This window comes from Pipistrellus hanaki, assembly GCF_964339955.1.
Source record: "Pipistrellus hanaki genome assembly, chromosome: 14".
In the NCBI taxonomy this organism is placed as follows: Eukaryota; Metazoa; Chordata; class Mammalia; order Chiroptera; family Vespertilionidae; genus Pipistrellus; species Pipistrellus hanaki.
Window position 1 is genome coordinate 31,401,281 of NC_140516.1, and position 55,894 is coordinate 31,457,174.

General features: G+C 42.8%; 1 protein-coding gene across 2 annotated transcripts; it reads right to left on the bottom strand.

The window, feature by feature from the left end:
- Positions 1-1,444: 1,444 nt before the first annotated feature.
- Positions 1,445-51,809, bottom strand: PANK1 (pantothenate kinase 1). 2 transcript variants are annotated; one of them, XM_084904328.1, is made up of 7 exons: positions 50,793-51,809; positions 23,022-23,374; positions 16,428-16,681; positions 11,021-11,197; positions 10,391-10,514; positions 4,724-4,849; positions 1,445-2,965 (listed from the first exon to the last, which is right to left on the bottom strand). In XM_084904328.1, exons 1-7 carry the CDS (start codon positions 51,532-51,534, stop codon positions 2,906-2,908), a joined length of 1,836 nt encoding a protein of 611 aa, XP_084760454.1. In that variant the 5' UTR covers positions 51,535-51,809; the 3' UTR covers positions 1,445-2,905. The 2 variants fall into 2 exon arrangements, with proteins under 2 accessions (XP_084760454.1, XP_084760455.1); XM_084904329.1 differs by lacking the exon at positions 50,793-51,809 and adding an exon at positions 49,832-50,084.
- Positions 51,810-55,894: the final 4,085 nt, after the last annotated feature.

The following is a 55,894-nucleotide window of genomic DNA, read 5'->3' on the forward strand; positions in this document are numbered from 1 at the left end:
ATTTCCTTCCTGGCACAAATGAACTTCTTAGTATCCCTTGTGACTGACTGGATGGTGTCCAAGTATAAATTACCTGTAACCACAGTCCCCAACAAAGGGACTCAGCATACTACATAAGCTGAAGTATACAGCTATATTTCCACAATATTTTTATATCAAAATATTGGGACCAGATGTGGCCCAAAACCCAGGATTGTTCACTACTTAATACCCCTAATAATGTCTGGGGCAGAACCATGTAGTCAAATACATTAATAGCTTTGCAACAAGACATGTGAAGAGTCCTATAAAGTGTGATTAAATAATGCTCAAGTAACTTTATCTCTCAAATGAGAGATAAATTTGAAGAGCTTGGGTTTTGGAATTGTGAATGAGGTCCATAGACTAGCACTAGCATAGGGAGAACTATGCTGTACCTCTGATAAAATGGGCTCCCCACATTCCAGAAGGCTAAAAGATCCCTGATTTAATGCATTAGTTTAAAACATCTATTTTCTTTTCAGTATAGCTAAAAGTAAGCTTTTAGTGTGTGTCAGCCCTTGTGCTAATCTCTTTAAACATGGAGATGAGGTTAAAACTACTATTTGCCCCCATTTTATGAGGGAGGAAACGAGGGTTTAGCGAGAGGCTTAGTGACTTGCCTGTAGAGCTAGTTAATGGCTGAGCTGAGCCAAAACAGAAGCTGTCTCACAATCAAAAGCCATGCTCTGGACCCCCGGATCATATAGCTCAAGCTAAAAATTCTTCATTCTTCCTGGTGTCGAGCCAAAGGAAAGTTTCTGTAATTCAAGTAAGGGTAACAATCCCCAGGCTCCAAGTCTCTCATTGTATGCAAGAAGCTGGCTATATGGAGCCAACATTGAACTGATATTTGCAGAACAGAATGAACTTATTTCCTCAGCTAACCCAATGTTTTAAACATTTGTAAAAACAGATCCAGTGACTCAAAGTAATTTTTTTTAGTCACACCAACTTGTCCCAATTTCTTTTGCAGAACCATGATCCAAGGTGTGCTATTCCCTGACAGATGAGAGTAGGAATGGTAGAAAAGAGTTTTTTAAAAAGGCACTATCGTAGGTGATATGTAGTTTTCTTACACGTGTCTTTTAGCTGTTTATTTTTTTTAAAGCCAGGTGGGAGTTAATAAGATGTATTTATGACTAAATCCTGAAACTCTTTTGGAATTACCAAAATTTAGTAGTGATATTTTGGGGATAAGGAGTTAATTATACAGAATAAGAAAACTTTTTAAAAAATACAATTCCTGCATAGATCTACAGCTTCAATTGAAGACACAGTGTTTTGGACTTTCACTACACTCGTGTGACAGCTTCAAATTATGACATGCAGAGTAGCAAAAACACAACACGTTCATTTTTATGGTACAGAAGCAGATAACATGAACATGAAGATCAGGAAATGAAAATAACAGATACACTAAAAATAAAAACATCACAACAAAAACGGGCTTTATTTCAACCAGACAGGTGAGTATTTCAATTAACATCAACTTCAAGAATTGACTATATGGAAATTAAAGGCGCTGCTCAGAATGCAGAAGGAAAGATTCGTCATGGAACAATGTCCAGCCCTTACCAAATCCCTTTTTTTTTTTTTTTTAAATGTTCAATTCCAAAAATGAATTCGTTCTAACTCATTAGATCTCATGGATTTCAATGTCTGCCTAAGATTCAGATTTGAAAGTCATCCATCAGTACCAATGTTTTTAAGAAGAAAAACTATACATAGAGATCAGTATCATAATTTTTTTTTAATTTTAGAAACTGAGATTAAAGTAGTTTTTAGCTGAAAATGCTCCACATGGAAAACTTTCTTATTATTGAAGATGACTTGTTACAAAGTTCCTAGGTATATACATGTACAAAACAAAAGATATTCCTACCTGACACCTCAAATGCGACTTTCTTCCAACCCTCCCAATGTGAACAGTTAATCTGCCAGGAGACATTGTCCTATACATGTTAATGTCCTGCACAAGGACTTGCTGCCATTTGTACTGTGTGCATGGTTGAGGACATTTTGTCATAGAATATCTCCATTTAATATAACCGAACATAAAATAAATCCAACAAAACACTGTATGTGACAAAATTGCATAATTTTTTAACTTTTGCCAGACTCCTGGAATTCATGAACACTTTCAGGGTATCTCCTTCGAGGGCACTTTTGAGAGAGCTTTTAGGTCTCGTGTTTAACATTGTATTGAGTAGGACAGCACCTTGATTAATATGAACAAATACAGCACAGGAAGGTCTGGTGGGGAGGGGGGAGTCGTCTGAGGATAGAAACGGGGGCAGAGACTCTTTTCCCATAAGACATTCAAACAGAGGACACAAGACAATAAAAGGTAAACAGACAGACAAAATAGTGTTCACAGTAAAACATGCCAGATTGGTAGTTTCATTTGAAACCAAACAGCAAATCATGAAACGTCATGAAAAATATAAGTAAAGGTAAAATCTCCTAGAGTAATTACTAAACGAATTTAAAAATTACCACACTGATCAGTAAACCCCAGAAGAAGTATAAACAACACTTACATTTCAGGTCCTTCTTAAACATAATACAACTTTACAAAGTTAATGCATAAAATTGGTAGGTTTGGCCACACTGCACAAAATGGTGTGTGTGTGTTTTTTTTTTCTTCTTCTTCTTAAAAATACAGTATACAGAAAAAACTCTTGTATTTCCCATTTTGAATCATAAACTCAAAACCCAAGAGTAAAAGATCAGCTAGAAGGATTTTTAAATTATTTACAAATCCAGCAGGTGTGTCTGCCATGAGTGGGTTGGCTTTTGTCTCACGGCGGCTTTCACCTTCTCCAGCGGCGGTTCCCTGGTCTCTGTTCTCACGGAAGGCTGTCCTACCATCTAGGGCTCATCTCTACTGGTCATCAGTCACTTTGAACAGTTCCAACAGGGCCCCAACAGCTCCAAAGTAACCCTACAGAAACAATGGCAACGCAGTATGATTACCTCTGAACTGAGCCAGATGCCTATTGTTTTTCTTTCTTTCTTTCTTTCTTTCTTTCTTTCTTTCTTTCTTTCTTTTTAATTTAAATTATTTATCATTTAAAATATTATACATGTCTCCTTTTTTCCTCATTGGCCTCTCGCCAGCCACTCCTCTGGCCCCCCCAAACCCTCAGCATATGCCCTCATTCCCCATGTTCAATGCTTCTGTTTCTCTGGATCTATTTTTAGAATACTGTTTTTCCATCAAACTATCCCTAGTTTAAAAGCCTCCTTATTGCCCTAGCTGGTTTGGCTCAATGGATAGAACGTCGGGCCTGTGGACCAAAGGGTCCTGGGTTCGATTCTAGTCAAGGGCAAGTACCTTGATGCAGGCTCCTCCCCAGCCCGGGCTGTGATCAGGTCCATGCAGGAGGCAACCAATTGATGTATTTCTCTCACATCAATGTTTTTCTCTGTCTTTTCCTCTCTCTTCCACTCTCCTTAAACAAATACCTATTGTTTTTAATAATCTTAGGAAAGCTGCCCCCTAATGTTGTGAGGGAAATTTAAAACCTTAACTCTGCTATGAAACATGGTGAAGTAAATAATAATAATTAATAGTAATAATAAAATATGTTGGATAATGGCCCATTAAACATATTCAATAAGTTGATTCTTGTAAAATGTTTAGAAAAATGGCAACAGGGTGTGCCACAGAAGGGCTGTGTACTATTTGTATCTCATTTTAATTCTTACCATGGCAAAATGTATATGATTACCCCCATTTCACAGATGAGAAATGGAAGGCAATAAAGTAAATTACCCTTGCAAGATCACATGACATGTGCCTGGGCTCAACCTCAAATTTATGTGACTTCAAAGCTGTAATAACCTACAGCTTCCCTCAGTAGATCTTGGAAAGGCAGCTAAATCAGCCGTTTCACTTTGTTCAACTGTAAAAAAAAAAAAAAAAAGAGCCCGTGTTTCTGTGAAAATTACAGAAACTGATTTCCAAAAGAAAGGAGACTCCCACTCCTTTGGTGTATGCCTGACTCAACAGTTACTGCAGCAGCAGGGGCCAAAATGCTAGATCGCTACATGCATGGCAGGATCTTTGCCTCTATTGCCAGTCACCAGCTAACACTTAGTGGGGGCTCATTCATTGTCTAAGCACTTTACATGGTCTTAGTCATTTAATCTGCACAGTAACTTTAAGAGACGTACTATGACACCTCGTCTCACAAGTGCGAACACAGAGATGGAGAGGCAGTCAACTGGCTGAGGCCACCCTGTCACTAAGAGGCTGTGGTCTTAACCGCTCTGCTAGATTACTTTGTCTTAGGAGATGTTCACTGATATACACTGAGAGACAGTGAGTGACGCCGCTTAAGGTAGAGCAGGAAAGCCCCATACCAGTCAGTGCTCCCCCAAAAGTTCTCTCTCCATAGTAAGGCCTGCCTAAGCAGGAGTGAACTTAAGAATGTAGAGAATTCTCTGGTACCTACACAGGGTTATAAAATCATTCGTTTCGTTGGCTATAGAGGCTTGAGTTATGTGTGATGCACAGTAACAAACCAACACTCAGCTGCCAACACTCCTATATAGTCCAGAGGCCTAGGGTTGTACAAAGGGGCATGCATTTTTACCCCGACAAGTGGATTCCCTCAAAATGTTGGCGACTCACTCATGGTAGATAAACCAGAAAATGTTCACATCGAACAATGATGTCCATGCAAGCTCAACCTACCTCATGTTCCAAAAACAGAGCTTTTAGCTGTCCTTTGGACCAAAAATCCATGGCATATGCTAGCAGCTTCATGGAAACCATATTGATTCTGAGAAAATTCCCAACAAACACAACTCTGTCGATATTCTGAGGGGGAAAACAGAAATAAAAACACAACTGAACGATGACATACATAAATAGCATTTCGCAAAGACCTAATGTTCCATACATCACTGTGCTCCCAGAACCTCACAGAATACATTTTTATTAAAAATGGAATTATTTCAGCATTTCCGAGATGAATTTGAGCAGACCTCAAAGGGCAAACCAATACGGTGAGATTTTGCTTGGACTGGGCAGAGACTGGCACTGGGCTGATCTGCAGTCATTATGTTAGGTTGCCTTAAGTCCGATATGGAATTCAGCTGCCAACACTCATATATAAAATTGTAACCGGTGATCAATGTCAGCTAAATTTGCTGTTGCATTCCTTCAATCCTCCAAACCTCTGACCATAAAATATTATTATAAGCAACTCATACACAAAATGGCCATGGCATGGGTTATTCATCTCACGTTATTTGCTCAGTTTGCTCTGTGCCTGACACAGGGAATACAAAAAGAAACACTACTTACTACTTTTAGAATATCCTGTTTGGTCACGGGGTGTGTGTGTGTGTGTGTGTGTGTGGGGGGGGGGGGGGTGGTGAAAATATGGTAACAAAAAATACATTTATATTTTTTTGTTGTCATGGATACAGATTTGCATTCTGAACAACACACAACACTGAGCTACGCCTGTCTACCAAGCAGAGGCTGCTCACCACTCACTCACTCACAGAGCCAGTTGCTATGGTCACCCATATCAAAGGGAAGAGAGCTTGGAAGCTGGCATTATTTTCTGTTCAGTCTATGAAGAGTCACAGGGTCTGGGAACATCACCTTTTAACAGTCTCAAGTTTTAACCATGCATGTTCTTTAACCCATTAACCACTGTGAAAAGTTTCCATGAGGGGAGGGGTGGGAGGTGGTATTAATACATTTCCATAAATAAGAACTGTAGCCACAAACCACCCAGACTGAGAGGTGGCAAGGAACACTCAAAATAAGAAACTCAGATTAAAATGGAATTTAATTACATTTAGGAGTTTCACCTTTTCCCCCCAAACGAGGGAGTCAGTCGCTTTAAAACCCCAGTCCTGCTTTATTTACTCAGGGAGGAAACAGAAGGAATAGAAGCAGCATTAGAAGCAGATGGACATTCCCTGTTTCAAACAAATGTCAGGTGGGTGAGTGATATAAATGTTAACTTTTAAAAAAGAGAAAGAAGTCCTAGCTGGTTTGGCTCAGTGGATAGAGCATTGGCCTGTGGACTAGAGGGTCCTGGGCTTCGATTCTGGTCAGGAACACATGCCTGCGTTGCAGGCCCAGTCCCCAGTAGGGGTCATGCAGGAGGTAGCTAATCAATGATTCTCTCTCATCACTGATGTTTCTATCTCTCTCCCCCTCTCCCTTTGTCTCTGAAACCAATCAATCAATATATATATAAATAATGTTGAAGTAGAAAAGGTGTAATACCCATAATCCATGAAAAAGACACATTTACTTAAAAAATCAAATATTTATTCTGGAGAAAAATATCACCATTAACTAATTCAAATGGAAAACAATAATCAGAAAATATTTTCAGTACATATAACATAAAATGTATTATTTACCTTCAGATTGGTAAGAAAAGAAGACCAACCATCCAACAGAAAAATGTGTGAATAGTACTGTGTTCATATACACAAAAGGAGATAACTTCATGGCTATTAAAAATATTTTTAAAATGCTCAGCCTGCCAAAACCGGTTTGGCTCAGTGGATAGAGCGTCGGCCTGCGGACTGAAAGATCCCGGTTTCGATTCCGGTCAAGGGCATGTACCTTGGTTGCAGGCACATCCCCAGTAGGGGGCGTGCAAGAGGCAGCTGATCGATGACTCTCATCGATGTTTTTCTTTTTCTTTTTTTTTTTTTTTTTTATATATTTTATTGATTTTGTACAGAGAAGAAGGGAGAGAGATAGTTAGAAACATCTATGAGAGAGAATAATCGATCAGCTGCCTCTTGCACACCCCCTACTGGGGATATGCCCGCAACCAAGGTACATGCCCTTGACTGGAATCGAACCAGGGACCCTTCAGTCCCCAAGCCGACGCTCTATCCATTGAGCCAAACCAGTCTTGGCTCATTGATGTTTCTAACTCTCTACTCTGTATCTCTCTCCCTTCCTCTCTGTAAAAAAATCAATAAAATATATATTTTTTTAAAAAATGCTCAGCCTCACAATTTTGAAACCAAAATAAGATCGCATTTCTTTTCTTACCTATTACATTGGAAAAAAATAAGAAGATTTAATGACCCTCTGTGAAGAAACAAACTCTGCTGATGGGAAATTAATTAGAACCAACTCTATCTGTCAAAATTATAGTCAATAAACTCATCCTTGACTCGGCAATTTCCCTTCTAGGAATTTATCCTATAGGTATAATTCCATGCAAAATGGTGTGTAAGTGTATATGTAATTTTTTAAATAGTGGCAAGATCTAGAAAACCCTAAAATTCATTATATCATTAGGAAAATGACCAAATCTAGAATAACATATCTACATGTTATGATGCTATATGGCCATTAATAAAATGAAGCAGCCCTAGTAGCTTTAGCTCAGAGGATTGAGCATCGGCCCGTGGACTGAATGGTCCCTGGTTCGATTCCAGAAAAGGGCATGTACCTCAGTTGCAGGCTTGATCCCTGTGCAGGAGGCACCCAATCGATATGTCTCTCACATCTATGATTCTCTCTCTGTGTCTCTCCCCCTACACTCTCTCTAAAAATTAATGGAAAAATATCATCCAGTGAGGATTAAAAAAGACAAAACAAAACACGAAGCAATTATAAATATATGAACAATCTCAAGATGTGTTATCATGTAAAAAAGCAAAAAGCAACATTTCCTAAAGTGTATATTGAAGTATGCAGGGTAGACTGACAATGTCTGGGGTTTGCTTTCTAATATTTTATCAAAAAAGAGAGGAGGAGGAGAAAAAGCGATAGGTGAAACATGTATGATAAAGTCTTAACAACTGTTGGGACTGAGTTGATGGTTACATGGAGGTTCTTTATATTCCTCTCTCCTTTCTTTATCTTCAACAATTTTAGACTAAAAGGTGGATAAACGACCGAATAAGGATGTAGAACAGTATGTAGAAAGTGAATGGCATGGGCATAGCATGTGATTCTATCTCAATAAAACTGTTGCTAAAAAAAAAGAATGTTATATTTCAAAAGATATGTTTGTTCTATGTTACATACAATAGAGAGTAAAAAAAAAAAAAAAAACCACAAACAAACAAACAAAAAACTAAACCTTCCTCGAATACCCACCTGGTGTCTCAGAATTCTGTATTATGTATTTGCATTATTCTCTCTTCAATAAAATGACTGAACATATCCTAAGTGGATGGAGCATTTCATAGCTTTCCAATAACCACAGCAAAAGTATTTTAGATTGAGTGCATGTGGTTGAAATCAAATATCCTCCCACCAGTGACTCTGGGGAGCAAAACCATAACAGAAGAGCTTGCATTACTGCTCCCGTGGGGCATGTGGTGTGTCCGCAGGGAGCCTGCCCTGGCGGGACACCAGCTAACAGAACCCTTGCCTGAGGCTGTCGGCAATTCCTCTCATTCATTCAACTCCACAGAAACGTCTAAAACAGTTTCTCAGACGAGTGTGTGACACTTTCAAACAGGCTCTGCTGCTAAGGTTTTAAACTGAAAGTGAAATCAGGAGTTGAAAATAAAATGAGCTGTCCTCCCTTCTGAAGCGATTACCATACCTGCGACAAAACCTGCTGGCTCACTGGAGCTCTGAGGAAAGCAGGGGAAAGGGCACCCATTGCGCCTTCCCATCGAAGTGACCTTTGAGAGCCTGTGAGTGCAGCCAACTCCACACAAGATTAGTCTTAGGGCTTGTTTGGCTCCTTTGGAAAAACTCTCTTTAAAGGTTAGTATATAAAAAAACAAATTCTCTGTTCCAGTGAATCCCATGACCAAAGTGGACTTTGAAAAGGCATGACCCCAGAAAACATTCTGTCATCGGAATATCAGCTTTGCATTGAATATCCATCTTAAATGGACTCAGTTAAAAACATGAACCTGACCCACTGGCCAAGGCATATTCTAATCACTACGGTGAAAGGAGGATGTCACTCTTGTACCCCAGAGGTCAAAGGCAGGGCTGGCCCCTAACTAGCATAAAGGCAACCTCACACCCTAGTTAACACTCCACTGTTCAATGGGGAGGAGAGCGTGTTTCTACAATAGTTCTGTAATGTTCTGTTTTTTAATCTGAGTGGTGGCTGTGAGTGTGTGATGATTCATAAGGCTATACACTTATGATGTGAACCTGCTTCTGCATGTATGTCATTTTTATTAAAAATCATATTTTAGACCTAGCCAATTTGGCTCAGTGGGTAGAGCGTTGACCTGCAAACCAAAGGGTCCCGAATTTGATACTAATCAAGGGCATGTGCCTTGGTTTCAGGCTCCTCCCTGGCCTGGGCCCTGGTCAGGGCTCATGCAGGAGGCAACTAATCGATGTGTTTCTCTCACACCAGTATTTGTCTCTGTCTTTCCCTCTCTCTTCCACTCTCTCTAAAAAAAAAAATCAATCGAAAAATATCCTCGGGTGAGGATTAAAAAAATTATACTTTAAGAAACTCTATTACTGCCGAAACTGGTTTGGCTCAGTAGATAGAGTGTCAGCCTGCAGACTGTGGGGTCCCGGGTTCTATTCCGGACAGGGGCGTGTGCATTCGTTGCGGGCACATCCCCAGTGGGGGGGGGTGCAGGAGGCAGCCGATAGATGATTCTCTCTCATTGATGTTTCTAGCTCTCTGTCCCTCTTTCTTCCTCTCTGTGAAAAATCAATAAAATATATATATAAAAAAGAAAAGAAAAGAAACTCTATTACTGATGCTACTATGATTGGGTAATACTTTTCCTATTACCCGTTCCATGCCCAACCCCCCTTTCTTGTCTTCCTAACACTGCTCAGTAAGAGCCAGTCCACTTTATATATCTTATATTCCAAAAAAAGGTTCCCTTCCCCCGCCCCCCCAAAGGAAATTTACAATATTTTGAACAGTTTGTCTGTGACCAGCTCTACCTCTTCCTGTGTCTGGGGCTCTGGCTGGCCTCAGCTGTAGCAAGCTCTCTGTGCTTTGATAGCCCTGTACAATGCTGCTTGAACTCCATGCCACAAGGCAACACTGTAAAGAAGCTGAAAGCAGAGAGAATATCAAATATTCTTTACCCGTGAATATTTGCAAGGGTGCACAGAGCTTTACCTCACACTTCAGTGGGTACATGGTACTCCTGATGGGTAGAGAGGCGAAGGCATGGCTTGCGATTTTACCTTGTTTCTCCCATGGATGGTTTTGTTCTCATCCAATGCCTACTAAACACATATTCTTTTGCCTCCCCAGCCCCTACTCCGAACATCTACCCTTCTAGTTCTATAAGGTGTGACTATAAGACAAAAGACAGGTTTCTCAAAGACTGTAGTTTGTAAGGGTCAATGGTCATTGCATTGCCAAAGGTGATGTATATGAAGGACACGGCTTTCCCTAGGTTAAGGCCTTACCTCATTCAGTGCACACATCCGAGCAATGGAACCGATGTTGTTGGTGATGGTGACCAGCGTGGCTCGGGCGAGGTCTTCCTTGCTGATGGACTCTCGCTTTTCTTTACTCATCATGTTGCCAAAGCTACGTTGGAAATATTAGCGAGAGTGTTCAAAATCATCCTCGGGCAAACCCCATGCTTCCACCAAAGTACTGTGGCGAGCTGTATGAATAACTCTGCTCAAACTCAAATGACCTGATTTCTCTGCCATGGTTTACAAGCAGACAAGATTACAATATGAATGGTTGGCTGCCCTTTTCTTAATAGGAACAAAATAGCATGGCTATTAATGGGGGAGAGTTTTGTTTTTTTGTTTTTTTAATGCCTCTAGATATCTGGACAAGCATGAAACAGGAAACTGTTGCCGTTTTCCAGAACCTTCTTTCAAAGCTGCCCTATGGTAAGCACACGCATCAAGAGCTAAACATCTTGGTGCTTCATAACGGGCAGGAGTTTCAAGTCTGAACTCCAATCCCATAGATAGTTGCACCGGATGGGTTAAAATATTTAAAGTAAACTACATGAATAGCCAGGGTGGAGAGGTTGCCTTGTGTTTCATCATGACTGTGCCTAGCCCCTGCGTCTCTACCTGGATGCTACAGCAGATCCTTGAAGGCCAAATCGTTCATAGTCTCCTCCGTAAATGTCCTTCACCAGCTTATCAACATTGGTGCTGTCGCCTTTAGCTGCCATTTCCATAGCTTCTTCAAAGGTCTCACAACCCGTCAGCAAGCAACACAGACCTAGGAATGTTCCACCTCCAAGACTGAAGGAACAACAATGTTTATTTTTAAGTTTTACTTGAAGATATGCCCATCCAACTCCCCAATGACATCAAGCCCGCTAGTATAGGTTAATAAAAAGAGAAGAAAAACAAAGAGGCACTTGCATGAAAGTGCTAGGGTACAAAAGAGCTTTAGGGCTCTAGCTGGTTTGGCTCAGTGGATAGAGCGTCGGCCTGTGGACTGAAGGATCCTAGGTTTGATTCCAGTCAAGGGCATGTACCTTGGTTGTGGACACATCCCCTGTAGAGGGTGTGCAGGAGGCAGCTGATGGATGTTTCTCTCTCGTTGATGTTTCTAATTTTCTATCCCTCTCTCTTCCTGACTGTAAAAATCAATAAAATATGTTTAAAAGAGAGAGAGAGAGAGAGAGAGAGAGAGAGAGAGAGAGAGAGAGAGAGAGAGAGAGAGAGAGAGAGAGAGCTTTAGGGTGGACTGAATAAAAAAATTAAAAAAAGGGCAAAGACAGAAAAGAAACATCCAGGGAAACTTGCCCCTGGATTCAAGAACCAAACTAGAGGGGTTCTCACTGATATCTGTTGTGAGACCTTGACCTTAGCCACTCATGTCTCAGTCTCCCCACCTATAAAATGAAGGCAAATCGATTGTTCTTCATTCGGCTGGTCTGAAAGTAGTAGATAACTAGCAGAGAAACGATGGAGCCAAACTCGGAAGACAAATATGACCGGGTACTCAGGCAAGAACAGCCAGCCGCAAAGCTGTACCTTTCACCTGACCTCGCTTGACTCTAGCTGAGATCTCATGTAACCTCCTTGGAAATTTCTGAAAGGAAGCCACTGGTTGATCTCAGATTGTATTTGTTTCTAGGAGACTCTGGAAAACGTTGTTAATATTTTACTTACCACCAAGAGTCAAAGCTAGTCAAGAAAAGAAGTCAAAAATGGTTCCAAAGCTCAAACTATGCGTTAAAATAGTGTGTTACTATCAAAAGTTTCCTGAGGGGAAGAATAGCAGATTCAAGGTAGAGCTGTCACTAGTGAAGTCCAGGTAGGACAAGGAGCACTGGCATGACCATGAGTATCTTTCCCTCTTCGCCTCACAGAATGGGAAAGGTGAAGAGTAAATTGCTCACATCAGTTTGCTCTGAAGCTCCAAGAGCTGTTAGCCCTGGAAACCCCGTATGTGTTTGGATACTAGCTTCTAAAAGAAAATATTCAGGTTGAGATTAATGTTATTTCTAACTTAAATTTGAAGAAAACTTAGGGTAATGTATATTTACTGTCCATAACCACTCACCAGGAGGTACCAGATTGTAGACAGGCACTTTAAATCTCATCTAAAGCAAACTGTACATAATATTTTATAACTACTGATTCTTAGAAAAATACATACGTGATGAAAATTAAGGGTCCTTGTGGAAAACTTGCAGCTAGGCACCACTAGTGGCAGCTAGCCAACTGTAGGTGCAGTGCCATCAGGATACAAAGAGCTCCATGGACACTGTTGCCTTGACAACCCAGTCACAGTAGAAATTTTGGATTTCCTCTGAGAAAGTGTACCTTCATTTACATTTAACATGGCGGGTTATGTTCTGGTGTCAGTTTCAGTCTACCCTGCAAAGCTACTGTGTTTTAATGGGAACTCTGTTTTGTTTTTGTGTGTGCTGGATTTGTCTTGTTTTCTCACTGTATCTATTAAGTGTTTGCTCCTATTTCTTTTTAGCTTTATTTTTCATTGATACAACCTTTCTTTGAACATCAGAGCCTGGTATTAATCAAGGCATTTAACAACCTACTCCAAACATAGGCAACTGAAGTTACTGGCTGACTTAGAAAGAAGGCAACTCATCGACTGATGTGCTGGTATGAGTGAAAGAACAAGTGCTTCGTATGACGGGGAAATGACAGGTGACTCCAGACAAAGACTCGGAGCTGAATGGGGAAGCGAGCATGCATTTGCACAGTTGGCACACTGCAGTTAGCGGGGAAGAATGCACAGTCGCAGAATAGCACTTTATTAATATCCCCAGCCTGCTAAATGTTATTAATCAAGTGATCCTCTTGTTCATAATAACACATCTGTTGTGTTTCGGCAGGCACACAATAAGACTCTCAGCAAGTGATAGACAAAAACATATCACTAGAAACAGCTGTTGAATATCATTGTTGTTGTGGTAGTTTTTTGTTGATTTGTTTGTTTGTTTGTTTGTTTGTTTGTTTGTTTTTAAAAAGCAACCTTGAAAGTGAGAGATTTTAGGGAGAAGTAGAAGAAACCTTCAGTTAGAGTGCTTGTGCTCTTAAAATAGATTCCAGAATAATGAGATAAGCTGCACTACAACTCTCACTGAAGTTTCAAAATTCTTTACATTCCTCTTTTAATAGGCCAAACATTCTAACAATGTCAATTGTAAAGTCCTGTGGCTTTTTTCATTGACTACATCAGTAAAATTGAAATGTGTCAATAGAAAAAAACACATTGGCTACCTAATCTAGGATGCATTAGACTGCACATAGCACTGAAGCAAACTATTAGAAAGCATATTTAAAAGAAAACTGAGCTGAAACCGGTTTGGCTCAGTGGATGGAGCGTCAGCTTGGGGATTGAAAGGTCCCGGGTTCGATTCCGGTCAAGGACATATACATTAGTTGTGGGCACATCCCCAGTAGGGGGTGTGCAAGAAGCAGCTGATCGATGATTCTCTCTCATCGATGTTTCTAACTCTCTATCCTACTCTCTCTTCCTCTCTGTGAAAAATCAATAAAATATATTCAAAAGAAAACTGATATCCTGTGATGATGTGACTTCCTAAAAATAAAAATGCTTAATGAGGTAATAGGATATTAAAACAACCTGGAATCACAGCTATCCGTTCACAACATTTGCTTAGGAATGCTGATGTTGAGAAACCCCGTGACTGCCAAAATCTGTTCCATGCACTGATGGTCACTGCTGACCACCATTGTGTGTATCCGGGGCTTCCTAGCTTGGATCAAAAGTTAGGAAGCCCCTGGTATAACAGCTCTGGTTGGACAAGAAGGACCTTGGGCCCAGCACTGGTGTCTCATTCGCCTGCCCTCCCTGTGGTAGCCCCTGGAAGGGCTGTTTATTAGCATTTACTCTCCTGTAGCAATTCCCCAAACTACTAGTTAGAGAGAGCATGTAGCTAAGGTTGGACATCCAGGTGGGATTTGCTGATGATTGATTGCAAAGCACTGGTCATTAATGGAGCATTTACCAGGAACTGAAATGTATAGGCATTATTACACTTGGAAGGCAGGCACCACCATTAGCTCATTAGTAGCTGTTCAAGAAGATGACCCAAGTCCCTGGAAGTTCCAAATTTGAGAAAGTTTACCTGTAATTCATGCAGTTAAATGTTACTCAACAATATTTTATAAATATCTCTAGTTGTGGGAAATGTTTAGCTTGTTGTCACCTTAGGAGTCAACAACTCCTTCTGGGAGGAAGTCTGTAGTTTAAGAATTGTGCCTTTATCAGAAGATCACTGAGGTAAAACTAGTTCAGTTGAAATATTCGTTTGCCTCTAATGGGCCTGACAGTCCTACTGAGGCCTGGGGGTCAGTGTGATGATTATGGGGGCAGGTGGGCTTAGTTCTGTATTCTCAGCTAGAAAATGTATGCCTAGAATTCAGTCAGAGTGTGTGTGTGTGTGTGTGTGTGTGTGTGTGTGTGTGTGAGTAAGCCAGGATTTCTCAACACCAGCATTATTGATTTTAGGGCTTAGTACTTTTTTCTTTTTTTGTTGTAGGGGGTCCCCTAGCCCCTAGCCACTATATGCTAGAAGCATCCCACCTCCATTTGGGAAAACTAAAAAAAAATAAGTATCTAGAAATTGGGGGCATAAATCTTCCTTGGCCCAGTGAGAACCACTGGTTTTTATAGATCCATCACAAGTCATGGAAATAGTGTAGAAAGCAGTGCTCTCGTCCTCATTGGCAAATAACACTGCAGAATTCCAGTACTGGAAAAGCCTGTATAAAATATCTAAGAAACAACCCCTGGATGGCACAAATGAGCATAACTGAGGCCCAGAGAAGTTACATGATATCTTCATCCATCAAAAACAATGGTTTCAATATCATGTCCCTAACCATATTTCGCATGGCACTAGCTCCTAAGTTGTTCCTCCAAAAATGAGTTCTGTGGTCCAATAAGTTGGAGCAACATTCATACCAAATTCTTCTCTTAGAAGAAAAACCTAATTTAATTTTGTTTCTGCCAGGATCTCAGGTTTCTGACCCCAGATCCTTTTCCCATTAAGAAGAAGCTGAGTCCTAGCCGGGTTGGCTCAGTGGATAGAGGATTGGCCTGAGGACTGAAGGTTCCTGTGTTTGATTCCAGTCAAGGGCACATGCCCAGGATGCAGGCTCGATCCCCGTAGGGGGCATAAAAGAGGAAGCCAATCAATGATTCTCTCTCATCATTGATGCTTCTACCTCTCCTCCCTTCCTCTCTGAAATCAATAACATATATATAAAAAAGGAGGCTGAGCCCATCTGCCCTTTGGTGTGTACGCTGTATGCATTAAAAAACAGGGAAATCACCAAAACCGGTTTGACTCAGTGGTAGAGCGTTGGTTGGTCTGCGGACTGAAAGGTCCCGGGTTCGATTCCAGTCAAGGGTATGTACCTTGGTTGCAGGCACATCCCCAGTAGGGGGTGTGCAAGAGGCAGCTGGTCGATGTTTCTCTCTCATCGACATTTCTAGCTCTCTATCTCTCTCCCTTCCTCTCTGTAAAAAATCAATAAAATATATTTAAAAAACAAAAAAACAAACAAACAAAAAAAAAAAAAACAAGGCACTCGACCCAACTGTGGTGACACGGCTGCTTTCTTGTCCATTACATTCCAAAATTCCCTGTGAGGTATGCCGACTGGAGCATGTATTTGAGGGTAACAGACATTCCTTATAAACCCAGTTTGGCTTACTGGTTGCAGTGACCTATTATTTCAAGCAATTCATCCCAAGCTAGGCACCAAGGTGGTTCCAAAAGACCATGTATGACCCTTCTTCCCTCAACCTGATCAGTTTCCAACAGGACAAGGAATGGGTTCTATTTCCTTTATGGAAATCACCCTCATAATATACCCAGTAAACCCTTTTTGACTGACAGAGGGTAATAACTTTCTTTTGAAAATGTATTCACTGTAAATTACATTTTTTATAAACTAGTCTTCAAGGAAGAGACCTGGGTTTAAGTATAAAAAGGTTTCCCAGTGAAACCACGTTTACCTGGTCCCTGTAACTCTTTTATAGTTGTCCTTGGAGTACACCGCTAGGATGCTGACCCCCGAGCCCATGTTCACCAGCAGCATAGGGTACGGGTTATCAAGGCAGTACGGCTTTTTTTGACACAATTCGGGATTGGTGGGATTTTCAAAATAGTAACATTCTGGCTTGCCATTGAAGCCCACGGAGTCTACGTAGAGCAGGCCCTGGATCAGACAATCCAGTTCGTCCAGCTTATGGAGCTGCAGGTCAGCGATCTAAAAGAAAACAAAACCTTGTGATAAAGGCTGCCATGGCCTGAGGGGAGGCACCAGAGACATTTAGTGGGGCTTAACATGTGCCACTGAAACACCAAGTTGTAAATCTTGACAATCCGTAGCCTTGGCCAGACTTCAGACTTCCTCTCTGCCCACAATGTGAGCTGAGGGAAGATAGCTAGAAAAGCATCTTGCTGCTGTGTAGTGTAGGATGAAGGGTGGCCTCGAAAGATAATGTCCGCGTCCTAACTCTCAGAACCTGTGAATGTTCCCTGGTATGGAAAAGGGGCCTTTTTGCAGATGTTATTAAGTCAAGCATGTTGCCTCCTGGATTATCTACTGGGACACTCAGGAAAGAGACACGTTTCCTGAGACCCTTGGGAAAGATCTGATAGACACTGAGAAGGCCTTGCCAAGATGAAGGCAGAGATTGGAGAGCCGCACCACAAGCCACGGAAGGCCAGTAACCAGGAGCTGAAAGAGGCAAGGAAGGGCATCTGTCCAAGAGCCTCTGCAGGAACTGTGGTCCTGTCAATCAACCCCTTGATTCATTCTAGCCACCAGAACTACAACTGAATTGATTCCTGTTGTCTGAAGACATTAAGTTGGTGGTGACTTGTTACCGCAGCCATAGGAAACAAATAGAGCATACCCCTGAGATAGGGGCTTTCCCACAAGGTGAAGAGGGTGAGAATGTTCCGAAAGCAGCAAGAATCCTACACTTCGCTGGAAGGACTTGAGGTCCCGAGGGTAGCACGCTGAGCCTGGAAGTGGGGGGCAATCTCCTGAGCCCACAAAGTCCAATTCCCATCTTCCCAGGCCTGGCTTTGCAGTTAGGCAGACCTGGCTTTGAATTCTGTCTCTAATACTTAACTTCTGAAGCCACATTTTCTCATCTGTAAAATGAGGATAGTAACACCCAATGCACAAGAGTTGTTGTGAAGATTATATGATAATAATATATGAAAAATGCTTGCACAGGGCTTGGCATGTACAAGGGACTCAACAAATGTTGGCTCTTGTAATAATAGTTGGTGCAGCCTCAGTGTCCTTTCATGCTCCTATGGGATAAACACTCCTATTCTCCTAGGAACAGAGGGAAAAGGTAGAGGGGAATGAGTTGGCCAGGAGCAAGTGGCCACTTGCTTTCTCAAAAGTTTAACTCATGATCTTTGAGAATGGTATTATTACTGGTCCTGAGGTCTGTGTTGATAATTTTCCATTACCAAAAAGAAAAGAAAAAAAAATCTAGCAATCACCAACCTGAAACTGAACCAATTAATAAAGATAATTTATACAGTCTTATCTTAAATGTTTTAAAAATATATTTATGAAAATAATAACTGGTATTTATTATTTACTACATGCCAAGCACCTGTACTAGATCAATTAATTCTCACAAAACCCTATTACTAGATACTATTATCCTTATTCTATGGTTAAGGCTCATAGAGCTTAATAACTTGCCCTACGTGATACAAGTTGCAAATATCTCCCACAGATTTGCAGTATTCTCTCATCATCATTCCTAATGGTACTGCTTCTGGGTTCTAGAAACAATCTATAAAAGTACTAAAACTATTTTGCCAAAAAGGGGATCATCTTCATTACAAAAGTTAACAACTAGAAGAAAACATTTGACTTTGTGTCACTCATCTGAACTTCCCAATCAACAAAATCCACTAAAGCTATCACTGCAGAACAGAATTAGAACAGGTTACTGACAAGATGATCCACCCAAACAATTATCCTAAGTGATATCCGGCAGTAAATTAAATCTATCCATAAATGGTTCCAAACATTTTGTTTTTTCCCAAGTGAAACTTTTGGGTGAGATGTACATAATTATATACATTTTAAGGGAGTAATGCTCGAAGTATAAACCCATCTGGAGCCCTAGCTGGTTTGGCTCAGTGGATACAGCACTGGACTGCAGACTGGAAGGTTCTGTGTTTGATTCTGGTCAAGGGCACATGCCCAGGTTGTGGACTCGGTCACCAGTAAGGGGCATGCAAGAGGCAGCTGATCAGTGATTCTCTCTCATCGTTGATGTTTCTCTCTCTCCCTCTCCCTTCATCTCTGAAATCAAAATATATATATATATATTCTTAAATCCATCTGGAGACCTAAGACTACAGTGAGACATAGCAGTGCAAATGCTACTCTCTCAGTCCTGGATTCCTCAGCCTCCTCATCATGCTCAGAGCATCAGTCACATGCTGGTTTGTTTTCTGGTTCAGTGGATGCCCCTGAGCACCATGATCAAAGGCCTGTCCATAATGAACACTCAGTAAACATTTGTTAAATTGAAAAAGGAAAGTTATCACTTCCTGGATCACCCAAATGGAAAAGTAGAAATTACATCGGGATCATAGGTTAAGATGCTTAAAAATTAATCAGAGCTCTGTCAACAATATTGATAGCAATGTCCAGAGACAACATCACAAACATGGACCGAGACACAGTCTGTCCAGCTGGACATCCTGAAACTATGCCAGGGAAAAAGAAAAACCTGTGAGGGAGACAACCAAGATGGCAGAATGGGTAAACATCCGTACTTGCTGCCTCTCACAACCGCATCAAAACTCCAATTAAAAGACAAAACAAATATCATCCAGAACCACGGGAAAGCCAGTTGAGCGGAAGTTCTACAACTAGAAGGAAAGAAACAAGTTCATTGAGCCTGGGCAGAGGTGCAGAAGTGCAGAGGTGCAGAGGCACTCGCAAAACAGGCTGGCAACTGAGGGTGCTGTTGTTTTTTTTCAATTGGGAGGGAGATACAAGCTCCTGATTGCTTTGATCTCCAGTTCCAGGTGAGACTCTGGGGACCAGACTCATACAGGGAGAAACTGGACTGTCTGGCATCAGGCCAGAATGCGAGGGCAGCTTTCTCTCAGTAATGCTTGCAGCGGTCACTGTTCCTGCATGGACTGCAGAACACAGAGACTCAGGCACCTATCCAGAACAGGACTGACTGGCAGCCATTGCTGTTTGCTCTGCCCTGGTGATTCACTAAGACTTTGCCCCACCCAATTTGCAGCCCCACCCAAGCTGTTCTCAGTGGCTTTTGCATATGAATGGCCTGTCCTTTTGCAACCTAAGGCCTGACAAACTGCAGCTGGGTCAGAGCTCCGGGGCTTCCAAGGGAAAACCTAGTGCCCTGCAGTGATAGCCTGCATTGCTTCACAGCTGGGCCTCATCTGGGCACTTCCAAATCCAAAACAAAGAGGAGGAATCTGCAGATCTCTCTGTAGCTCCTGCTGGAAGGCTTCAGGCAGTGGCTGACTTTGCACCTCCTTGGAGATCCAAGAGCCAGTGTCCCAAGTGGTAAGTGTGAGTCCATACCCTGCATCCATAGAGACACACTCAAGGGGCTGACTCAGTGAGCACCAAAGTCCCACTGAAGCAAGTCCTGCCCTATAAGGGGGTCTCTAGCACAGCAGTTCTCCCATTGTAGACACAGCTGGTCCTCACAGCCAATTGGCCTAGAGATCAATTCTTCCCAATGATACCAACAGCAATTAAGGCTTAACTACAACAAGCCTGCAGACAGCCCACAAGGGGTGCACAAAGGGATTCCACCTCAGGTAACAGGGGAGGCTGAGCCACTTGGCCCTATAGGACACTTAGCACACAAGGCCACTCTATCAACACAGGGAAGCAGCCAAAATGTGGAGACAAAGAAATATGTCATAAGTGAAAGAAATGAGAAGCAAACTACTGGATATAGAGTTCAAAACCATGTTATAAGGTTACTCAAGAACCTGCTAGAAACCTCTGAGAAATGTAGTGAGACTTCAAGAATACAAAAAAGGACTAATAGAAAGTAAGCATACAATGACTGAAATAAAGAATAATATAGAATAATACTAGAGCAATTTTACCTATATGTTTCCAAAAATTCTAGTTTAGCACTTCTTAGTTGGGATTCAGGAATCTGTATTTTAACAATTCCACCAGGTGATTCTCATCATAAGAGAAGTTTAGGAAACACTGATATAGAGAGATCCAACAGCAGACTAGAGAATCCTAAGAATAAAGTCAAAGATTTGAAATACAAGGAAGCAAAAAACACCCAACCAGAAAAGCAAAAAGAACCCAAAAATATGAAGATATTGTAAGGAGCCTCTGGGACAACCTCAAGTGTACCAATATCCGAATTATGGGGGTGCCAGAAGAAGACAGAGAGCAAGATACTGAAGACCTATTTGAAGAAATAATGACAGAAAACTTCCCCCACCTGGTGAAAGAAATAGACTTGCAAGTCCAGGAAGCGCAGAGACCCCAAACAAGAGATCAATGAGGGAAAAGAACACTTATGTAATACTTTAAACAATCAAGATTTAAAAACTAAATAAATAAACAAACAATAAGTTTGCTGTAAAACAGAATGCCATGTTATGCCAGCGGCAGCCTCATGCATCTGGTGCTTACCACATCTTGTGATTGTATCATATTTTTCTGTGCTTGGTTTAGTCTCATGTTGTTTTGTGCAGTAACATGCATAGAGGCTTGTAGCCTAGGAGCCACAGGTTATTAGGCCGTATAGTGGTAGGCTATATCCTGTAGATTTGTGTAAGTGTACTCTATGATGTTTGCACAACAATAAAGTTTCTCAGAACATTTCCCATCGTTAAGTGGCACATGGCTGGCACATAACCCTGCTCCCTGCTCTGGTCTACTTCTCAGGCTCCAACAGCTTGCCTGCAGGAGCAGAGGCTTCACCTTGGTTGTAATAAGATATGACCTTTCCCAGTTCAGAATCTTGAGAAACACACTTGCTCATGGCCAACATCCATTGAGTAACTTCCTCCTAGAACACACATTACCCCAGAGGAGGGACGAAGGCATTGATGGACATTGCATAAATGCTCCAAGTCACCTTGGTTCATTTTGGGCTCTCCAGGGAAGAAGGACCAACAGTGAGCAAACTGATGAGCTGCCAGAATAGGGTTGGGTCAGCGCTCCTTTCGCCTGAATCAGAATTTTGGTGATGCCCCACCTCTTATCAAGGGGGCATTCCTAGAAACTCTTAATTCTACTGCTGGGTAGAGAAAGGGGACACAAAAGAAAAAAGCCAAAACCTGAAGATAGATAATCAGTCTCAGGCTACTGTGGTAGGACTCCACTGCCAGTTCTTACTATTTAGAACAATCAATGAGATAAACGACGTTCCCTTTGACGATACCAATGCAGTTTTCATTATGGCTTAATACCAGGAGTAACGTATTGCCTCATTAATTTATTCATTAATGATAGACTTTATGACAAGACAGGATTACATTAGTTCCACGACACTGCTTGCCTCAGCAGCACATGTACATCACTTCCATGACAAAATGCCAGTGATCGGTACTCTAAGCTTACCTCACTATATTTTACATCTTACCTTCACTGTATTTTCAACTTTCTGGCAGAACTAATCCCAAAATCTCCCAACCCTTCCTTCTCCTATGTTCCATCACTTCTGCTAATCTCGTTACCTTTATTTTCTCCACTTATTCTTTTATTTTCTTCTCACTTTATTCCCTGTGGGGAATAAAGATGAGGCTGGACAGTACAAAGATTACCTTGACTGTAAAGATGGGAAAATGGGAACATGTAGGTGTTAAGGAATTGCTAAATAAAGACAACGTTTGGATTCCATGTCATTCATTCATATTTTCTACAGAGCTAAATTTGTCAAGTCTAAATGAGCAACAGAGTTGGAATGTACCTCCAGTCAGGATACGGCACTATTCTTATCATGTACTACCTCCTACATCGTGCTCTTTAATAAAAAAAACTCACCTATCAAAGATTTTTTGTTTGTTTGTTTGTGAGCAAAACTTTTGAATGACATTCCAAAAACAAAAAGACAGTGCAAATGGGTAGACAGAAATAATAACTTTTAGTTAGATTTTAAGAAAACCTTTCCTGTGGGCCTCAGTCTACATACCTATAAAACTGATTATGCTTTTCAAGAAATTGGGTTTTCAAGAAGTCTGAGGAAAACTGTAAAGGGAGTTTTATATCATTTTGTCTTTAGCATACTGTGCAGCACTAATTACAACAAAAGTTGAGAATGGCAACAAATTTTGTTGAGCACTAATGAAGTGTCAGGTACCTATTACCTCATCTAATCCTCTATCTAACAGGCCTATGAGGTGGTAACTATTCAGTAGATGAGGAAATGGAGGCACAGAGAGGTGATGTGAACTTGTTCAAAATCCCAAGGCTAGTTAGTAGTAGCCTAGTCCTTCGGTATGAGAAGCCATCATTACGAACCTATCAGAGGTTTTCTTTCTTTCTTTCTCTAAGAGGTGGTTTGGATGTTTTAACAAGGACAAACCCCACTCACCATTCTGAAGTCCTCTTCGAACTTGAAAGCCCCGCCTCCCGTGGCACAGAGAGTGGTATGAAGGCTGGAGAAGTTCTTCTCGCTGCCCATCTGGATGAACATGTGCATGGCACAGCTGGGGAAGCGGATGAAGTGCAGGTTCCCTTTGCGTCCACACATGGTCAAGTTTTTTAATTCCAGGTGGACGTCTCGGATCCCGGTTTTCCCATAAGCAACGTTGGATGTCAAATACTTCCTGATGCTCTTCAGGTTCTCCACTTCCTCTTGCTCCTCTTCAGCTGTAATATCCTTCGGCTCAAAGTAGACCAATTTAACCAGAGTTCCACCGATATCCATGCCAAACCAGGGGAATGCTAGGACAGAAAGACAGTGCCACTGAATTCTATGCATGCAAATAAATAATTGATTTTTTTTTAAATCTTCAGTAATGGAATGCTGTGGTGCCACATCTGTATGTGTACCTAATTGGTTTCAAATATATGCACCAAGAGAAAAGACAGGCAAGGAGAAATTCACGATTTAAGTGGTACCCAGGGGAGAGATCAACCAAAGGACTTGTGTGCATGCATATAAGCCTAACCAGTGGCCATAGACACCTGGGGGGTGGGGGCTTATGTGGGGAGGGGTTTGGGATGAGAATGGGGGGATGATGACAATTATGTGATACCATAATCGATAAAAAAATAAAATAAAAATGGTGTCCAGGATTCTGCCCATACTCCACTCAGTTAGTCTGCATCGGGATTTGACTCTGAGTTGAGAAACAGGATCTGCAGTTCCCTAAGCCCATCTCAATACTCATATGATGCTCAGGGCTTGAGAATCTCACCAAGATGGTGCAGTTCCAAGACTTAAAAAATATGTATTTTGCATATATCATGGCTCCCAAATGCTACCTATTTTATCAAACTTTTAGCCAAAGAAAAATGGCCTCTTCTGATGCCAGAGGAAAAACCAGCTGTGCTGGGTGTGCCAATAGATGGTATACTGATCTCAAATCCTCTGATAATGTTTACAGCACTTGCTTTTTGCCTTCAGGAACTGACTTCATGAGGCGTGACTCCACTGCTTTCAATAAACAGGAAGAAGAAGGGGAGAAAACATGAAATATCAAAGGTGATGGGCAAATATGATGACCCCTGTGGTGCGGGATTCTAAAGATAACAGCTCCTGCTACATCTCATTTCTTTCTTCCTTTCTGTTAGAGAAAACAAAAGATTCAAAAAGTATAATGTATGTATTTATCCTACCTGGTCTGGAAAGAAAAAGAGGTGAGTGTGTGGGGGGGACCAGGCCGGGGGAAGAGGGGAGAGGAGCAGAGAGGGAAGGAAGACCCCTATGCCTGTGGTTATATGAGACCACAGAAATGTTGTTACTATTTTTAGGGGGTAACAGGAGGAGCAGGTTGTTTGGGTGGAGGCCAGAGATCAGGAAGGGGTTGGAGAAAATTCTACACTTAGAACTGTCAGCACGTACAGAAGTAAAAAAAAAAAAAAAAAATCAGTATTAATGATAATTAGGAGCCATCTCAGGACAGAATGGAAAGAACAGCCGTGGAAAACCCAGAAAATAATCTGGTTCTGCACCAGGAACCCATCGCCACCTCCTCTGGGAGGAGGCCTTTTGTTTGGATGGGATCAGGCAACTGCACAGTCTCACTTTTTAAAACGCCACAGGGGCAACCTAAACATTATGTTACTTCAAGTCCTGGTTTCGTCTTCCTGCTTCACCTCCAGCTCATTTTGCAGCCATTTCAAAGCTTGTGTGGGCAACTCAACAAAACAGTAGGAGAAAGTGTGTCAAGTTTTGAAAATTCAGGCAACTAGTTTTGGTTAAGGCAAAGGGAACAGAATTGGAATACTGTGTTCGTTTACCTTCATGAAAAATTGGACGCTTTAATGCTTTTATAATACACTGTGATATTTTAAATGTAGTTTTATTTACCTTCCCAACATCAAGGTCTCCCTAAATTACCACTTCCCCTACACAAGCTGCAGAAGAGATAGAAAAGAAGGGGAAGGAAGAGCTTCCCAGCACAGCTACCATTATGATTCACTAGCTTGTTAATCCAGGATACCCAGATGTTTCGATAAATTCAGCTAAACCACTGATAAGAGTCTGTTTCATGCCTGCCAGAAGTGATGGTGGTTCTAGATACAGAATGTTTGCCTTCATCCTTCACTCCTCCGTCTTACACCAGCTGTCATTTTTCAAAAACTTCTAGAATATTCACCAAGAATGTTCAGCAGGAGATAAGGTTCAAACTGCCCAAAAAGACTTACGTAGGCAACAAGTGAACTGATCTACTCATTCAAATGGTTTCTACCATAGCGAGGTGTGTCCAAAGTAGAAGCATGATGCTCATAAAACCAGGTGCTATATAGATAAGTAGTTAAATCAACTAGATGCATAGGTTTCAACATGAATACAAAAACAATGCTGAAGGAAACCTGCTTTAAAAGTGAGAACTGAAGAATAATAGGTCATTGCTTCCAGGCCAGGAATGAGACCCTCTAGAACAGTGGTTTGCAACCTTTTTATTTATTTATTTATTAATATATTTTATTAATTTTTTTACAGAGAGGAAGAGAGAGGGATAGAGAGTTAGAAACATCGATGAGAGAGACACATCGACCAGCTGCCTCTTGCACACCCCCCACTGGGAATGTGCCCGCAACCAAGGTACATGCCCTTGACAGGAATCGAATCCGGGACCCTTCAGTCCGCAGGCCGACGCTCTATCCACTGAGCCAAACCGGTTTCGGCGGTTTTCAACCTTTTTAATGCCGTGACCCTTTAATACAGTTCCTCATGTTGTGGTGACCACAACCATAAAATTATTTTTGTTGCAGCCGGGACCGGTTTGGCTCAGTGGATAGAGCGTTGGCCTGCGGAATGAAAGGTCCAGGGTTCGATTCCGGTCAAGGGCATGTACCTTGGTTGTGGGCACATCCCCAGTGGGGGGTGTGCAAGAGGCAGCTGGTCGATGTGTCTCTTTCATCGACGTTTCTAACTCTCTGTCCTTCTCAATTCCTGTCTGTGTAAAATCAATAAAATATATATTTAAAAAAAATTATTTTCGTTGCTACTTCATACCTGTAATTTTGTTACTGTTATGAATTGTAATGTAAATATCTGTGTGTTCCGATGGTCTTAGGCTCTACAGCAGCGGCTCTCAACCTGTGGGTCACCTAAGACCAATGGCTAGATATTTGGCCCGCTCTCCCGCCTGCAAGTGAGGTATGACCATCCTTTCCCCAAAGGAAACAACCCTGAAGTCTTCCCCATCACAGTGTCCGCATGATGCACAGCAGGCTCTAACTTAGGGGGTGATACAAAGCCATTTGTATGACCATGGGGTCAGGCTGTAACTCCTGGCCATTTTATAACGGAGCGATAGCGAGCCAAGAATAGAGCCCCCAGCCACCCCTCCATGGACAAGCCTTTGAGAATGAGACAGACCTTTGCTGTTTTAAGCCACGGACATTTGGAGGTTATTCGTCACTGCAGAGTGATCCAGACTAATACATCTTCCATCAGAATCTTTGGCTGTTTTTCTTTTCCCTGAAGCCCTCCCTCCGCTCCTGCAGAGCAGACCCGGGACTGCCAGGGTCGCTGATAAACATGTGGTAGCTGAGCGCCAACCAAAAGGCATGCAGGTCCTGCCACTTTTTTCCTTCTAAAAATGTCTCTCGACAACAATCCAAGACTGGCCATCTGGTAGTCATTAAAACCTTGAAACGAATCTGTATTCCAAATATTGTGGTGAAAATAATAAAAAGGGTTTATTAGTAGTTGACGGCTTTAAAACAAAGCCTGTTTCTTAAAAGACCTTTTCAGAACACTAGAATAGTCTCTGTGGGACACTTACGTTTCCTGCAGTAAATTTCAAAGGTTACAGAGTGAACTCCAAATAGCAAAAAATAAGGAAAAACAAAAACAAAACAAAACACACACACAGAGAGAAAAGGTTTCCTACCAAAGAAACAATTTTAAAGAGCGAAGGGAGCCTGGCCTTAGAAAATCTGCCTCCCGGCAGAAACTGGTTTGGCTCAATGGATAGAGCGTCGGCTTGGGGACTGAAGGGTCCCGGGTTCGATTCCGGTCAAGGGCACGAACCTTGGTTGCGGGCGCATCCCCAGTAGGGGGTGTGCAAGAGGCAGCTGATCGATGACTCTCTCTCATTGATGTTTCTAAGTCTCTATCTCTCTCCCTTCCTCTCTGTACAAAATCAATAAAATATATTTAAAAAAAAAAAAAAGAAAGAAAGAAAAAGAGAAGAAAATCTGCCTCCCCTTGAACAACCAGCCACAACGCTTTAAGAGGTGCTCCCGGTGAGGTGAAGGCCCCTAACGCCAATATTTCCTCCGGGATATAACTTAGGCACCGAGTGCTCAAGATTAACTCCTTTGGGCACAGGTGTGACTCAGCAGCCAGTTGTCACAGTTTCACAGATCTCTCCAGCGTCCACCAAGATGTCATTTATTTCTGCCATCACAATTCCTTCTGAGTAGGGAGTAGCATGATTGAATCGCTTTTCCCACCATTTGTAAACAGATTTGTCAAGCAAACTAATAGGTGGGGAAGGTGTCTGAGGATTGTGTAACCAAAAGAAAAAAGAAGACCTTTAAGGCATCTCGGAGATATTTTTGCACTACATAACTGCTAATTACTTCAGAATCACCTAAGGACGGCTACAAGTTAAAACAAGCAAAAAAGCCAAAACCGGTTTGGCTCAGTCGATAGAGCCTCGGCCTGCGGACTGAAAGGTCCCAGGTTCGATTCCGGTCAAGGGCATGTACCTTGGTTGCGGGCGCATCCCCAGTGGGGGTTGTGCAAGAGGCAGCTGATCGATGATTCTCTCTCATCAATGTTTCTAACTCTCTATCCCTCTCTCTTTCTCTCTGTAAAAAAATCAATAAAATAAAAAAAATAAAAAATAAAAAACAAGCAAAAAACAAACAAACTAACTTTGTTAACTTAGATTCTGGTGTGTAAAATGATTGTTTCTTTAAAAATGTGTTGTTCTCCTTTCCTTCACCACGCCTAACTCTGGATGATAGTATAGCGTAATTCTTTGCTAACATATTCATATTTAACTTTAACAACTGGAATATCCTGTTTACAGATTAAGAAAAGGCTTAGGAAGATCAAGGGCTTGCCTAAGACCTGTCACACTAGGAATCAACAGAGTCCATTTTCAGTTTCATGAGCCAATACCCCCCGTTTTGCAAGGCTAGTCAGAGTTGAGTTGTTTGTTGATTGTCATTGAGAACATCCCCTGACCTCTAAGGGATCCCATGAGACTTGCAACCAGGGGAGCAACGGGCAGCAGCAGGTCGCCCCATGCTAACCCCCTGAACCTGTCTCCATGGCCCCCTTTTCTCTGGCTTCCCAGTGAGCCAAGGCAGCCCAGCCGAGGCTCTCCTGGTGCTTCCTCTATGCTAAGCCCTTCCTTGTTTCATTGTCCTAAGTGTATTTTTAAATATTTTTTATTTCTTTTTAAAATATATTTTATTGATTTTTAACAGAGAGAAAGAGAGAGAGATAGAGAGCTAGAAACGTCGATGAGAGAGAAACATCAACTAGCTGCCTCTTGCACACCCCCTACCGGGGATGTGCCCGCAACCAAGGTACATGCCCTTGACCGGAATCGAACCTGTGACATTTCAGTCCGCAGACCGACGCTCTACCACTGAGCCAAACCGGCTTCGGCCCTAAGTGTATTTTTAATGCAGTTAAGAAATTCGTGTTTGCTTTTTCACACTTTCTTTCTTGATTGAAATCTTTCCCTCAAGAAGACAAATACCGAAGCCTCCTTATTTCACTGGTAACACAAGGACCTTGAAAAAAGTGGTAGTTGTAAAATTTAATAAAAGGGTTTCTATAACACGGTAAGGAAAACTATACTTATTGCACACAGATCAATCTGCTAAACATTAGATGCTCAGTGCAGAGAAACTTGAGTCTTGGTTTCTTTCAAATTAATACATACCAGATTTCTTTAGTTTGAGTTTTAGTCACATGGCAATACCAGTGTTGGCCAGGGTACAAGGATATAAGCACTTAACTGACGGCAGTGTAAACTCATGTAGTCTTCTCATGGGCTATTTGAAAATATATATATTTAAAAGCTCCAGATTGCTATACTCTGATACATTAATTCCACTTTACACTAAGTAAATAATTATGCATGCACTTAAAAATTTACCTTAAAAAATCATTAAAGCCCTAGATGGTTTGGCTCAGTGGATGGAGGGTCCCAGGTTTGACTCTGATCAAAGGCACATGCCCAGGTTGTGGGCTTGATCCCCAGTAGGGGGCATGCAAGAGGCAGCCAATCAATGATTCTCATCATTGTTATTTCTATCTCTCTATCCCTCTCTCTTCCTCTTTGAAATCAATAAAAAAATTTTAAAAATAATTAAAAGTTTAGTAATAATGAGAAAATTAATTTATTGTCCCAAAATAAAGGGCAGGTTAAATAAATGATTATCCATTTTGCAGAATGACAATTAATGGAACACTTCATATGACTACAATTTTGTATAAAAATTAAAAAGAAAATACAGGAAACTTTAGGCCAAAATGTTAATAGCCATTAGCTCTGTATCATGAAATAGGGTGACTTTTTTCCTCTTCTGGCTTTTCTGATGATGCTTTCCAAATTTTTACAATCAATACATTTAATCTTCATAATCAGTTGTTTTAGAATTCTTAATAAAAACAATGTCTCTGCAATGAGGCAAAAGAAAAAAGAAATTGTGTTAACGTGAGTTCGATGAGCAGATAACTGATTTCTGGCCCTGCCCAGGGAAAAGAGTATGTAGCATTCCCTTCTCACCATGTCCTTCCCTTCCCAGTCAAGATCCTACCCACATCAAGCCTGCTATCCCTTAGACACAAGCATCAAGAATGATGAGGTAGGGCAGGGCAGGGCGAGAGGTCTGGATTTATCCCCAAGGAGCTGAGAAGAAGAAGGTGGAACAGGGGTCTTCAAACTACGGCCCGCGGGCCACATGCGGCTTGCAGAGGAGTCTGATCCTGCCCGCCAGGTTTTTTGGGCAGTGAGCGCAGCCGAGGTGTTACAGTAGGAATTAGTAGTTCATATAGTCCGGCCCTCCAGCTCTCTGAGGGACCGTGATCTGGCCCCCACTTTAAAAAGTTTGAGGACCCCTGAATTAGAAGATCATGTGATGTTGGAATAGGGGGGTTTATCTTGCTGTTTTTGGGCTGCTGGTCCCATTGTAGGGATAGATAATCATGAAAAACAAAGAATCCAAGAAAAAAGTGCCAGAGAAGGAATTAAAAGTAAGGTTTTATACTCAAGTGCCCACCTTGATCCTAAAAGAAAACCAACCAATGGCAACAGCAGTAATTGAAAACCCAAATACAACTCACTGAATTCAGTCAGTATGAACAAGCTGAGATCTACTATATAAAACATCGTACAGACCATAAGAAGGCTTTCAATCAACAGAAAAGTTGTGTTGTATTTTTTTGCTTTTTTTTTTTTTTTTTTTTTAAAGGGGGAGGGGGTACCTGGCCAGTGTGCACTGAAAGGTTTCAGGTTTGATTCCTGGTTGCATGCTCAAGCCCCAGTAGGAGACATTCAGGAGGCTCAATGTTTCACTCTCACATCAATGTTTTGCTCTCTCTTTTCTTCCTCTCTCTCTCTCTCTCTCTCTCTCTCTCTCTCTCTCTCTCTTTCAAAATCAATTTTAAAATCTTAAAAAATAGACGGAAGGAAGAAAGGAAGGAAGGAAGGAAGGAAGGAAGGAAGGAAGGAAGGAAGGAAGGAAGGAAAGAAAAAGTCTGCCACCCAAGAGCAGAGTTGTTTAGCCAGTTAGGCAGCTGACATGACCAGGTCTCAGTCAGGAATTCAGGGAAGGAGAGGCCTGCTTTATCTATCTACATACTAGTATACTATGTCAGGGGAAAACCCTTACGTTAAATGTGGCATTTCAAAGTACACTTAAAGGGACAAGGATATGTTTTCAGGAAAGGATCACTGCAGGAAAGACCACACGCCCTTCTCTCCCTGACACCGCCTTCTCTGATCACCTTTTCCCTCTCACCCACTCAGGGTGGGGACAAAAGAGCTGATCAGATTCTTGTATACCAGAAGAAAAAAGAATAGCGAGGGCTGCTTTCAGGACTTCTGAGGCAAGAAATATTATCACATCAGCCCCCAGGTCTGAAGTCTGGATTTCCTCACCTTCACCAGGCAGTCCCGAACGACCTGTGAGCACAATGGGCTCAGTGCCCAGGACCTGTGGTATTTTTTAACAAGCACAAACATATTTTACCGTATTTTTCGGACCATAAGACGCACTTTTTCCCCCCCAGAAGTGGGGGGAAAAAGTCTGCGTTTAATGGTCCAAATATAGCCTACACATATACTGTAAAAAAAAAGTTTTTTTTACTTGCCGGGTTCTGTGTGGTCTCTGTGTGCTTGCCCGGCTCTAAAATGGTTCTAAATGCTGCTGTTTACTTTACAGGGTTGATTACATGTGTTTATGACTGTGATGTTGGGTTTTAATGCACATAAAATATTTTAGGACACTTTGTTTCAGAATCTTTTTTTCTTCATTTCCCTTCTCTAAAAACTGAGGGACCATAAAAAGGGACCATAAAACGCGTCTTATGGTCCGGTGCGTCTTATGGTCCGAAAAATACAGTAATTTCTCTTATAATCAGAAAGAAGAAAAAAAACCCACATTCAGGTAAAAAAAAAAAAAAATGTTGTACTATACCATATCAATGCATTCATCTTTATACCAACATAATAGTAAAATATTTTTATTTAATTTTTATGGAAGGAGTCCCTGAAGGCAAAAGTGCCTGGGCTCCATGAAAGCTGGCCCGTTCCAGTTTGCTCCAGGTTAGAACAAACAGGATACCGTACCAGACTTTACTTTGCATTTGCAATTTGAAGTGGATCTTTATGGTTTGTTCCCAGTTGTATTTCCTTAACACAACTTTACTTTTAATGTTGTTAAGATACAAGTTCCCAGCCACGCCTGCATATTCTGACACAGCCCACGTGAAGAAAATGTTTTCAATGAGGGGCCTCTGTAACTCTCACTGGTCAAGTTCAAAACCACCGTTCAGGTGGAATCAAAATGAATATTTTAGGCAGCTGGACCACAGATTAAAAGTGAGACATCGGAGTTTGAATGAGCTTGTCCTTGCTAGTAACTTGAAGGGACTCGGGCTGGCAGCAGAGGGCCAGGCACAGCAATGGCCCAGCAGACATTACTATTCCCGTGAGGGCCTTGAGCACATCTAATGGCTTGTTAATAAAATTACTTACGGACAATTTATTACATGAATACGGCAGGTGATTTTCCAATTTTAAATACAGCTTTTGAACGGGTGATACAGTTATTATCCATCCATGACTACTCTTGGCTGTGGTTTTAGATATGTTCCTCATATTAATTAAATTCTGTCACTGCTCTCCTCTCTCCCAGTGGCTCCTGTTTTAAAGGTAACCGGGCATTCCTCCATAAAGAAGTTAGCTCCCTCACTTCTATGTAGACTCTAAGGAACTGAATAAGCTGACAAAGTAGAAACAGAGGCATGAATACATGGAACAGACTGACAGCTGTCAGAAGGGAGGGAGGGGTTTTTCACACAGGGGACTGTGTGAAAGAAGGTAAAGGGATTAGGAGATTTATATATATATATATATATCTCCATCCATCACACAGACACAGACAACAGCGTGGTGATAGCCAGAGGGAAAAGGGGGGTGGGGGTAGGTGGACGTGGGAGAGGATGGGGAAAACGGAGAAGGAAATAGACTTTGCTCGGGTTGATGGGCACACAGTGGGGTGTGCAGATGATGTTTCATTGTCTTGCACATTTGAAACATGTACCCCAACAAATTAAAAAAAAAAAAAAAAAAAAAAAGAGTAAGAAAAGTTAGCTCTGGGAACAGTACTCAAGTATTTAGGTCAGGCAGGCAGACAGCCTTTGATTTACAAACCATGAGGTTGGTCAAAGTTATGTTACTTTCTCTGTTTTTTTTAAGGTTAAGATTTGAGAAAGAAAAAATAAATAAAAATGAAAAGGTCTTGCAGGGCACCATTCTGGTGGCACCAGTAAATGCATTCTTAGCTCGCATCTGGACCAAGCGGAAGCAGGGTAAGATGGAGCTGAAGCTGAGGGGACCCAAAATGTCAAATCCCTAGGGTTAAAAATGCTTTTCCTTGATTGTCTTCCTCAAGTCCATGAGCAGCTCAGTGAAATACACTTCCCCAAGGTCCTGGGGCCTCCCGCTGCCACCCTCATGAGAGAAATCAGAATAGAAAGAAGGGTGTCACTCTAGTGACCAGCGAGCTCATCTTCTCCCCACTGTCCCTACAGTCAGCTCTGTGTTTCTGCTCCAGGACTTACGGAGGGGAAGTGGAAGGCAGATGAAATGTGTTTCCAATGCCAAAGTAGTGTTCTCAGGCTGAGGAGACGGGAAGAAAACAATTGCAGTCACCATCCCTATTTCCCACCAAGCAGCAGCCTGTCCTACAGAATCTAGAGGCAAGGGAAAGGTGAATAGCAACCTTCCCCGTGGCCCTGACCTTAATCACACCCCCTTCTTCAGAAGTGGAGACCCTGGACTAAAGAAGATCCCATAGATTAGCGCTGGGGTGTTGATCTGTGAGTGCCTTGGGTGGGGCCTGGATGAGGCTGGTTGACCTATTTGAAAATGTCTTTTGTGTGAAGTGTATCATTGGGCATGTGGAGGTATTATTGATATGAGAAAATGCTAAGTAACAGATTTACTATCTGAAAAGGGATTTACTATCGGGGAAAGGGAGGGAGGAAGAGACTGAACATAAACTGTGCACCTATGGATGAGGACAATGGGGGATGGGGAGGGGGCAGAGGGTGGGGTGGGAACCTGGTGGAGGGGGGAAGAAATGAGGAACCTTTGTAATAATATGAACAATAAAGATTGACTTAAAAAAAAAATAAAATAAATAAAACATCATTAAGGTAAAAAAAAAAATAAAATAAAAAAAAATAAAAAAAATAAAGAAGATCCCATAGATTTCACTCTGCAGACATACGCCTAGGGTCATGCGTGCACCTGTGTGACTGTCTCCAATGAGATTGCTTCAACCCAGAACGGCTCCTCCCACCATCCGCTGCCCCTCCCCGCGGCCCAGGATGGTAATCTCATTACTTGCTTAAACAAATCCCAGTTTAAACCACCAAGAGGGTTAGCTCTGTGTCCCGACAAGCCACCAGAGCATGCTTATTGACTTCAGGGAGGCTCCTGACAACTTAACACCAGAGAGCGGCTAATTATGGCGAGAACAGCACTGCTGGTCCGCACCGCCAGGCAGAACAACAGGTCTGCTGGAAATAGACTTCGTTCCTTTATGTTAGCTCGAGCGTGAACGTCTGGCAAATCTCTGAAGCTGAGCTGAGTGGGGATGGAGGAAGGATGTGCCAAATGCTCACCTGCAACGCAAACTGAAATAAAGAGGTCACCAGCACCCTGGCCAAGTAATCTGAGAGCAACTACGTGCTTATGCATCCACAGACATACACTCATTGAACAGATCTTTGTTTTGTTCCTAGACAGTGTGAGGCACTGTGGCCCAGAGCTGGGGGGGGGGGGGGTTGGCAATGCACCGCCCTCTAGGCTGCAAGGACTTAATGTTAACCAAGAACAGTCTGGAAAGGAGGGAAAACTCTACTGAGTGAAACTCACGTTGTCCTAGTACCAGACACTACTCAATTAAAGCAATCCTTCAACATTGACCAATGGCAGCTCTCTGCAGGGTTCCCCCATAAGCACAGTAACTAAAAGTAAAACCTGACGCTTCCTAGCCATTCAAGGATCCCATCGTTTAACTGGAGATGACATTCAAACCTAAAGAACGTTTTAAATCACAGGATGCCGGTGTTGGAGAGACGTAAGAGCCTTTAGGGGAACACACACCTAAACCACAATAAGATACCCCTTCAAACCCACTAGGATTGCTAAAATTTAAAAAAAATAAAATAAAATAAAATAAAAAAGAACAAGCGTTGGGTTAGAATGTGGAGAAAGTGGAACCCTCATACACCACTTGTGGGAATATAAAATAGTGTGGTCACTTTGGAAAACAGTCAGGCAATTCTGCAAGCAGTTAAACATAAGTTCGCTTATTATCTGTAAGTCCACTCTTAGGTATATGCCCAGGAGCACCAAAAACGCGTGTCCACACAAAACCTGGTATGCGAAAATCCATGGAAGCATTACTCCTAATAGCAAAATGTGGAGGTCCACCAACTACTGAGTGAGTAAGTGACTTGTGGTATCACCGTACAATGAAATATTACTTGGAAACAGACAGGAACAAATTAGTGATATAGTTTAGACATAACGGACCTCACTGAGCTAAGCGAAAGGAGCCACCCACAAAAATTGCATTTATATAGAATGTCCACCATAGGCCAATGGAGGGAGACAGAAAGATTAGTGGTTGCCTAGGTTTTGAAGTTGTAGGTGGGAAAGTTTTTTGGGGTGACGAAGTGTTCTACAGTTGTAAGGTACAGTATAGGGAAGAGTGTTAATCTTCTAAAATAATAAAAGCGTAATATGCTAATTAGACCAGATTAGGCAGGGGCTGTGAGAAAAGCCTGGGGCCCAGTGCCAAAGGGAAGCTGGTGCCCGCAGCTGGAGGAAGGAAGGCCTACTCTTGCATGATTTTCATGCATCGGGCTCTAGGAACTATATATATAGTGTATATAGTGTCGGATGGTTGCTAGACTTATGTTAGTGGCCACTTTGTAAGGCATATAAATATTGAAACACTACGTTGCACTCTTAAAATTAATATAACAGTGTATGTCAATTATAATTAAAAACAAGTGAATTAAAAGTGTGCCGATGGTTGCACTCGACATGCTATAAACACTGAACTGTACACTTTAAATGTTATATCTCCATAAAGCAGATGTTATACATATGCACAGCTCTGGTCTTCATGTTACAACACTCAAAATATAAATGCCCAATTATAATAGTTGTAGAAGGAAATCTTTCTAAAATGTATGACCCACTTTCCCACATTCTTAAAAAAAAAAAAACCTGTAGCTCTTACTGATGACTCTGGGTCAGTTAGTGTGCCTGCCATATACTGTTGTGCTTAAAAACCACAGAAACCTCTGCTTCCCAGGCTGCCACGGTTTAAGTATTCTTTTGTCTTTATTATGGCTTTCTATGTCCTGCTATCGGACTAACTGTTCATTCCTTGCTGCTGTCGGTCGGTTTCAGTGCAGTATGTCTGTCCCAAACCTGCAATGAATGCAGAGGAACCAGAACAATCAAGTCTGTTAGAAGTGTGACTTGGGTGAGAGTCACATAGATTCCGAGAGAGCACAGGCAATACTCCAAGTGTAAAATGCACGAGTATCTCTAACATTATCGACTTTGCAGCAGTGGTTTTGGTTGTTCAGGAGAGTTTACTTCCTTCCAGCTTCTCAGTTGGCCTCTGGGTTATTGCTGGCAAGTTGTCAGAAGGGAAGGGATGATCACTGTAATTAGTAATGAATTGGTTTTTTACTATAACCACCTTTATCAGAGGCACTGCTAGATGTAAAAATCTCATTGAGAGTTGAGATTAGCCGAAACTAGTCTGGCTCAGTGGATAGAGCGTCAGCCTCTTGACTAAAAGGTCTCAGGTTCGATTCTGGTCAAGGGCATGTATATTGGTTGTAGGCACATCCACGGTGGTGGTGGTGGTGGGGGGGGTGTGTGTGCAGGAGGCAGCTGGTCGATGTTTCTCTCTCATTGATCTTTCTAGCTCTCTATCCTTCTCCCTTCCTCTCTGTAAAAAATCAATAAAAATATTTTTAAATGAGATTAAAACATAAAAGTATACATATGAACTTTAAAAATTTTATTTATCTGGTGTCATTTAGTTTGGGGGCAGAATGCCCTTCTATATCATTAAGATGAAATGTTTTTCAAACTCTTTAGCTTTGACACTTTTTTTGTTCTATTACACCTTAACTCTGGACCTCACATACAAAAAAATAAATAAAAAGAATTTTATTTGCATGTTGTTGGGTTTTTTACAAAAAAAAAAATAGCACAGTGAATGTAAAGTCAGTGAGAACGATGCTGTTTTGATGAGCAGAAAGGCTGGAAGACAGCTACAGTCTCATGAACTTCAGCACCCAGCCTGTTTCTGCTCCTGTGTGGATGGCACAGCGCGGGAAAGCTGCTTCACAGAGCGGAGGCACGGGTCCTAACTAGTTGTCAAACAGCTTTCCTTGCAGCAGCAGGGATTTCTTGAATCAAAACTGATTCAGGCGCTTGAAAAAGACTAAAAGACTCGCTGAAAATGTTTCACAAAAAGCTGGATACTAAAAATATTTAACTGTTCCCTTTGCGTGCAATAGATATATAAAAAGCATCTACACCTTATAGTAAGTGTTAAAAACCTAAGAACAGCATTACCAGGACTTGACAGGTTACCCATTTACTTGCTATTACATAACTGACCCAAGCCAGAGTGCGCGCATTGGCCAAGCAAATATGCCAAAGCCTGGCCTAAATGTAACCGAGTTTGGTACATGTGGGCTGAAGTGGTGTACTGGCTTGTGCAATTTTGTGTGGACATAAATGCACAGGCCAAACTTTTTAAAAAGACTTTGGAGCTACAAATTTGGCAATAAATGGCCTGTTTATAAAAATTCAGAAGGTTATTCCAATGTCTATAAATAGTGAGTTCACCCAGCAGCATTGTACCAACTAACATTAAGGGCTTACTATATGCCAGGTGCTGTGTTTTACGTCCAATATTTAACTTAATTCTCATAACCCAATGAGGAGGGCAGGCACTATTATTATTATACCCATTTTACAGATGAAGAAACTAAGGCTCAGAGAGGTTAACAAACCCACTCAAGCATTAGTTATATGGTCTCCCACATGCTTTTTAATTGTAGCTTTTAAATAGACAAAAAATATTTTTAAAGAACAATTTTAAATAAATTATTTGGACCCCTTGAAAATTCCATACTGTACATGACTTCAGAGGAAAGGAGAGGGGTAGAATTCTTTTAATACTGGTCCTAATCTCTCAACCTCAAACCAGAAACTACAGAAGAGATACTAATCATTCCAGTGATTTGGGGTGATACCAAAGCACTATTTTTTAAGTTGATTTCAGAGAGAGAAAGGGAGAGGGAGAGGTTGAAACATCAATGATGAGAGAGAATCATTCTGCTACCTCCTGCACACCCCCTGCTAGGGATCAAGTCCGCAACCCAGGCATGTGCCCTGACCGGGAATCAAACTGTGACCTCCTGGTTTCTAGGATTACACTCAACCACTGAGCCACATTGGCCGAGCAAAGCATCTGTCTTTAGCACCTACTATTTAGCGCTAAGAATAAGGTTTCTAATCACAGCCCATGAAAAAAAAAATGGTGCAAAATTAATCATAAAAAACAATAATAGGTACTGGCAAACAAATGAATTCTCACAGACAACATATTACCAAATTATCATTTATCTATCAAACAGAATGTAACAATATGTACTGTGGTTAGATATGTGAATTTATTATCTAATTGTGCACCATAAAATCCTATAGTCTCTCAACTAGGTATAATAAATTGTTCACTTCTTTTTAGCAAGTAACAGAGTACAGTTGGGTGTTTTGTTTTTTTTTTTTAAGAGTTCTAGCCCTGGCCTGCATGGCTCAGTTGTCATAGGGTCAGCCTATGTGCAAAAGGGCTGTGGTTTGATCCCAGTGAAAGGCGTGGACCTAGCCTTGGAAGGTCTCACACTGATGTTTCTCTCTCCCCACCTTCCTCTCCACTCTCTCTGAAAATCAATGGAAAAATATACTCGGTAAGGATTTTTTAAAAGGATTCGTATCTTTTAAAGATACATGTGAAAACATTTACCACTGAAATGATCTGAGATTTGCTTCAACATCACTAAGTTTGGGAGGGGAAAGTAATAGGTAAAATAAGATGAGTTGATAATGATAGAAGCCGAGTGATGAGTAATTAGCAGTTAGTTATACTCTATACTCTATACTCTGCTTTTTCATAATTTTGAAAGTTTTCTATATAAAAAGACTATTTTTAAATCTTGGCACTTTCCAAATACTTCTTTCGGACAGTGAGAGGACAAATGGAGCAGCAGTTTACCTTTGGAATAAAATTCAAATGGATATAAAGAGAAAAGTCCCTTTTTTCAACCTCACAAATTCTGTTGATGGAACCAAACATACCAAGCGCCTTTCCCTCTTGGCTAGGACAAATTTCAACCTGCCGGCCCTAACCAGAACCATGAAATGAAGCTATTCTGGCAACTCCACCCTGTCATTTCTGCAGCAATAAACATATTCGAAAGATGCCAGTCTCCAGTGAGGCCAGATTTTCTCCTAATTAAAGAAAAAAAAAAAATGTTGGTGTTCCCAAACCTTAGGTCATGAACGCAAAACTCAAAATAATCCAGCTCACTCAAATGAAAACAATGAATCATGAAATAAGGATAAAGAACTCCAAAGCTATTACTTTCCTTTGGTTATTACTTTACTGCATGCATATCTACATCTACATCTCTATATCTATATCTACATCTATATTGATTTCTATTTCTATATCTATAATCTATACCATAAGGACATGAAGACATGTAGTATATTTTTTCCTTGACCCCCCACTGCTACATTGCTGATGCACTTACCCCTGCTTGCTCTACGGGTAATTCAGCACTGAGCCCAACTATATTTGAGGTAGGAATTTAAGAGGGAAGAGAGGGGGGAGGGTAGATAACAATGTGATTCCAAAGTCTATCCTTATATCACAGTAGGCCCTCAAATATTTGTAGAATACTTTCCTGAGAATAAGGCTCCCCCATCTATAATATCAATAGCTTGTCTTCTGGCATTGTCCTACTTAGCGGAGGCCCTGCTGACCCGTTCCTCCCATTCTCTGCCTCAAATGCTTTAATAATTCAGTTTGTATCACTGATGCTCTCTGGGACTTTTCTCTGAGTGACATGTGACCCGAATCCTCGTCGGCGGTGTGCTGGTGAGTGTTTAACAACTAGCTCTCTGAAAATAAAGCCCTGATTTTCAGCATTTGCCAGCTTTCATTGTGTAAATACTCCCACGGTGGCCATTTTCAAGCGACGACCACAAGGACGTTGAATGCGGAGTTGGGAAGTAATGCGTACAGCCAGCTCTCGGAGCCTGTAGGAGTCAACGCTAGCATACTGCTGGGGCTCCTGTGGTGCCCCGGACCACTCTTTAGAAATATTATGTGGTCACCCCAAAGAATACATCACATTTGGGCCTCTTCCTCATCGTAAGAACCTTCCTTAAAAGATAAGATGTGGCCCTGACTGGTTTGGCTCATTGGATAGAGCATCGGCCTACAGACTGAAAGGTCCCAGGTTCGATTCCGGTCAAGGGCATGTACCTTGGCTGCGGGCACATCCCCAGTGGGGGAGTGTGCAGGAGGCAGCTGATCGATGTTTCTCTCTCATCGATGTTTTTTTTCTTTTTTCTTTTTTTTTAATATATATTTTATTGATTTTGTACAGAGAGGAAGGGAGAGAGATAGAGAGTTAGAAACATCGATGAGAGAGAGTCATCGATCAGCTGCCTCTTGCACACCCCCTACTGGGGATATGCCCGCAACCAAGGTACATGCCCTTGACCGGAATCGAATCCGGGACCCTTCAGTCCCCAAGCCGACGCTCTATCCATTGAGCCAAACTGGTCTCGGCTCTCATCGATGTTTCTAACTCTCTATCCCTCCCCCTTCCTTTCTGTAAAAAATCAATAAAGTATATATTTTTTTAAATGTAAGATGTGATTATCTCTGGCCAAATTGATATTACCTTCCTCCCCCTAAATATACAGCATCTCTTTAGATATTTTTCATCAAATATAGGCAGTTGGGCAAGTGTTAATAGGAAGCATCCTCAACTATGTTCAAGTCCTCTGGCTCAAATACCCACAGGACAGGGACATGGAACTACCACAGCGTTGGAATGAAATCAAGGCAGGCACCTGGCTCCAGGCTGCCCTCCAGCTGAGACCCACAAGAAACTGAGCATGTCATCCAGAGCTGAGCACAGTCCCTGGCCCAAAGGGGAAAAAATTGGTTTGTCCCTGTGGGACCCGGAGGAATTTTTAAATCTCAGTGTTCAAGGCCACCCAGATCCGTACTTGCCTGATCCCTTTATGACAATCCCACAAAGCCACCCTCCAGTCTAAAGCTTTAATACTTTCTGGCAACCTGCTCTGAATCTCATAGGTGATCAAATCTGGCAGATGAAGGTTTGGGTCTTGGTTCTTCAGAGGGTAGGATCCCAAGAAACAGCCAAGATAAAATGACTATCTTTAAATATCTAGCCGAAACCAGTTTGGCTCAGTGGATAGAGCATCAGTCTGCAGACTGAAACATCCCAGGTTCGATTCCAGTCAAGAGCATGTACCTTGGTTGTGGGCACATCGCCAGTAGGGGGTGTGCAGGAGGCAGCTGATTGATGTTTCTCTCTCATCGATGTTTCTAACTCTCTATCCCTCTCTCTTCCTCTCTGTAAAAAATCAATAAAATATATTTTAAAAATAAATAAACAAATAAATATCTAATGAGCATCATGTAGAAGACAGATGCTATAGTGTATTGTCGAGGAACACAGGGTAGAAGTTATGGGGAGGCAGATTTTGACTTAATATAAGGAAGAACATCTAACACCATCATCCATAATAGCAGCTAACCCTTGCCGAGTGCTTGTGCTTTGCCCGTAAGTCTCACCATACTGCTTACACATACTGAGCTTGGACTTAACTAAGTCCGTCCCTGCCTCTCTCACTCCTGGACAGCCTACTTCAGGCTACACAGGAGTTGTTTGTCCAGCAGCCCCAAGAGGTTCCTAGTAACTGGCACTGCCAGGCTGGCCACAGGTCACAGAGGTCCAGGAAGGTCCAGACTGTCCCGAGCTGCTATCTAAATCCCTGTGGCCTCAGATTCAGCACAGGGTCAAGGTCAGGCATACCAAAAAGTTCACAGGCTGGTTTCAAAGGCAACAGATGCCCAGAAATATCTGTGCCCTCAATTACCAGAAGAAAGTTTGCAGGGCTGGGGGTTAGAACAAAGTTCCATGAACTGAACGCAGCAGTTCTGAATTCTGATTCCTGCAGCTTTTATAAAGGAAAAGTGCCCACTCTCCTAATCCTTCTCATATCTTTGGTGCATCCATATCTGACTGCCTTAAGGCCTGAGATAACAAACAGCAGAGATCAAAGGAAGACACTTCTTTTTTAAAAAAAGGAACTTTCTCCTGAAACTAGACTGGCAGTAATGTAAATTATACATCCTTACGAAAATGCCAACATCAGCCCAGCCTGTGTCGCCCAGTGGTTGAGTGAGACCTCTGATGGAGGAGATTAGGTTTGATTCCTATCAGGGCACATGTCCGGGTTGCAAGCTTGATCCCCAGTAGGGGGTGTGCAGGAGTCAGCCCATCGATGAATCATTGATGTTTCTATCTCTCTCCCTTCCTCTCTGAAACCAATAAAAATATATATATTTTAAAACAATAACAACAAAAGGTTGCCAACATCACTGTCACGCCAGGCCCATCGTACCCGGTCTCAGCAGCTGATGTGAGGAAATCTATGAATGTGACAATGAGGTCAAGACTTGTGACACAGGCCGGGTGTCCTTCTAGAAATGTCAGAGGGCATTAGGGGAGCTTCCATTCAGGTGATGTCAGCTCAAGTTGGAGCATACCCCGAAACCCAGTCCCCAAACGGATCTCAGTTGGAACAAGATGAGTTCACAGAAATCCTGAGGTTTCAGAAAGTTTAAAAGCCTCTGTGCCTAACAGCATTAATATTAATATTTTACTATTAATACTAGCTACTATTTATTAATAGTAGCTAGTATTAATAGTAAAATATCTTTTACTAAGCATGTACCAGGGTCCAGGCATTCTACTATGCACTTTACTTATGTTTACTACAATTGGTCCTCACAACTGATAAAAAAAAAAAAAAGGCACCGTTATCTCTTTTCAAAGCAAGCTTCTAAGCAGTTAAGAATTTCACACTGTTAATAATTAGTAAAATGAGGACCTGATGGCTCCAAAGGTCTAGAAGGCTCCACTCCAGAAGCTGTCCACACTTCTTTGAAACCCACTGGAATCCTGAGTGGTCCAGTGGCCCAACAGAGTCAAAATCTGATCTTTTACCCAGAATACTTGGGCCCTCCTTCAGTTCCTTCCCCTATAAGGGAGGATCTCGATAGAGCCTGTCTTACTCCAACAGAAATACCATACACTGGGAGTTTATAAACAAATTATCTCTCACAGTTCTGGAATCCAAGGTCAGGTACTGGCAGATTTGGTGACTGATTAGAGCCCACTTCCTCTATTACTGTCTTTGCTGCAACCTCACGTGGCAAAAAGAGTTGGCTAGCTCTCGGAGGTCTCTTTTACAAGGACACTAATCCCAATCATAAGGTTCAAACATCATAACCTAATAATCACCTCCTAAAGGCCCTACCTCTTGATACCATCACCTGTGGTCAGGATGTCACTATATGAATTTGGGGGGACATACACACATTCAATCTAAAGCATTACCTATCTCACAGGGTGTTAGGAGTGTCTGATGCTGTTACTTCTACAAGCACATAGGTGTGCTTTTTACCAAAGGTGTAAAAATTGCATACACTTGCCGAAACCCCATTTGGCTCAATGAAGAGAGCGTCGGCCTGAGGACTCAAGGGTCCCAAGTTCGATTCCGCTCAAGGGCATGTACTTTGGTTGCGGGCACATCCCCAGTAGGGGGTGTGCAAGAGGCAGTTGATCGATGTTTCTAACTCTCTATCCCTTTCTTTTCCATTCTGTAAAAAAATCACTAAAATACATTTTGTAAAAAATTGCATATACTAAACTTTTCTGAAAGTTTTACATAACATACTTCTTCCCCTCCCACCCCCGACATAAATATGCAATAGGCTCATTGTGGCAGAAAATAATGTCAGCTAACAATGGAGTTAGACTTGGGTTTGAATTTTGACTCTGCAATTTACTAACTACAGAGTTAGGGCAAGTTTCTTCACTTCTCTGTGCCTCCCTTTCTCTATCTGTCAAATGAAGAGTGTAAAAACATACAGAACAATAGGCACATAGCGGTTGCTCAATAAAAGCTGCTTGAATTACTCAGTCAACCAACGCGACTACTGTAGGTACCCACTATTGTCATAAGTTATTCCATCCTCCTTCCAAACTATAAAGAAATCTGTAAAGGTCTAGATCATGTTGATGTAACTGCCTCTAAATGTAAAATTTCCTTAACGCTTTGAATCACCTCTTCTTTCCAAGGAAAAACACAGACACACACGTGCATGCACATGATTAGCCAACTCTAAGCATCTAATGACGTCATAAATTGAGTAATGAGATACCAAGCTTGACACCTGCACGATCTAGAGAAAAGGTCTACTTAGAAATTCTGCGAACCACACTGGGTACACCGAACAGTTCAAAATGTTGCCATCCCAGGGTGAACACTGGCTTACCAATGAAAGCTAAAGCACGTGTAATTAAAAATAACAGAAGTCAAACCTTGATTTATTTTTAGTTTCATGGTAATTGGTCAGTATTAAAATACACTCACAGCCCTGGACAGTTTGGCTCAGTGGCTAGGTAGGGGTGTCGAACTCAATCAGAGAAGGGGCCAAAATCTAAAATCCAGCCTAAATCGCAGGCCGAATGGTTTACTGAACAGTCATAAACTGACAATGTCATAAACTGACAGCGGAGTGCAGTGATGACAGCGCGGTGCGGGTCACATTGCAAGGCCTGGCGGGCTGGATTTGGCCCGCGGGCCTTGTGTTTGACACATGTGGAGAGCGTCGTAGGCCTGTGGACTCAAGGGTCCCGGGTTTGATTCCAGTCAAGAGCATTTATCTTGGTTGTAGGCACATACCCAGTGGGAGGTGTGCAGGAGGCAGCTGATCGATGTTTCTAACTCTCTATCCCTCTCCCTTTCTCTTTGTAAAAAAACCAATAAAATATATTAAAAAACAAAAACAAAAGCACACACACAATTAAAGGCATGCTATTACACACACACACACACACACACACACACACAAAAGAAAACCAAAAACCTGTCAATTAAAACCAGTACTCCTGCCGAGACCGGTTTGGCTCAGTGGATAGAGCGTCGGCCTGTGGACTCAAAGGTCCTGGGTTCAATTCTGGTCAAGGGCATGTACTTGGTTGCGGGCACATCCCCAGTGGGGGGGTGTGCAGGAGGCAACTGATCGATGTCTCTCTCTCATCGATGTTTCTGGCTCTCTATCCCTCTCTCTTCCTCTCTGTAAAAAATCAATAAAATATATATTAAAAAAAATGCTAGCCATCATTAAAACCAGTACTCCTTTGTTTCCCTACTAATTTTGTCTCTAAAACCATGATGGGTTTTGTTTTCTTGACTTGCTTAATGTCCCACGTGTTAAAAATTAATAGCACTCTCTCCATCTTTGATTATTATGCCAAACAAAATATGCTTTGTATTAACGTTGAAATCCACTTACTGGTCTTTTGGGGGAAAGTGGTATTCATGTGTCCACCAGATCCTGATGCCTGACGGCTTGAGCCTCAGATTCTTAGTCCTCAGTTCAAATTGCACTGGACAAACTTCATTGACAAACTTGGGAATCCGACCACATTCTAGAAGGTAGCAACCCTTAAGAGCAGGCTCCTGCTTTCCATTTCGCCCTTTGGTTCTTAAATTTGCAATGCTTCCCATCCATCTAGAATTACTGATTTTTTTTTTTAATACACATGTATCCACACTGGATGCAGATTCAACTAAAAAATTCTAGCAATATATCTTTTATCCTGCTTTTCTAATTAGCCAGATCCAGAGGCAGTGGGAAGCCAAAGCTAAATGTCCCGATACTTAGAAAAGTGAAGACTTGTACTCTACAACGGTGGCTCAAAACGGTTACAGATCTGGGGTTTTTGTTTGTGCACAATGAACTGTCACCTATTTTCCGTTAGTGTTTACCTGGCTGATCTGAGAAGTGAGAACTTCCCCTCCGGGAGGCCACCACACGGATCCAGCCCTTACTCCACCCAGCCTGTCCCAACTCCGGGGAAGGAGGAAGGCAGCTCACACCCTCCAGCCTCCCAAGGAGGCTTGTTTTTCTGTAGCACAGTGTTCAGTGACTCAGGCCGTTCTCTCCTTTACAGTTTTCTCCTCTGTCCTCCAGTGGGCTTATCTTGCACTGTCCTTGGGGTCTAAAACATCCAGGATTTCAAGGCAACATCTATGTACTACTTTGTGCCATTTCTGTTCCTCCCCCAAAAAGTACACACATATCAACCAATTTTATCAAAAAATAACGTATTGGGTAGAGTTATGTATAAAGATGGTGGTGTAGCACTAGTCATGCAAGACCCTAGCTGCAGCCTAAAGCTATGCGACGGCTAAGCAAATTATGGTATGCTCATATAATGGGCTATTGAGAAAACAATAAAACCATTAAAAATGACGTTTTAATGCTAAAAGGAGTAATCCAAATATCATTTTAGTGCTACCTTTCAGATACGGCACATTTTAAGCTGATATTTTCTTTGAATGATGGGACCATGGGTACTTTTTCCTGCTTTTGGGGTATATTTTTGAATTATCTAATTGAAGGGGGAGAGTAAAATAAGGTAATTATGGACTACAAGTGTTACACTTCATCAAACAACTTTGTGGTCTTTTTTATCCTGGGCCTTTTTTTTTAATGGAGGCTTATTTTTTTCATTGATTTTTAGAGAGTGGAAAGGAAGGAGGGAAGAGGAAAAAGAGAAACATTGATTTGAGAAAGACACATCGATTGTTTACCTCCCACATATGCTCCAGAACAGGAGCATGGAGCCTGCAACCCAGGTAGGCGCCTTTGTCCAGGAACCAAACCCAGAGCCCTTTGGTTTGAGGGCCAATGCTCCAACCACTGAGCCAAACCGGCCAGGGCAAGGCCTTTTTTTCTTTTCTTTTTTTTTAACTAAGAAAGTCAGTCTGAGGTTGTCTGTCAGCTCCATTTTCTTGTCCTATGGATTAATGGTAGACAGTGTTCTGTATGGTGGTGAAGACAGTTGGCAAGCTACCGAATGACTGCTATGTATCAAGCAGGAATCTATGTTCTTCATATTCAATCCTCACATCAACCCAATGAAGTAGTGTGATGGTCTCCATCCTACCGATACTAAAACTGAAGCACAGAAGTTAAATTACAGGCTCCCGGTCATCCAGCTGCAATTCAAACTCAAGCCCTCTGGGGTTCAAATGACTACACCATTTACAATAATACAACATTGGGCACTTGTTGCACCCTATTAGGACTATCTATCACTCATTTCAAAATATTCGGGAGGTGAGCTGCCTCCATAAGATGCTATTTATACATATTTTTCAAACAATCAGAGCACCCAGCAGACCAAAGGAATCTCCCTATTGACATCATATGGAAACTCTACCGAAGGACTTTGCCAAAGTCTATCGCAGAGATGGCAACAGCTACCTCAATGAGGTGGCAATGCCACTTACATCTTTTCCTGTGTGACATCAATCAAACATTCATGTGCAAGGAATAAGACAAAAATATATATTATCTATAATCACTCTTCCAACTTAATTGGGGAGATAAGACAAATAGCATAAAACAATTGGCGCAAGGCAAAAAAGGCATAATGAAATACTAAGGCATGGATGTGGCGGATGGCACAGCTAGTGCAGAAGTCAGGTCCAAAGTATCGTAATATTTTTAAAAATATATTTCTATTTATGTCAGAGAGGAAGAGAGAGGGAGAGAGAGAGATAGAAACATCAATGATGAGAGAGAATCATTGATCAGACGCCTCCTGCAACACCCCTATTGGGGATCGAGCCCGCAACCTGGGACTCTTCAATCTGCAGGCCGAAGATCTATCCACTGAGCCAAACCAGCTGGGGCAAAAAGTATCATAGCATTTTGAAGGTACAAGGAACAACGCTTGGAGATTACCTTAGCCAAGCCCAGCATGTCAGGATGAGTGCGGGCAACTTGAGGTCACACAGCTGCTAAGCAGCAGAGGCAGGTAAAACAGCCAAGGAAGTTGGAAGAAGCAGTTTTGGAAAAGCTTTGCAAGAATAATGTAGGGTGAGGTGATGGTCTTTAGATGAAGACGGTGAATAATCGATATTCCCCTTCCCTGGTTGAGTGAAATCAACCTGCCACTGGTCTGATTTTTTAGATTACAAGATTGTGAATAGTCCCTGCACTGAGGGCTCAGATTTAAATTTTGTAAATAAATGAAAACTACTGGCCGTTTATTTTATCCCATTTATTACTCTTAAACATTAGGCATTTGAATGTGTTATCATATTCAACCCAAATAGAAACACGGCTTCCCACACCCACATTCTAGGTGGCTGCCCGAGAAGTGGTCATCTGACTGTCCTAACATACAGTTGAGGGCAGCAGGAGGTGTCTGATGTACTAAACTGGTAAGTAGAAATTACTTGTCCAGCTTTGGTGCTTTCACCACTAACATACTCTTAAATACTCCTTGTAATCATTGCTCACAAAAAAATCTATCAGACACCAGAAAACAGAGATATGCTTAAATCTCAGTAGATTCATCATGGAGTATCGAAATATCAACTGACTGAGCAGTATTTTTACAAGAAGATCCCTGAATGTTGACAGGCAATGTAGAACGATATTAAATTAAGCCTAGTTTTAACTAAGAAATGTTGGTGGTGAACACAGCATAGGTGACTCAGAACATGTAAAATGTATCTCAAAAATGCTTGTTCAAATCTGAGAAAAGAAACAAGGTAGGAGAATAAAAGTTAATTTTGACAAGTCCTTCTTTTTTAACAGTTTAAGTAAATATAGTTGCTAAGCTTAAAATAAGCTAAATTGTTTATTTTTGTAAAAAATACAAACCACTTTACTTTTTGACACAAAGCACAGAGACATAAAGTTGTCTTGTATTCTAAAATAATAATTCCTGTGGATTTGCAAGTACAAGTTGAGGCAAGGTTATTTTTACTTTGTCTCCAAGCCATTATTAAAAGTGTATTTTCAATTCCTAAAAATTATTTTAAGAAGTGTTATATCCTCAAACATTCAAGCTAGCAATACGAAACAAAAACTCAGTACAGTTCTTTATTATATTTTAGCTATTTACATTGCAAACTCTCATACAATTTGCTAATGTGGATCAGAGAAATAACTAAAATGTGGTTTCCAAAGAAATAAAACAGATTAATATAACAAAAGCAACAAATATTTAATCCTAATCATTTTCTAAAAAGTTCCCCCCAAAAAAAGAAAGGAAGGAAGGAAGGAAGGAAGGAAGGAAGGAAGGAAGGAAGGAAGGAAGGAAGGAAGGAATAAAGAAAGGGAGAAAGAGAGGAAGAAAGAGAAAGAAAGGAAATATAAATTCAGGTAATAAATGTCTTCCTTACAACCACAGCCAAATCTGCTGTGTGGCTTCCAAGTTCCAGACAAGATCTAACTTTCAACCTAAATATTTCAGACCTACAAAACCCAGTGTCAGAGTCACCACGTCCCCCAGTCAGGTTAAAATACTTTGCAAAGTTGAATGCAAGAAAAATGGATCCACAGAGAGAAACAAACTGAAGCTGTTTGCCAAATACTAAGCTTTTACCGACAAATCCAACACTTATCTTGTAATGTCCCTACAACAGAATAACCCATATGCCAAAGGTGCATGTTTTAATGCAATAGCTTTTTAGCATGCATCTTACTTACTTTGCTTTTTGCCATTTTTAAGCTTCATGAAAAACACCCAGAAAGATGTAACTAGTTGAGTGAGGTTCGGCTCAGATAGGAAGAACCAGTTCTAAACTCGACCCACAAATTTACATGCCAGAACGCCCAGCTGGGAAGGTACTCGGCAAGCTAACATGACATCTACAAGCTTTTAGATTGTGAAATAGTGCGTTCCAGCTTTCTGCGCTGTACATTAGCATTAGAAACCCTCAACTCTAGTTCCCACTAAGGAGAAGAAAAAAAAAAAAAGAAAAAAAAGAAAAAGAAAAAAAATCCACCTCCAATCCTCATTGGCCCACCTAGTTCCGGCCCACATGGTATCAGTGGGTGTGTCTGGCCCAACAGGTCCTTTCATTGGCTGCGAAAAAAACAGCGTTTCATAGGCTGTGATTTGGAGGGTTGTCAAACTCCACGCCTCCAGCTCGGGAGCTCACCAATAGACCCGAGGTGCTGGCTTGCTACTTGGCGATTCAAAGGGCAAGCTGGCTGCTGGAGCGCCAAACCCAGCCAGCCGAGCTCCGATAAGGGACAGGGGAGCTCCGACAGTCCTTCTGAGAAGGTCCAAACCCTTGCTCCCAGACCCCATGTAAGGTTCACACGCATGCAATTTTCCATCCTCACATCCGAAAGCCGAGCAGCGCCTTTGCCTTGCCTAGAGCCGCGACCTAGGGAGCGTCTGCAGCTCCGTGTGCAATCGGCCCATTCTACAGGTGGAAGCGGGCAAGGCTCAGGCTCAGACAGCGAGCTCTAGTCCTTAGCGCTCTTTCGGGGGTAAAAATCAGTTCGGGGCGTCCCTCCGATCAGTGCCCCTGACCCCCCATCCCCGACGGCGGGCGCTGGAGCGCACGGGGCGCGCGCCCTGGCGTCCCCCGGTGCCCGGCCCCGCGCGCTGCCCTCTGCCTCCCGCCGGCGCTCCCCGCCGCCCGCCCCGCGGACTTACGCGGCCGGTTCTTCTTCCCGGAGTCCATCCTCCTCCGCAGGCGGCATTTCTTGGCCGGGGAGTCGTGCTGAGGGGGCGGCGGCTGCGGCTGGAGCTCCGGCTGGAGCGGGAGGCGCGGGGGCGCCGCATCGCCTCCGCCCGCGGGGCCCCGGCTGCAGAGCCGCGGCGGCTGCGCGGGCGGCGGCGGCGGGTGGAAGCCGTTGTGCAGCAGCCCGTTCACCGCGGCGGCGTGGCCGGCGGCGCCCGCGGGGGCCCCCGGGGCGTGCGGGGCCCGGGGCTCCTGCTGCCCGCCGCGATCGTCCATGGCCGAGGCTGGCGGCGCGGCGCGCGGGCCCCGCCTCAGGCGGCCTCGCTGGAGGTCATGCTCGGGCGTCTTGGTTTCCCCGGATCCTCCTCCTCCTCCCTGCGGCTTCCGACTCGGCAGCCGCAGGGCCGGCGGCGCCGGGGGATGGCGAGCCGGGCGCTCCTCCCCTTCTGCCACCCTCTCCCCCAGCGGCTCCTCCGCGCCCCGGCCCCCGCGCGCGAGCTCGGCGGCGCCGGCCTGGAGCATGCTGCCCCCGGGCGCGGGATCGGGGAGCCCGGCGCAGCCCCAGCCGGGGCCCCCGCAGCCCGCCGCCTCCTCCTCCTCCGGCTCCCGGGGCCTGGCGACTTCAAACGCGGCTTCCTCACTCCCCAAACCTGTCCCCGCTACTGAGCATGCCCAGTCCTGCCCGCCGCCGCCGCCACCGACGACTCTCAACATGGGGACTGAAGTTCTCCGGGGTTTTCAAAGAGAGAGAGAGAGGCGGGGTGGGCTTTTGTGTAGCCAAGAGAGAGAGAGCCGAGAGGAGACCGAGCGACCAGCTTCCGGAGGAATGCGCGGGGCAAAGACGTGCAACCTTGGTCTTTGCAGAGGTTTCAGGTTTGCAGCTCCTGTCGCCTGCGGGCTAGATACCTTTGCAAGGTCATTCACGCCCTTCCCTCCTCCTCCTCCCTGAAACCTTTGTGAGTGTGTTTGAGTGATCCGACTGCTCGCAGGCCTGAGGGGAGGGAGGAGGAAGGATTATTTTTAGAAAGGTGGGGCTGGTTTGGAGAGGGAGGGGAGGTGCTGGCGCCGACACGGGCCCCACGTGGTCTCTCGTGGAGTTGTCTTGTGCGGGGAGGAAACCTAGGAATACATACAGTGTGAGGACAGTGAAGGACACAGCTGTGGGCTGGATTAACCAGCACTGGAAGAGACCAAGTAAACAGAAGCAGTCCCAGCTATAAAAAGCACTTTCCTCACCCAGACAGAACTTTGAAGAGACGATGTCTGATGTGCTATTTGTGGAGCCAAGGAGTTGCCTGTGCTTTAGTGAGGTGGGTGGCAGCATCAGCCATCAAGTTTAAGTCAACACCTTAAACTTGGGAGTCCACGCTGGGCCCACATTTCAACTTAGCTGCTAAGCAAACCCAAGGAAATCATGCCATACGAAACAGGACTGGGCATGCTCAGTAGGCAAGACAAATTGGGATGGTGAGGATCTTCCCAAAATTGTGTAATCCCTGAGGCGTCATCAGCATTTGAATCTGCCTAAAAGTACCAGGTACCATCGGTCACACAGTAAGTGCTCAAAAGAGATTGTTAGGGGCAGAAATAGAAGAGCAGAGAGGAGCTATCGTTGTAAGAAATATTAAACATGCTCTGTTAACCGTGACTGTTTTGTTCTGATTAAAGAAAGCATGTTTTGATATGGCTGGGAGTTGTACACCCTGGGAGCTGGGGGTTAACTTTGGAATGCCTTCCATTCTCATCCAAGAAATGCCTATCATTATGGAGAGATTTAACAACTTTGTTACCAAAACAACTGAGTCTTAGAGGCACCCACACTTTGCAAACCCCCCCCACCACCACCACCACATTAACTATAATCTGTGACCATTTTACTCATTTTTATTCCTTTTGCATACCCATCCTTATTCCTTTTGCCTTCTTCCCCATGTAATCCTTGTCTTTCTACCCAATATAAGCAGTTGGTTTATTGGGGGTAGGGGGTGCAGAGTAGATTCTTGAGGATGACCTGTTGCTCTCCCAAATTGCTGCCATTATTGTAATAAGACCTCACTTATGGCCCTAGCTCCTTTGGCTCAGTGGATAAGCGTTGGCCTGTGGATTTCAGGATCCTACCCAGGTTGTGGGCTTAATTCCCAGAAGGGTGTGTGCTGGAAGCAACCAATCAATGAATTTTTCTCTCATCATTGATGTTTCTATCTTCCTCTCCCTTCCTCTCTGAAATTAATAAAAATACATATATATATTTTAATATATTTTATTGATTTTTTTACAGAGAGGAAGAAAGAAGGAGAGGGATAGAGTCTTAGAAACATCAATTCAGCTGCCTCCTACACCCCCCCCCCCCCCCCCCCGGGGATGTGCCCGCAACCAACGTGCATGCCCTTGACCGGACCCTTCAGTCCACAGGCCCACACTATCCACTGAGCCAAACCGGTTTCGGCAATAAAAATATATTTTTTTAAAAAATTCCTCACATATGATCCAACCCTGTCTCTGCTTAATTGGCTCAAGTAGTGACAGACAGCCCAGACTCATTAGTTGTCTGGTTTCAAGGCCATTATTCTAATTACATTATTATTATTAGTTCACCCTTCATTTCAAACAACTGGAGCAAACCATGCTCGTAGCCATATTTATTGTGTGATGTACTGTGTGTGATGGTCTCCATTATTTGTACTTAATCCCTGGAGGAGTCAGAGGCTTCCCTGCATTTAGCAGCAGCCAGATTGGCAATGCCTTCAACAGAACCTTGCCTAGAAGACCTTTAGAACCCACCTGAGAGCTCTGGCCCTGTGGTAGGCAGTTAGACAGACAGAAGCAGAGCAAGGATGATGGCCCAGGTACAGACGGTCACCAGGGTGGCAAGCCCTGGGTGCCTAGCAAAGGACAATTGTAAGGTGGGACCTCACTCCCAGGGAGACTTTTCCTCCCTTAGCATATCACTGGTCACTCAGCTTGGATCCCCTGACCTTTCCTCCCTAGAGACAACATCTAGGCCTCAGTTGTATTTCTGCTCCAGGCGCAGAAAAGCAAAACCAGCCATAGCTGACCTCAGGACTAACTTCGTTGGATAATGACCCCATGCCCTGGTGTCAGCCAATCAATCAGTGGAGACCACAACCCTGAAAGGACACATCTGGAAAACGGCTGAACATTCCACTCAGACCTTCTGCTGGGATCTTCCCCAAAATCTCCAGCCCTTAAAACCTGTAGGACATGGACCATGTGCGCTCTCACTCCCGAGAGCAACCTCAACCTTTTCTCTCCTTGCCCCTCTCCCCAGGCTCGCTATCATTAGCTTCCTCACTCTGTAGCTCCAAGGGCCCTTCCTTTAACTCTATAACTTGTTTCCTAAGCCTATTTCTTCTAGGAATTACCTTTCTACTTATATGATTTAGCAAATTAATGTTTTATAGTTTGGGCTCTGAATTCTTCCCTAGCCAGAACTCAAGTACCGAGGTTGCTGAACAGAGGAATGGTCTGATCCCACTGGTCTACACCCGCCTCCTACAACAGTCCATCCACTCATTTTCTTTTCAGATAAGGAAACTGAGCCACAGAGAGATGGCTGAGGTTATTAAGAGCAAAGCTAGGGCTAAATCCTAAATCTTCTCATTATCTCTGCTTCCCTGACCTGGTGATATTTGAAGACAGAAAAACACCTAGGTTATTCTATCTAATAAAGATGGAATATGCTAATTGACCCTCACGCCATCCCAAAGATGGCAGCACCCACAGCCAATCAGAAGGGAATATGCTAATTGACTGCCCTGCCCTCAAAGATGACAGTGTTCTCAGCTACAAAATGGCGGTGCCCGGTCCCCTCAGCCCTGAAGGCTCCCATAGCAAGGCCAGACCCGCCCCCAGGTGAGCCCGGCTGCTCTGCGCACCAGCCTCCGGAGTCCCCCAGTCCCCTCAGCTCCACAGCTGCCCAGGGCCTGCCTGAGGCACAGGCAAACCTCGAATGTTGGCTACCCAGCCACCCAGAGTCACCCAAGGCTTAGGTGTGATGGGGTGTCACCTTCCCTTGATCGCCGGGTTACTTCCCACCCCTGAGGTCTCCCAGACTGTGAGAGGGGGCAGGCCGGGCTGAGGGACTCCCTGCTCCAGTGCATGAATTCTCATGTACCGGGCCTCTAGTCTTCTTTTTTTTTTTTTTTAATATATTTTATTGATTTTTTTACAGAGAGGAAGGGAGAGAGAGAGAGCTAGAAATGTCGATGAGAGAGAAACATCGACCAGCTGCCTCTTGCACACCCCCTACCGGGGATGTGCCCGCAACCAACATACATGCCCTTGACAGGAATCGAACCTGGGACCCTTCAGTCCGCAGACCGACGCTCTACCACTGAGCCAAACCGGTTTCGGCTGGGCCTCTAGTCTTCTTATAGAGAAGTAAGAAGCTAGGAAAATTCCAGGACCAGTGGAATGGGAAAACGAAGACAGATAGCTAAAAGAGCAGTTTGCAGTCACCTAGTAAATCCTATCTTCCCTAAACCAAGAGGAAATGATTTGCACTTCTCCTCCCCAACTGGAGGGTGACCAGCTTAAATCACCCTACTCAGAGAGACAGATAACAGAAATCCACTTAGTGCCATTGCCAACCACACCCAAGGATGACAAATTAAGAGAATAAATCTCCTTAGGTACAAAAGCATAAAGCTGAGGAATATTCTACTGATGCTCCCGAAATGCCCAGCCTTTAAAACCCCAGAAAACAAAGGTCCTCACATATCCCCTGAGCTCTAAGGGACCCCATAAGGCTTGCAGCCGGGAGAGCCAGGGGCTGTGGCACTCCTCCCGGGCTAACCCCCTGAACTTCTCTCTGACTCTCCAGTGAGCCACGGCAGCCTGAGCTCCCTCTACAAAGCAGCCTTTCAGTCCCTCAAGTGATTATCTCTTTGCTGTTTCCATTGCCTGAAATTCTCTTCCCCCAGGCCTCTTTGCCTACTGAATTCCAACTCAGTCCTCAGGTCTCTTATATTTAAAGAAAACTTCCTGATCCTTAAAACTAGATTCCCTCCTTCCTTCAGTTTACCTTCCTGAGTCTATCGGTTTTAACTCTATA

Coding starts and splice junctions, on each gene's coding strand:
- PANK1 (XM_084904328.1), bottom strand. CDS start 51,534: ATGTTGAGAGTCGTCGGTGGCGGCGGCGGCGGGCAGGACTGGGCATGC. Junction 23,375..50,792: donor CGGGAAGAAGAACCGGCCGC/GTAAGTCCGCGG, acceptor TTTCTGTCCTAG/CATTCCCCTGGTTTGGCATG. Junction 16,682..23,021: donor TCGAAGAGGACTTCAGAATG/GTGAGTGGGGTT, acceptor GTTTTCTTTTAG/ATCGCTGACCTGCAGCTCCA.